Source organism: Macrosteles quadrilineatus, unplaced genomic scaffold, assembly GCF_028750875.1.
Source record: "Macrosteles quadrilineatus isolate MER2022 unplaced genomic scaffold, UCM_ALF_1.0 Scaffold_3__2_contigs__length_128488019, whole genome shotgun sequence".
Taxonomy (NCBI): domain Eukaryota; kingdom Metazoa; phylum Arthropoda; class Insecta; order Hemiptera; family Cicadellidae; genus Macrosteles; species Macrosteles quadrilineatus.
The window spans coordinates 2,064,430-2,136,518 of NW_026542596.1; the positions used below are offsets into that span (position 1 = coordinate 2,064,430).

At 34.1% G+C, this 72,089-nt stretch overlaps 1 protein-coding gene across 1 annotated transcript; it reads left to right on the forward strand.

Annotated features, from left to right (window-relative positions):
- Window positions 1–20,596: 20,596 nt before the first annotated feature.
- LOC128988432 (calpain-1 catalytic subunit-like) lies at window positions 20,597–46,534 on the forward strand. The gene is made up of 13 exons (XM_054409704.1): window positions 20,597–20,631; window positions 23,025–23,165; window positions 25,540–25,717; window positions 27,797–28,041; window positions 29,232–29,404; window positions 30,007–30,209; window positions 32,742–32,899; window positions 34,554–34,623; window positions 34,860–34,956; window positions 36,293–36,420; window positions 39,290–39,485; window positions 42,470–42,525; window positions 45,973–46,534. The coding sequence occupies exons 1-13, from the start codon at window positions 20,597–20,599 to the stop codon at window positions 45,997–45,999; spliced, it is 1,707 nt and encodes a 568-aa protein (XP_054265679.1). The 3' UTR covers window positions 46,000–46,534.
- Window positions 46,535–72,089: the final 25,555 nt, after the last annotated feature.

Sequence of the window (72,089 nt, forward strand, 5' to 3'; positions counted from 1 at the left end):
TGTTCCACGATTCTTTACTATGTCAATTTCATTGTCAGAATCCAAAAGTCGAATATTAGTTTTCCTTCCGCAAACATTAGTATTTAAGTAACATTCAATTAGATTTAAATGTTTTAGAAAAGATTCCCATGCCGTTTCAGAAAATATAACCATTTTTGTACCATGCTGCAAGATTACTGTAGGTGTATATTCCGAAGATTTCATTAGTCCAGCTGTTACACTTTTACCCAAACATAGTGAGATAGGATAGTAAATGCGTAGGAAAACTTCTTTCAAAATATTAATTGGGATTGTATCTTCATCTTTCCGCTTCCTTTTAGTGCCATTTTTTTTAGTTTTTTCTTCTTTTTCTTCCTTGTCCTCCTTGTCTTCTTGTTTTCGAAACTTTAAAAACTCTTCTATTTCATTGACGATTTCTTGATGGTTTTCTTGATCCAATAATGCTGCTTCCTCTGCATCCTTTTGTACGACTGATGGAGAACTCATTTTACTCATGATGTAGTGTAGGATGTTACCCATTCAACGAACGAGCAAAGACTGATTGGTGGTGTGCGAAGCTCCTCCTTTTATAGCCGACTGGTGGTTGTGGTGAAACTCATTTACAACACTGTTTTGACTAATCCCGTCAATGGTGTGTACGTTACAATTTTATCATGCAAAATTAAACAATATGCAGATGTTGCATCAGGAACGTTCTCTTCAAACTCCATTTCTATTTTTATATCCACACTTGATGACTTTACAGATTCGTTTTGTTTTGAACAATCTATTACAATTATTGGAGCTTTTGATTCGTACTGCTCGGGAGACAGTATCGGGGTGTTTGTTTTCCCGTAGTATGAACTTTGGAATCTAGCGTACATATCATACAAAACAGTGTACCTCTTCTTAGTGAAAGAAATATTAAAGTTGTCGTAAGGGAAAAATTGTGAATTAAGAAACACTTTACAATTTGTTAGTTTGCAATGATCGAAATGACCGGCATTAGCTAGTATATTATTCCTTTTTTTTGTTTGTAGTGCAAATATTACATATCTTGCTTTTTCCAAATGAGTAGATGTTTTTACAGTCCATGTATGTCTTTGTGTTTTAGGTAAAACTGGATATTCATGAAATTCCCAACTTCTGAATGGTATTACAATATCTCTATCTGATTTCAGTTGTCTCAACAGTGTTATTCTATGTTCGTCATTTAATCGCACATGTGGTACTCTCCAAACGATTTTGTCCAAAGTTAAATTCCAGTCTAAATTTGCATCAGTGGTTCCAGTTGCTGCGCAAATAGTATCCTTATCATTTGATGATCTTAATAACACTAATTCCTGTTTCACATTTATTATTACTCTTCTGTAATCTTCAGCAAAGCCTAGAAATAATTTCAATGGTATGTAGAAATCAAAGTTCCCTGCAGAATCAGGGGTGATTGTGTCGTTATCGGGTGCAACCCATCCTCCAATTCTTAACAAATTCTTCTCGTTTTGTGTCAAAGATGCTAATCCTTTTAATGTGCTTGTTAAACCTACTTTCTTTGTAGAATCCACAGTTACTCCAGATATTTCATATCTAATTTCATCAAATAAAAATGCCATTGGATTATTGATAAAAGGAACGGTGGTTCCAGCTGTTCCATCTTTTTTTGTTACTCTTCCTTCAATATATAGATAACTTTCGCACGGAAGAGTGTAAATATCCTGTTGTTGTATAGGAATTCTAATTTCATCATTATTATTCAATTTTGACGAAGCGTAGGGGTTGTGCGTGTGATACTCCTTTTCCCATAAAGTCTCGTCGAATGTCGGTCCTTGTGCTATATCCAGTATTTCCATTTTCAATGAGTTTTAATCCAATATCCTGTAAAAACCGAATGTTTTCAGTAGTTAATCCTTTTGCAGATGATGAGCTAGTTAGGTGTTTACCCGACAACTCTCTCTTCTTGAATGACAATCCCATGGTTTAGGTTGATGCTTTTATGTGAATCCTGATCGTAATACGTTCTTCTCTGAAGTCTATGAGGTTTCCGTCTTGATCTAGTATGTTCAACACGATGTCTGAAACCACACTGGTGTTTAAGGGAAGGTACACCAAGTTTTGTGGCTTTTCCACAATCTTAAAACCTGGGGCGACTGTCGGATAGAATGTGTGCAATATATGACTATTCTCTCCATCTCTGTATGATCCTTGTATAATGTTACATGTAATGTCTATCGTATTAACTTTCAGTATTGTTACAGTTTTATCACCAGAATAGGTCTTTTTAGGTTCTAGTATTGGAGTTGTTTCAGAAAATCCCAATAATCCTCCAATTGAATGTTTTTGAGTAAAATCAATATAATAGGAAGAAGTTATTTCAGCTTTCATGGTATTGTTATTTCCTCTTATTGTTATATATTCTTTTTCTGATTCCTTTTGAACAAGTTCGTTAAGTTCTTCGTTTTTCATTTGTTTTTGTATAAATTCGTTAATATGGTCTATTTCGTAAGATCCTGTCGGTAAACTAATTTCTTTCATTGGTGTTAATTCTCCCAAATTATTTTTGCTTTTGTAATAGTGTAATTTGTTATTGACTCCTTCAGAAATATTTGGAATAGAATTGTATGTTGTTAAATCCAATAATGCAGCTTCCCATAATCTTCCTTTTTGCAATCGTAGAGCTGGAAATAGAATACTGCGCAGAGTTGATGAAGTGCCGGTCAATGAGACCGTATAGGAAGACATCTTAAAGTTGACTAACGCTTCTAGCTAAAAAATCTAAACATAAGTGTCCGCAAATTGTTGTATTGTCAGGTTGTTCTCTGTTATAGTTGTAAAATACTTGTTTTGCTGTGCGAAAGTAACGTTGAAGCTCTTTAGGTGGTGGCATATTACCGTAACTATCGAAATAATAAATAATTCGATCAAGTTTTTTATAACATATCCAATGAGTGCCAGGACCTTCACTGTTTTCTAAATTAACTATTCCAGTCTCATTTTTCCATATTTTACCGGGCAATGCATCTTTCATAAACACTCCTCTAAAAAATGGTATTTTCATACAAGAAGCGTATATAATTAATTCTTTATTTGTCAACTCTTTGTTTGGAATTAGTATTTGTTTTTTCTTGTTTAATACACACGGTATGGTCTTAAGTATAATCCTCCTCCTTTTTTTATCATTGACCATATTGTTGGTTTCTTGTTTTTTTTATTTTGATTATTCCTTCTTTTCCTTTTAATACTACCTCCTTGCTTTTTAACCGTTCGTTTTCGGCCTTTCCTCCTCTTTCCTCCTCCAAACGTAGTTTTTGTCTTCATTGCTGCTGTTACTGCCAAAGCTGCTGCTTTTTCACCAAAACTTGCGTCACTAGATTTTACTCTTTGCCAAGCCTTTTCAGCAAGCGCTCTATCCGCTATGGATCTATTTTTTGTATCTGCAAACTTTGAATATGCTATATCGTGCTGTTTGCAAGCTTGATCTAGTTTATTTATTCCAGAATCTCCTCTTTCCAGACGTTTTTTCAATTTTGTTCCAGGTCCACAGTATTGATATCCTCCAGGCAAATGCAGTTCTACTGGTAGTAAATCTATTGTTTTGTTAACAATTGCTCCAATTGGTTTAGATAATAGAGAAACTGCTGATGATGTCAATCCTCTTCCTCTCTTCAAGCTCTCTATATCACGACTGATGTGCTTAACCTTTAACATCTCTATTTATAGGGGAATGTACCCACATCGGCTTCACTCCTCAAGTGTTTGACAATGAATGTTTCATTTACGAATTGATTTCTTATTATGTACCTTTATCAATCCATATTATACTTTTTTGTATTTTCATCTTCTTTGTTATATTTTGAATATGTTGTATCATTACGTCATGTGTGTACTTCTTCATTTTGTTCATCTTTTATTAACACTTGCTTTTTTATATTATCTTTCATCTAATCCAAAGTCACCGCTTCGTGAGGTAAAACTGCATTGTAAACATTTTTCTAATGGTGAAATCTTTCTACAGGTTTAGTTCTAAGCATCTTTGTTCTGCTAGACATAAAATATTGCTTCATAATAACCCTATCAATCCATTGATCTCTTTGATCTGGATGCACTTTGTTATGTCCTGGATATGCTGGTATCATATTGTGAAAATCAAACATTACAGTACCCAAAAGTCTAGCAAGATAGTTTACATTGACAGCATTATCCATTTGTTGTGGATCTTCAAGATTTGTAATTCTTTTATTATTACATGTGTATATTTCTTCATTTTGTTCATCTTTTATTATACACTGGCTTTTTATATGATCTTTCATCTGATCCAAAGTTACCGCTTCGTGAGGTAAAACTGCATTATGAACATTTGCTAATGGTAAGTTTTTACGATCAAAAGTGGTGGTCTTTATATTATTATGTTTATATTCATCGGTTATTACAGGAACTTGTTTAAAAACTACCACATCTTCAGGATTTACTCCACCTTTTACATTAGTTATCTTTTTGTTCTCAGCATGCCAATTTCCATTCTTTTGTAACATGATTTGACTTACAGTGGCAGCATCTGTTGGTTTTAATCCTTCTTTAACCTTATGTAATATTTTACCTTTGCAATCAATTTGTTCACTATCGTGAATAATACAATTATCTTTAACATATTTGAGGTTAACTGCGTCCGAATCTTCTTTAGGGTATCCTATATCATTTATAACAAAGTTATAAAAAGAGAATCTATCTTCTTTTCTTTCAGGGATTATAGAATGTAAATATCCTTTATTGACTGAATCTTGACTATCGACAGGATCAGCTAAGTTTGTAACTCTTCTGTTTTTAACATCGTAAACTTCATTATTAACTTGTAAAGTATTTGACAGTTTTGAAAGTAAATAATCTTTGGTGACGGAATCGGAGTTTTCTATTGGTTCACCAACATTTGTTATTCTATGAGACTTGGCATTATAAGAGTCGTTTTGAAGTTGTAAGCTCAACAATTTTTCACTTTTTAAAGTTTTCAAATTTATTGCATCATTATCATCTTCTGGATCTTTTACAAACTTCAATCGTTTGCTGCTTATGTTATAATCTCCTTCAGCTGTTAATGGTAAACTATATCTTTTACCATTGGGTTTTGGTTTTTCTCCAAAATTGGAATACCTTCCAAACTTGTCCACGCTCATGATTCAACTGAGTTCCCTCGATTCTTGTCCTCCTTTTATATGCGATGATTAAGCAATAATCCTTCGATTTCGTAGTTCATCGATTAAAGCTACCCATTCATTGTCCAATCCGGTATGACCGGCTTCCATGGCTTCATATAATAATCTCATTCGATCAACCAGCTTATTGACATCATTATAATATATTATGTTGGTATTGTATAGACTTTTTAATAATCCTTTCCCTGAAGATGTAGGTTCGTTGGTTCTTGGTCTTTTGTGTAACACATTTAATTCAGCTGTAGATATAGCTCTTCTTTTAAGTTGAGATTTTTTCACTTGTGTTGGAAAAAGATCAGCTATGACACTTGTGTATTTTATTGATCGATTTCGATAAATGGGCAAATCTTTGGAATACTGCTTTTTATGTGCATTTGTATCATTTAGTATATTTTTAAACACTGATAGGTCTTTTTTGGTATATTTACCAGGTTTGTTTTTAAAAATAAGTTCAAACAGTCCTGTTGTACCTTTATATTTTTGGTTACCAATAAGGATGTTATCGTTTTCATCAATATCCAAATTACTGTCTCCAATCATAATACCATTGTCTTCTAGTCTAGCTCCATAAATATGATATCTTCGATTAGCCTGTGTTGAATGTAACATCTTTAATAAATATTTTCTGCCCAAATTCCCTTTGAATGCTATGTTTGTGCTTAATGTACTTAGATTTGTAGGATTAGTAGATCCTTCTTCTTGACCTGCGGAAAATCCTTCTTTTTCTCTTGAATCTTCAGTTTCTTCAGTTTCTTCTGTTTCTTCACTTTCTTCACTTTCACCACTTTCTTCAGTTGATTGAAATTGTTTGTATTGTTCATAATCTCTTGATTCTTTTTCATACTTAGAAATCGGTAGAATAGCATCTCCTTCGAAAGGTTTTTCAATATTTTTAACTAATCTGTTTAAAGGATCAGTAACGGGTTTAAACGTTGATTCTATAAACTTTTCTCTTTCACTTATACCTAACTTCAGAGCTCTGTTTTTATGTCTAATAGAATCACTAAGTGATTTTATTTCTTTTAAGAGCTTTTCTTGACTTGCCATGTTTACAGTACGAAGTGTTGATTTGAAATAGTGATATTTAGTGAAGCAGAACGTATTTATCAAACCCTATTCTATATCGTCCGTCTTTTATGGCTTGTTCTTTCATAATGACCAAAAATCCATACTTTTCTGCCCATGCTTTTCCACAAATTTGTTTAAACTTATCAAATGACATATCAGCATTTACATGATCGTTATATACGTGTTTCAGGTTGGTTTCATCTTGTTTGAACAAAATTATAACATTTGCATTATCTCTGATAAGCTGCTTTGGAATTTTACTGTATGTTTGTCCTATATATATGCTGTCGATATTATTATGTCTTCCCATGGCGAAATAGTTCCTAATAGTATCATGATTTTCACACGAAACGTCATCAAATAGAAATACTGAATATGGTTTAGCTTGGTTTGGTTGCAAAACTTTATCACTGGCGTTAAATTTATAAAGGTTAACACCTGACACCTTCGATATGATTTTCTCCAACAATTGATACTTTGGCTGATGTAGTGACTTTGAAAAAATATATAAGTTATTAAACCTCAATCCTTTAGGATTTGTAATCAAATTAAATACGACATTAGTTTTTCCACAGTTTGAAGGACCACTTATAATACATCTGACTGTGTTTGGAAGTAAACTTCCATGTTTGCCAGTGTTGATTGTGTCGTTATCAACAGTGTAATCATCAATATTACTAATGTTGAATTGATCTTTATGACAAACAATCTCCATCTTATTCGAAATCCAATAGTACAATGAGCTGTTCCCGTTAAATTAGGTCTTTTATAGGTATCCAAGAATCTTCTGTTTTGTTAAAACCTAACCATCGTACTTTAACTTGGTCTTTTTTCCTTTGTAACACTTTTTCAACAAGATATACATCACCTACTGTAGATTTTAATAGTTCATGTCCGTAGAACGCACCTTGTAACAAATTGCCTTTATTATCCTTTAATATGTATGTTTCTGGTATAGTTGGTTGCACTTTGTATATGGTAAATACTTCATTTGTCCAATTAGGTAGATATTTTTTAGTAAATATCGTTTTATACTTACTTATTCGAACTTTATCATTTACATTGAATTTTCTAGGCTTCTTTATTTCAACCTTAGGTTTTGTATTGTGCTTTATTCTTTTTAATACAAGTTTAGCATTTTTACTGTTTACTTCATTTGGTGTCATCCCAATAGTTCTGTGAAACCTGTTGTTGTAATCACTTATTAACTTTGGTAAAATATCAATCCATAAGTAGGTTCCTCTGTTTGAAAACATTTTATACATCGCTCCTTTTAACGTTCTATTAAATCTTTCAATTATAGCCGCTTTTTTTTCAGATTTGGTTGAGTAGTGGTTTATGTTGTATTTTTCCATTAACTTTGAAAAACTTTTATTAAAGTATTCTTTGCCATCATCAGTTTGTAAATGTTTCATTTTGTTTTTATCTCTCTTTATAGCGATTTCCATGGCTTGTGTTACGCTTTTACCAGTTTTATCCTTTAATGGTAATGCATCTGCAACTTTGGTAAAACAGTTAATCACTGTAAGTATATAATGATGTCCTTTATTTATTTTACTATATGGTCGCATTTCAATCAAATCTGCTTGATACAAATCATTTATTCCTTTAACAGTTGTATTTCTTCTTGGAAAGTTTACTCTTGCAGGTTTGTGTAGCTCATTTACAATGTTTTCTTTAAAAGCCATTATGTTGTTTTCACTGTCAATGTTGGCAAAGTAATGATTTTCATTTTTTCTTGCATCTCCTTATATAGGTCAAGGTCATTCTAACCTTGTGTAAAAAAGGGGGAACACAGCGGACAATGCTGTGTTCCCCCAATTTTACGGAAAGGAGAAAGGATAAGTGGTGTAGGACGATGAAAAGGTAATTAGTCGATAGGGTTAAGGGAATAGTGACCAAATGGAAGTGTGTGGATCCGGTCTGGTAGGATGTGTCGTTTGTCATCGTTGCAGGAGAGCGCCTTCTTAACTTCTGTCACGCTGTACAGTTGATGATTATAACTCCTGATTGTGTTGAAGTGTGCAGTTATAACTTTATCTTCATACAACACTTGCTTGTAGTCTTCAAAAAGTACATTTTTCTTCAAATACAAATTCTTTACGCCTTTTGCCTTTTTTATAATGTTGTCATCATGTAGTTTCACAGCATACAATTTTGATATAAGTGCTACGATTTCTTCAAGTAACACTCCGTTAGCCTCGTCTTTAAATTTCCCTAATACTTTCTTGTTTCTGTCCTGATCGTAGTTCGGATGATCTTTAGGATAGTCAGAAAAATCAAATTCATCTTTATATACAAATGTGCGAAGATCTCTATACATATCTTGAGTAATTATCTTGTAAATAAAAGCATCTGTATCCATGTAAGTTATAACTATGTTCTCTCTTCCATAATGTGCAACCATCTTGTTGTAGTGAAAATCATACATGTGCGTTTTTGATATATCTAATATTGACATTCCTATATACAAAGGTCGATCCATTTTTATACTAGTTTTCTTCATAGATACGGCAACAAGGTTTTCATTAATGATTACTGATGATCCAAAGTTGGGCTTCTGTACAAGTTTCTCCAATTTCCTAGCATCTGTTATAAGTTTTACATTTTTGTGTTTCCTTTTATTTTCCAGAGTTTTACCAAATATCGCATTGTTCATTAATTTAAAAAAGTCCTTTTGGAAGGCTGACGTTGCTGCTGCTCTTCTTGTAGTGTTGGAATCTATGTAGGGTTTCAGCCAGCAAGATTGAGAAAATTCCAAAACTCTGTGTACTTTGGTTAGACGAAGTCCTAATTCAAGTGCTTGTTGTACAGTCCAAAAGTGCGCTACATATCTTTGCTTGTTATTTAAATTCATCATTAATTTAGGATGTTTTCCAGTTGGTGAAATTTCTGTTTTTGGTAAAAGAGGAAGATCGTAGTGAAGGTCGTGTAGATGTTCTGGGTATTCGAAATCGCAGTCTAATATATATCCTGTGTCACCATGTTTTGGAATTTGAACAATATCTCCAATTGACTCTGGGTCGATCCATTTAAAGTTATCATATGGAAGGGGGTTGGACATTGCCCATCCATACAAATTGTTTGCATCAAAATACCCAAGATAAACTGATGGCTCTTGCTGGTTGTAGTTTGGCAGATCTTTATTGTTGGCTTTTACATGTCTTACAACGCTTTGAGTCAATCCTCCTCTGACACCGGACTCAACCATCAGCACCATATCAATATCTGTTAAAAGTTGAAGTTTGCAATTGGTTTCTTTTAACATCGCCTGCCAAGCTAATCCTGGAGAGGTGTAAGAATGAAGAGGGTCTAATCCGTATGCTCCCAAACAGGTGTTTCTGAATTCCTCCATTACATCACAAAGCAGAGTTACATCGAGTTTAACATAAAAATCTGAATAATCCCCTAATGTTTCCATATCAAGTTCGTTCCAAACTCTGCATGCATGTTGGTAATCTTCTGGTGATATTTCTGAATTGTTCAGCTTGTTGGTAAAGGCTTCTGGTGGAGGAAGTGATGTCTCGTCAAATCTGTGCAATCCATCGATGTAATCATAGGGGAAGACTCCTTTTCGAAGAACTAAATCCAATTTGTTGTTGTCTACTATTTTACTTGTTTCTATTAAATTTTCTCTTGTCAAATTTTCTGATAGTTTCATAAGGCTAGAAGGCATAAATCTGTAGGAGTCAAGAAATCTGAGTTTCATTTTATCAACCTTTTTTGAAAAACTAATAAACCTTTCCATCGTTACGGCTAATACATCAATTTTACCATTGTCCCTCCCTAATTCAGGTATTATAAAATGTCCATCATAGCCGCTTAAGTTGTGCATTACAATTGGAATATAGTTAGGAATTTTATAGTTTAAGTTGCAAGCGTTACACGCAGCACCTCTGTAGCTTCCAGTCAGATGGTCGTGGTCATGCACTTTATGATTATATTCTGTAAATGTTTTCTTGCACAAATAACATGATGTTGATAAATCGTATTCTTGAACTTCATCGGGTGACATAGGTGTCATAGGTTTTACCTGTGTATAAATTGCCTCTACTTTTTCAGCTATATTATACAGCTCGTCAACAAAGTGTTTAGCTGCATCTTCACCACGATACACTTTTGGTTCAGCTGTCAGTCCATAATCTTGTAAATATTCTTCGGAAAGCGTTGACTTGATGAGTAGACAAAAACTGTTGGGTGAATGTAGTTGGTACTTGTTTCTTCTTGATGTGTCCTCCTCTTGATGTTCTAACGGTAGTAGAGTAGATTCAAAATCAGCATACACGACAATAGGAATTCTATATTGATGAACTACATTATTAAACTGTACAAATGCTCTATCAGCTGGTGGTAGGTTAATCTTAACTTCTTCATTTCCATTGCATAACCTTTTATGTTCTAACAACCATTCAGAACCTCCTTTTCTCAAAGGTTTATTCACATGACAGAAACATCTTTTACAAATTGTCTTACATTTTCTTTTCTTTGAAATTTGTGAATTAACAAGTTTGTTAAAGTTCTTAATATATACAGTGCGATATTTCACCTTTGGTGATTAATAACAAGTCTGTGTGATTAATTAGTTCTTGTGCACTTATACGTAGTGGATATACATTGTTTGATGAATCTAAACCGAATATATTTACAGAAGCATTTGGGTTCTTTTTTTCAAACTTGGTGATATCTTTGATTTTTACAGGGTAGCTCATTCCTTGAAAATTATAATTGTGCTGTACTTCTTCATATTCTCTTCCTACCCTTTGCGGATCATTATTTTTGACATATTTTACCAACATTGAATATTTAAAACATTCAGTATCATTATTTTGTACATTTACACAAGATTTAGTATTAGCAATTTTCTTGGGTAGAGGAATATAGCTACTACCTCTCATTCCATATCCGTGTTTATGCACTCTTACATCCAAGCCCGATATGTTCAATACAGTCCATCCTGATCCTCTGCCTTCATGTTCTTGCAATTTCGTCAAAAGTTCTTCAAAACATTCATCTACTATTGATTCAATATCTGAGGCAAACATAATGGTTCTGTTTTTTGTTAAAAATCCTCTAGGTGATGTTTCATTTTGTATGTTGGTAAACATAACATCCAGCAATAGTCCAAACTTTATAAAATTTAATCTTTGTAATTCACTTTGCAACGTTTTAATAACTAGTCTTTTTGCACTAAACATAAATTCTTCCAGTTTTAATGCGGCATTGTCAATTTTGAAATGTGTTACCACTTTACCTGGTAGAGCATGAGCGTGTAGTTCCACATTTGTTGAAGATGTAGCAGTTGAAGGTGAAGTTGAAAGTTTAGGTGCGTAATGGATAACACTTGGTCTTGAAGTGGATGATTTCGGGTCTTTTTCTTCTTGGCCTCTTGAAGTCGATGGTCTTGGTTCTTTTTCTTCTGTATTTCTTGAGGTAGATGGTTTGGGTTCTTCTTCTTCTTCTTGTCCTATTTTATACAATTCTTCAATTAAGTCTTGATATCCTTCCAATTCCTCATAATTTGTAGGATGATCGACTATTTCATGAAGTAGAAGATCTATTTCATCCTCAAACGTGGCTTGACAAATGGCACAGCGTAGCATGGAAGTATATGGTTTTGGTTCTTCTTCTCCTCGATCTCTTGAAGTAGATGGTGTCGGTTCTTCTTCTTCTCCTTGTCCTATTTTATTCAATTCTTCAATCAAGTCTTGATATCCTTCCAATTCCTCTTCATTTGTAGGATGATCGACTATTTCATGAAGTAGAAGATCTATTTCATCCTCGAATGTGGCTTGACAAATGGCGCAGCGTAGCATGTTGTAGATGTTCTCTATTCAAGAAGCAGCAGCATACTGATGAAAGATGTGAACATCCACCCCTATTTATACCATTCCCTCCCCTCTCTCCCCTCTACTACTACTATTAAATTAATGACATCACCCCATTTCCCAATTTCTTTATAATCTAACGTAAATACAGGCTATTCTTCAACTTTCAAACATATTTATAGAAAAACAAGGTATTTTATTTTTTACTAACTATTCCGGTTTAGTAGGTCAAGGTCATTGCAGGATAATAAAAAAATGTGTGAACAATTCGTTTAGTTCTGAAACACGTTTTTACACATGTTATACCAGAACTAAATAAATTGGTCAGACATTTTTTTATTCAAAATTTGGAAAAAGTTATTTACTGTTCAAAACTTGGAAAAGCCCCAATTTACTGTGTTATAGTCTTGGAAATTGAAGATTTCCAAGACAAACCCAACCTACCCACGTCCCATTTTTTTTTATTTGTTAGTACTCTTCATCAATTTCACTATCCAATAAATCCATCATTTCCGACAGAATTCGCTCTTCCATTTCACCATTCATTAATTGTATCATGTCCGACAGCATTTTTTCATCAGCATCTTCTTTTAATTTTTCAACGTGGTTATCAATTATAGCACTAGCTTCTTTCATTTCTCCCACAGTCCTCATTCTTGCTTCTTCAACTTCCTTTTCTAAAAACCTTATTCTTTCAATTGATAAATTTATAATTTGAAGTTTAGATGTTCCTTTTTTAGCTTTGAGTATGGTTCTCAATACCTCAAATGTTTCATTTAGCTTCATCACCCTCCTTCTTTCTCTTTCATTATGTCTAATCTTTTGTTTATCCATCTTGACTAAGCTTGCGTTTGCGAGTTCCAAAAATAAGAATGTTTAATGCAGGATGTCAAACCTCTTTTATACCTCCATATAGTGGTGGGGGGTAGACCACTCCCCACTTTACTTTATAGTAGTGGGGGAAATGGGTAACATTTTCTTTTATTGTTGAACCATGGAATTTTTAAATTCTTTAAGTAGGTCAAGGTCATTGTCAAATAATAAAAAAATGTGTGAACAATTTATTTAACCCAGCAACATGTTTTCTTAAACATGATATACCAGAATTAAACAAATTGCTCAGACATTTTTTTCAAAATTTTGAAAAAGCCGATTTACTGTGTCTTATATGATTTTATGATTATCAGGATTTAAAAGAAATTAAATATTTCAAAGATTAAAAATTTAGAAATAGAAAATTTACTGTATTTGTTTTGGAAATTGATGATTTGCAAAACAAACTCCCAACCCACCCTCTCATTTTAATTTTTGTACACTATCAGAGTCAGAGTCAGAGTCGGAGTCAGAGTCAAACAATCGTCTTCTACTTCTAAACATTGCACTAAACATTATATGACTTGTTGTAGGTGTTTCCCTTAGCTCAACAAGTTTCTCCGAGCATACCATCTCTTCAGTAGATGATGAATCTTCAACAAGTAGAAAACTTCTATCTTCTTCATCTAACTCTTCATCAGTCAATACTTCCAAATTTTCGTCACCATCCGATTCCAACTCTTCTTCGGATAAAGATTCTTCCTCCAAGTCTATGTCTTCTTCCTCTGAACCAGCTTCAAAAACAATGTTTTCCAATAAGGTTTTTAAAAAAGAAGTTGTCGGGAAAATATTGTCCACAGGAGACATAATGTACAAGAGTGGTAAATCTGAAGTAACTGATTGTACCTCAGCAAACATGTTATATAGACAAACCCCCACCATTTACCTTTACCCCCACCCTTAACCTTTACTCCATTTTGTTTTTAGTTATTGCGGTCTGGTTTTATGTAGAATGTGGCAGTCACAATATACCCTTTTTCTAACATTTCCACTAGCCTTCGAATTATTTTATTAAATCGTACATCAGTTAATTCTAGTTTCAACCCGTTTGCTTCTGAGTTCCAGATGTTTCTCTCTTCCTTCCACAAAGTAAAATGACATGTCACACTATGATTTAAATATTTTTCTAAACTTCCCCTGAATGCAAATGCTTCTTGAAGGTTTTTTAAGTTTCTTTTAATTATTATTGTAGCTGGGGAATTCATAGTTAAACTTGCCTCTGCTAGCTCCAATCTAAGAATGAATCGTGTGCAATATCAAGCGTCATTTATACCTTTATGTACTGGTGGGGGTAAAGGGGGGTGGGGTTAAACAAACCACCTTAATTTTAGTAGTGGTAGAAATTGATATTATCATTATTTTAAAATTTTGCAGAAATTTCTAAGTTTAAGAAGTGGGTCAAGGTCATTGCAAGATAATAAAAAAAATGTGTGAACAATTCATTTAATTCTGCAGCATGTTTTTACACATGATGTATCAGAATTAAACAAATTGCTCACACATTTTTTTTAAGAATTTGGAAAAATTGAATTTACTGTGTTATCTTTGGTAATGTAAAATGTTAAAAGGAAAAAAATTACCGTGTCTTTTTGATCTTGGAAATTGAAGATTTCCAAGACAATCTTCCTTTAGCATCCCGGATAAGGTAGTCAGTTCTTTTCGGATGTTCAGGGTTTACAACATCTCTTGGTAATCTAATTGAAAAATGCTCTCCTGTATCGTTACGTTTTATAATGATGTTATTAAACCATACACATCTGACAAAGAAATATTTCGTACACCTTTTCATCCTTCTTACCCGGATTGCTTTGGGAAGTTCTTTAATTTTATTGGAAGACTCTGTGGTTTTATTGTGTTTTGAATGAATGGAGCACATATCACTATTCAAAACACAAACCTTTTCACAGTGTTCCCCCTTACTAGCACCCTTTTTAAAAACATATCGACACTTAGAGAGGGTGTGTGCAAATTTTCTTCTCCTGTCAGCAATTAATTGTTTACACTTATCTGAAGGAGAAGTGTGAAGGTGGTCAAAGGATTTGGAAGTGGCTGGTAGGGAGTCTTTTAGAGGAGATATGATGGGTGGTGGAATAGTGAATTGTAAAGGTGGAGTTGTCGAGGGAGAAATACATGGTGTAGAAGTTGGAGGTGGAGATGCAGTTCTAGTAGCAGTAGGTGTTGATAGAATATCAGCAACAGTGCAGTCAGAGGACGAGGAAGAGCTTGTAGATGAATCAGATGAGGTTAACTCCGAAGAAGATGAACAAGACGAACTTGATTGTGAAGATGAAGATGAAGACAATATTTCAATCAGTGGAGGAGATTGATCACCAATGGCTCGGAAGGTGTATTGTTCTTCTGCTCCAGGACTTGCACCTTCTGACTGCAGTATTTCTCGAAGAACCGATTTTGGATCTGACGCATGTGATGAAATTAAAATAGATCGAGGAAGAGACTTTGAAGATGAAGAAACTACTTTCGAGGGTCTAGTGGGAATTCTAAGGTAAGCCATGATAGCAAATGAAACAGTGAATAGTAACTGGAGCTGACTCAGCTAGCTAGGACTACTTCAGACCATTGAATGATGATTGCCTGCGAAGCAAACCTCCTTTTATAGCAAAACTCAAGTGGAGGGGAAAGCTTGTGGGTGGAGGGGAGAAGCTTGTGGTTGGAGGGGAAATGTTGTGTCCGTTGGTGTTAACTTAAAAGAACTGTTCTCGGTTCCCAATAATGTACTATAAGGAAGCTTTCTAAGTCCTGTAAGTAGGTCAAGGTCATTTAAAAATATTGCCAAAAGGAGAGATGGAGCAAAAATTGGCTCCATCTCTCCTTTTGTTGTAATAGGGGAACTTAGTGTTTGTTATGTATTTTAAGGGAAGCTTTCTAAGTCCTGTAAGTAGGTCAAGGTCATTTCAAAATAATGCCAAAAGGAGAGATGGAGCAAAAATAAGCTCCATCTCTCCTTTTGTTGTAGTGGGGGAACTTAGTGTTTGTTTTATTTTCGTGTTTGTGTGTAAGTCTGAATTGGCTAAAGACCAATGTATCAGTCTTTTTGATCAGAGGCAGCGCAGCCAAAGGACTGTCCTCATGTTATTGATCAAAGACTCATTAGCAATAGCCGGAGCAGCGCAGTCAACGAACTGTCCCCATAAAAATGTGTGAATGTCATCTATCTCATTTTGTTGTAGTGGGGGAACTTAGTGTTTGTTTTATTTTCATGTTTGTGTGTAAGTCTGAATTGGCTAAAGACCAATGTATCAGTCTTTTTGATCAGAGGCAGCGCAGCCAAAGGACTGTCCTCATGGTATTGATCAAAGACTCATTAGCAATAGCCGGAGCAGCGCAGTCAACGAACTGTCCCCATAAAAATGTGTGTATGTCAAAGAGAACTCTATGTCATGAATTTACTATTGGTTTCATGTTTTTGTTTTGTGTGAACGTTTTCAACTTACTAATGTCACTTAGAACTTTGTAACATACAATGATCAACTCAAATTGAAAATAAAATTACTAATAGGGACTTTATTATTTTGATACCTGAAATAGAACATCACATAATTAAGAAATACAACACCCTTACCAAAGATACAAATACGCAAAACACCCTCTAACTACAAGCCAACAAATACTACAATCAACATGCTTCTAATATAACTACTAAGTGACAAGAACCTTAGGTTAGAGTGGTACCAACTCTAAACTAAGGGTCTCATCTTTAGCCAGTTTGCCCATCCGGTCAGCTTCACCGGTTGTGCAAGACTGACAATCATCCGTCTGCTCGCAGCCCTTTTATACGCTCGGGTTGAGTGGTGGGGGTAGAACAACGCTGCACCTGCTTATGTAAATTAACTAGCGATAGTAGGTCCCTAGCTAGAATATATGCCCGGTCGGATTCAAACATATACAAGATCCATTACTACCGTTTTTATATTTTTTCCAAAATATTTTCAAAGTCCTGTAAGTAGGTCAAGGTCATTTAAAATAATACCAAAAGAAGAGATGGAGCAAACATGCTCTATCTCTCCTTCTGTTGTAGTGAGGAAAGAGTCTGTGTTTAGGTATAACAACAAAAGCTTAAAAGTGTTCATTGTTAGCTGACATAAGTAAACTACCAATGACAACGAAAAGTTTAAAATTTAATTTAACCAAATGCAGAATAGTATGCAGGCCGTTGGACCTCTCAACTAATTACAAAGTGGTCAACTTAAATTTTAAATATAGAATATTTACTGTCACAAGAAAGTTTTCATTGTTAGCTGACATAAGTAAACTACCAATGACAACGAAAAGTTTAAAATTTAATTTAACCAAATGCAGAATAGTATGCAGGCCGTTGGACCTCTCAACTAATTACAAAATGGTCAACTTAAATTTTAAAATATAGAATATTTACAGTCACAAGAAAGTGTTCATTGTTAGCTGACATAAGTAAACTACCAATGACAACAAAGGTTTAAAATTTAATTTAACCAAATGCAGAATAGTATGCAGGCCGTTGGACCTCTCAACTAATTACAAAATGGTCAACTTAAATTTTAAAATATAGAATATTTACAGTCACAAGAAAGTGTTCATTGTTAGCTGACATAAGTAAACTACCAATGACAACGAAAAGTTTAAAATTTAATTTAACCAAATGCAGAATAGTATGCAGGCCGTTGGACCTCTCAACTAATTACAAAATGGTCAACTTAAATTTTAAAATATAGAATATTTACAGTCACAAGAAAGTGTTCATTGTTAGCTGACATAAGTAAACTACCAATGACAACGAAAAGTTTAAAATTTAATTTAACCAAATGCAGAATAGTATGCAGGCCGTTGGACCTCTCAACTAATTACAAAATGGTCAACTTAAATTTTAAAATATAGAATATTTACAGTCACAAGAAAGTGTTCATTGTTAGCTGACATAAGTAAACTACCAATGACAACAAAGGTTTAAAATTTAATTTAACCAAATGCAGAATAGTATGCAGGCCGTTGGACCTCTCAACTAATTACAAAATGGTCAACTTAAATTTTAAAATATAGAATATTTACAGTCACAAGAAAGTGTTCATTGTTAGCTGACATAAGTAAACTACCAATGACAACGAAAAGTTTAAAATTTAATTTAACCAAATGCAGAATAGTATGCAGGCCGTTGGACCTCTCAACTAATTACAAAATGGTCAACTTAAATTTTAAAATATAGAATATTTACAGTCACAAGAAAGTGTTCATTGTTAGCTGACATAAGTAAACTACCAATGACAACGAAAAGTTTAAAATTTAATTTAACCAAATGCAGAATAGTATGCAGGCCGTTGGACCTCTCAACTAATTACAAAATGGTCAACTTAAATTTTAAAATATAGAATATTTACAGTCACAAGAAAGTGTTCATTGTTAGCTGACATAAGTAAACTACCAATGACAACGAAAAGTTTAAAATTTAATTTAACCAAATGCAGAATAGTATGCAGGCCGTTGGACCTCTCAACTAATTACAAAATGGTCAACTTAAATTTTAAAATATAGAATATTTACAGTCACAAGAAAGTGTTCATTGTTAGCTGACATAAGTAAACTACCAATGACAACAAAGGTTTAAAATTTAATTTAACCAAATGCAGAATAGTATGCAGGCCGTTGGACCTCTCAACTAATTACAAAATGGTCAACTTAAATTTTAAAATATAGAATATTTACAGTCACAAGAAAGTGTTCATTGTTAGCTGACATAAGTAAACTACCAATGACAACGAAAAGTTTAAAATTTAATTTAACCAAATGCAGAATAGTATGCAGGCCGTTGGACCTCTCAACTAATTACAAAATGGTCAACTTAAATTTTAAAATATAGAATATTTACAGTCACAAGAAAGTGTTCATTGTTAGCTGACATAAGTAAACTACCAATGACAACGAAAAGTTTAAAATTTAATTTAACCAAATGCAGAATAGTATGCAGGCCGTTGGACCTCTCAACTAATTACAAAATGGTCAACTTAAATTTTAAAATATAGAATATTTACAGTCACAAGAAAGTGTTCATTGTTAGCTGACATAAGTAAACAACCAATGACAACGAAAAGTTTAAAATTTAATTTAACCAAATGCAGAATAGTATGCAGGCCGTTGGACCTCTCAACTAATTACAATATGGTCAACTTAAATTTTAAAATATAGAATATTTACAGTCACAAGAAAGTGTTCATTGTTAGCTGACATAAGTAAACTACCAATGACAACAAAAGTTTAAAATTTAATTTAACCAAATGCAGAATAGTATGCAGGCCGTTGGACCTCTCAACTAATTACAAAATGGTCAACTTAAATTTTAAATATAGAATATTTACAGTCACAAAAGATTGTTCATTTTAATGGGGGACTTCTTTATCCTTTGTTAGCTGAAATATCACATGATTAGAAAAATACAACACTCTGCGCAATTCAAGTACTAAAGACACGATGCACTCCATAAAGTAAAACCATCTAAGATACAAGCTAAAAAAACAACATGCAGCACATGCTATTGACTAAAACATTAAGTTAGATTGGCCAAATCTAACGAAAGGTTTTAATCAAAAGTCAGTCAGTCTACACTCAACCAGTCAGCTGTGCCAGTTGGGTGAGACTGACTACAGTCCGTTCGCTGGCGCTACTTTTATCCGCGAGCCAGTTGGGAGGGGGTCGGTTGGGAGGTTTACCCTGCTTCGCGGGTAAATTTCCCTACTGTCGGGTAATTCTACCTACCAAGTAAGGAAGTCTCCAAACCTCCAACATCACATCATTCAGTGTCGAACCTTCAACGAAGACTGTTCACATATGCTAGCTCTGTTCTGATGTTAACTATGGATAAGCCAAGTACAATCACACAAGATAAACTAAAGAGAATAAAAGAAGATTTAAAGAAATCTACTACTACTAAAACTAGCAATTTTCGCAAGTCAATGTCACTACGTCTAAAGTTTCAGAAGCAAATTAAATTACCACTACATTGGAATGCATCAGGATCAAATTATTCTAATCAATTATCACCCGAAGCCATATGTCAAGAAATGAAGCTTCCTCAACTAGTAAGTCCAATAGAAACAGAAAAAGTAACATTTAAATATGTGTTACAAAACAAACATTATCAATTAGTAGAACAAAGACAAAACGAAAATGGTAAAACGTTTATTTTCTTTTATGACAACAAGTTTTTAGAGGTTTGCTTTCCGACACGATTAAATGTGCCAAAGCCTCCTGACGTTGAAGATGGCAAACTAATTTATTTGATTCGCACAAGTCAGGACACATGGAATTGGGTATAATTCACTTAAAAAAAAACAGTCTTTCTAAAGACTCCATTATATAAACATATTTTGACCACAAAGTCTGATCTGTCAAACTGTTTAACAAAATATAAACGATATTTAATTTTACTTAATTTTTTACGTCACGGTCTCCAGTACCCGTAATACACCACTACTTAAGGTTTTTTTTAAGACCAACAAATATTTACTAACATGGGGAAAATATATCTACTTTTTGGAACGTATTTCTGTATAAACATCTTTTAACCACAAACAGCTAACCTGCGACTATCTAACATAAGATATAAATTAAAATTGGTTTTTACAATACCTTGTGTTGTTGAGTCAATCGAGGTGTAGTATTACGATGGCATCAACGATGCAAACGATAGACCCAGGACCGTACAACACTCCGCCGCTATGTCCGAAAGCAAACTGTAGAACTGTGGATACAAATCCACATGGAGGTTGAGTAGGGGCATTTGACCTTGTTCCACTGCCCACTCACTTTCCCTTCGCGGCCTCAGCCTAATTCACGGCGGCCGGTGACACAACGACACAACCTTGCACCACGCCGCCGCGGGCACTAGTACAATACTGTAGGCTACTGTTAAATGTTACCGTCGACAATATGATTTTAACTCAATTTATTGTCTACATGTAAGCTGTGTTTTGGTTTAAAACCTTGGTGTAGCTGTTGGTTGATATTCCCAATACATTTAAGACAATTGCAAACGAACAAGTATTAGCTATTTAAACACACTACTGTACAGACAGCTGTTTCATCCCCTATCCATTACCACCAGCTCCTACCACCTGTATCCTGTTACCATTACACATCACCTATGACGTCACAAAGTGACGTAGCACCGGAAGCAACCATTTCCGCCTGATGGGCTTTAAACTCAATTAATTCACCCCACCTGCCCTGACAGGTGGTGCGATAGGAGTGACCTTAGGCTACTACTCAAAGTGGTTTTAGTTGTCCATTTGGCTTTAAACCTTATATTTTTACAATTATACTCTTTATGAGAACGTTACGTAGGCCTAGGCGTAATTTAGTTCCCTCCCCCTTAGTAAAAGGTTTATAAACCTCTATTGAATGTTTTACGGGGTTCCACATTACTGGAATGCATATTTATGGGATTAAGTTAGTTAGGGCACAAGCACATAAAAGCTGCACTTTAAAATCATAGTCTATAGGCTATGATCAAAAGTCCATCAAATTTTTTTAAGAATATTATTAAAAATCGTTACATACAATCGAAATTCATTCCGATGTTGATAACAATTTATAGTAGTGTAATTTAAGTAGGTAATGTTTTGAAAAATACAGCAAATATAATGTGTGTAACAGTTATTGTATAAATTTGTATACCAGAAAATATGTTAACATTTGCAAAAAACATGCACATTTTTTAAGTCGTCCCAAATTAATGTAGGAAATTAGTGTAAAGCTTAAAATGAAAAAAGTTCCAGATAATGTACGTAGAACTTTTTCTCTAGGTATAATGGTTATTGACTCAATTGCTATTTTGTGTGCAACTCTTTTTTTAAATTTAAAAGATTTAAAAGATTATGGTTTATAACTACTGTATCAGAGAGTATTAAGGTTTAATGTGACAATTAGTGCATGGGATTACGACATATTTACGACTTCTGTTTACCATCACTTTGCCATGAATGGGCTCCCAACATATTGAAAGTACAGTCAACGCAACTAACTCTTGATTGGCAGCTCAATGTTACATTCATACATATTTCGTATCTGAATACTTATCTGATACAGTACCTACTTCTGCACTGCTTGCTGCCACTTACCTACTTACTTATTTGATTTGAGCTTTGAATAACTTCAATAATAATTGCGTAAACTGTTATGGTAATTGCAATTCTATTTTATATTAACTCTCATAAATAATTATACTTTTATTTTACTTACTTTGTGAATGTTTAATCGTAAACTCCTTTATGTTCGTGAAATATTCAATTGCTAATTAAAAATATATTATCCGCAGTTTGGAGAAAATATAGCGATCTAATAAGTCACTGTCACGTAGGCCCTACAGTTGTGTTGTCTATATAAATAAGATTATAGTTTTGTCTGTACATTGCTCAGAATTATATTTATTATTTTACGTTTTATACGTTAAAGAAGCCAAAGCAAGTCTTATATAAATTTCTGTCTGTCTGATTGTCTGTCTGTATGTCTGTCACGGCCCAGAAGGCATTTTACGCGGCCTACGGCCTACTCCAAGAAAATTGAGTACCAATCATGGTTCTAATGGTTTAATTATATTCACAGGATTGGCGAGAGTGTCTTTAGCCATTAAAATTTGTATTATATTTTGTATTATATTTATATTATATGTTATTTGTATTATATTTCTATTTTGGAAATAAAATAACGTAGATCAAAAACCCAATTTGCGATTTTTGTCAAGTTTTCTCCCTATATTTACTACATATGTCATTTGTGAAATACTAATCATCTAAAGGGAAAATCCATAATAGCGTATGCCTTAGGTTTAGTACATAGTTTAGTTTATGCATATATTAGTTATGGTTTAGTTTTCAAAAAGGTGTCTGTACATATTTTACAGGTATACTATTCAACATGCGTTCATGAAAATGTTTGCCTATACATATTATCTGATTTGAAACCAACTACATACCTCGAAGTAAAACTTTTAAAAGGTTTACCGGAAACTAATTTATGTTTGCTACAATGTACACAATGTAATGTTTATTACAAATATTATTATTTAGGATCTTATGATAACAATTTGTTTTAGGTTTCGTTTTTGGCATTTTGGAGAGTGGAAGGAGGTATTGGTGGATGACCGGTTACCAACCTACAGGGGACGACTAATTTATCTTCATTCGACAAACCCGACAGAATTCTGGGCAGCACTTTTAGAGAAGGCATACGCTAAGTAAGTTACTTATAACATGAGTTATAAGTTTTATTTATCTGGTTCAAAGGGAGTATGGAATTCCTTAATGGACTCTAGATATAGGCCTATGCATATAACTTCACATAAGGGTGTACACTATAATTATTATTCACTTCGTACACAGCATCGATACATTGTGTTTATTTTTAGTGGGAAGAGTAGTCCCAGCAATACCGGGTATCCCTAAAGTAAGTAGGTACACAAAATAGGAATATATTTATAATGGGTAAAATAAAACGAATATTTTTTTACATTCAAGTATACTGATACATGTTTATTAATTAATTTTACAGTTCATGGGTATACTTTTTACTATTTTTGTGCTTTGATGTTTGGTCGCAACGCCAGAGAACAGGGTTTCTTTTTATAATAACGTTTTATGTGGCTGAAATATTTTAAAAGTAAGTTTAATTTTTCTAATTATTGAGGCGTTCCATCCCAAAACTTGACAATTAGTATTTTTTAATCGGCATTTTTTTATTTTGAAATATTGGCATCACTGGATTCTTTGGAAAAATCTGTATCGTCTTTATCATTAAAATTTTAAAAACTCACTTTTCCTATTAATAATGTAATGTAGAAAGTAAGGTGTCTTTCCAAAACTAACTTATTATGCCCTAGTTGTTCCATAATTCACTCATTACAATCAGCCAATCAAAACGCTTTATTGTCATGATGTTCACCTGAATTTATACTTATATATACTTTTTCCTACAGTTACCTAACAATGTACCGGTACATGTTCTCTCACTGATTTGGGAAAGCAAAGTGGCCAATTCGCTCATCAGTGAGACAATGTTAACATTGTCTCACTCTAATTACTTTGTCTCACTCCAGATTTGCAACGAGAAGGCACGAAATAGTGAGCGCGTAACATGCAGGCAACGTCGTATGGGCGCGAAATACGTTGGCAGCACTGGCTGTAAATCAGCTGGTCAGCTGTTGTACTGTTGTATTTGTCACTTCACATTAAATGTTATATTAAAAGTTCACTTCTGTGTAAAAATAGGTTATGTTTCTTCACCAATTTATTTGTTTTATGGTAACTGTAGGAAAAGTATAATGTGCAACTCGAGTTCAAAGTACAATTGCCTCACTCTAGAAACCATTCCTCACTCGCCTACGGCTCATGAGTAAGGATTTCTCTCGAGTGAGTCAATTGCTCACTTTTCTCACTAGTTGCACAAATAACTATATACTTACTTTTTATGAAATGGCGACCATACATAGTAGGTATTTTAAGCCAAGTATGAATGGAGATGAGTGTAGGATGAGTGGCTGTAGTACAAATTCTACATTTGAATTGAATGAGGGGGAGAAAGTAAAAACAATGTATATAATGAATTGGAAGTAAAATACTATTTCATTTAATTTATAAGTAAGTATGATTGGTGGCTAATGTAAACCTTAAAAAAATGTTTCTAACCAAAAATAATTTGTATTTCATACATAGTAAATAATAAATTCTCCAAACTCATTAAAACAAGGCTGGATAAATATTTTTAAATATTATAATCAATGCTATAATTACTATTTTCCCCAGTATTTCGACATACTTTGTAAGAGAAAAGAAAACTTCCAACTGCAGAAGATATTTTGTTTTTGTTATTTTGTTTCACATTTTGTCGTCTGCTTCGGACCCGGTGATGATGATTAATCTAATCGTATTACTGTATTTTAATTTTGTAGGTAGTTTCTTGTGTTAACATTCACTAGAATATTATATTTATCTATTAACTTTATAATTTCAAGTGAACGGATTATTTTTCTTTCTAAACCTTTTAGTCTACAACAACTAATCTTACTTCGTTCAACAATATTGACGTGAAGTTGTGAAGAATTGCTACCATGGTTTGTATAAAACTAGACTATTAAAAGATTTTAGTTTTTATAATAGGCCTTGAACAATGTTAAATACAGAAGAATATCCTATGAAGTATTTTAGTTAGAACTACGTACGCATTACCATAACAATGTTTAATTGGGATAAATTGCAGTTCTTGTAAGTTTACATTGCTGTAACTTAGTTTGTAGGTTAGGAAAATATAGCCTACAATATTACATTGTTTTCTTTCTCCTTATGGCACTAGCGAACGTAACTACGCTGTTTACAAGATTGTTTTCTTTCTCCTTATGGCACTAGCGAACGTAACTACGCTGTTTACAAGCCAACATCGTTCCAATGTATATAATAGGCTAGATGTGCTGTACATAGACTTGGGTAAGTAGGGCCAAAAAGTAGGCTAAAAATAACTCTCCCTACGTCAAATTTACGTGCGATACCCATCTAGGGTTAAGGTAACTTTAATCTCATACTTACCGTACAATATCTTTGGATTTACTTTCCCTTCAGGTTGTATGGATGTTACGAGAATCTAAGTCATGGTGGTTCAACGACAAGAGCTTTACAAGATTTAACTGGTGGTATTGTACAAAGCTTTGGCCTCAGCAACCAGGATCGCTACCTCACATTTCAAGTCCTCAACAGTGCAGTGCCCCGTTCCAGTTTATTGATAGCTAGCATTAATCCAGTAAGTTGTTTATGTAAACCTCTACTTATAACTTCTAAAATAGGCTACTATTATATTACAGGGAAGCACTTAAACACCACTTGATCTTGTTATAACACTACCACAGTAAAACCTGACTAACTCGACAATTTGTGGACCCAGAGGTTGTCGATTTTGTGGGTTGTGGAATTATCCAGAACTTTGACATTTTTAATGGGTTTTATATAATAAATAAACATAACAGACTAACTTTTACATATACTTTATTAGCCTACTTCACATAACCTATTAGTGTTTTATATATTGAGTAAACAATCCTCAACAAATTTTAAGCAATCTCTTCAGCCGTCCTTAAAAAGTGAGCACTACAGTAATAAGACAAGCCAGCTAGATGTGCACCCTGTAAACTATTGACTGTCAAGTTAAGTACCGGCTGTCAAGTTAGTGAGATTTTAATATTACTAAGTTTAATAGACTGTTTAGCTCTGGAGTAGGCCTAAGCTTAGCCTACTGTAGGCCTAACTTTATTTACAGCAGTCTTGATTATTTAACCTAATCAGCCGTGGCACAGTTGAACAGAAATGCAAACTAAATCCATTGTAATTTTACTAACTTACCTAACAATTTCCAAACTAGGCCTAATCATCATGTCAAACATATTTTATGCCTTAAAATTGACATTATTAAATTCATTCACTTTAGCCTACTCAATTTTGTCTCTCATTATTAGGCCTACTTTTAACAGCTTTCATAAAAAACTGACAGAGTTAAAACACACTGTAAATTTAAGAAAAAGAGACAACGTTCCTATCAGCATATGTGTTGATTAGCTCCATAACTAAGAGGTAAGGGGTAGCAATTAACCCTTTGAGTGCCAACGTCCGGGGAACCGGACGTTTTTAAAACGAGCCAAAAGTGCCGACGTCCGGCCGACCGGACGTTTTAGAACGAGCCAAAAGTGCCAACGTCCGGCTGACCGGACGTTTCGTAATGATCGAACAGTTGTCATAACAACCGAATGGATACTCGGATTCTTTTAACCCATATATTAACATTGAGTCGAAAGTTACTAGATGCGATACATCGATTTTCGTTGGTCGAAATATCGAAAATTCGATTTTTACGAAATTTTAACCTAAAAATCGCCAGATCGCGCTCGGCATTTTTAGCGCAACCTTCGGGAAAAATCATCGGCATTTTTTGAGCGTCACTTTTATTTCTCGCCTGGCACTCTAAGGGATATAGGCCTATGCAGGTTATGGATTGTTTGGTATGTATTGCCACAGACGAGGTAAACAAAAGTGGGCTTTTATTTCCTTAGTCAATGGTATTGCACTTAAATAACAGGCAAGTAGAGGTTCAAAAGCCTGACGCCTATTTTCCAAATACAGTCAAGGGTGGAAAAAGAGTTTGCCTGGATGCACCCTTTATGGTGTAGGCCTACACTCATACCACATGGGAATAGCCTGGAAATTTCACTTAACTTAATCATTCACAGGGAGAGCTAGGTTACAGGAAAGTAACAAAAAGTCAGGTAATTAAGAATCTCGACCAATTTTTGTCTATGTAGGCCTATATATATCATAATGGTGCCTTTACTTTATTGACAATCTTTGACAGTCTATTCAATTATACTAGAGGTCACCCCGTGGTCGAAAACTCTACCAAAACTATGCATTGTGCAAATTTTTCTATTTTCACCCAACGCTGTAAGTAAAATATGTGATATAAATTTCTTCCATTTGTTTTGATTTTCTGGTTATATTTTTTGATATTTCGTCACCAGCATAGCAACTCACAAGGCCTATATTATTTATACTTATACATTTTTTTTATATTTTATATAATATATTTTGTGCTTATTTTTTAGCCTTTTTATTTTTTATGGGATTCAACAGATGCACATCTACGCTACAGGCAAATATCTTTCTAACAGTACCTATACTTGTAGATTTTCCCTGTGATGCACACAAGCTGAGAAAAAAAGGAATCCAATAAACATGCTTGCCTATTAATAGGATTTTTTGTGGGATTAAAGTAGGCAGGTAATTACTAGGCCTGAATTCATCGTAATTAATTCGTTCTCTTTAAACCTTGTAGGAGAAGGAGAGCAAGAGACAATTGAGGTTAAGGAATGGACTGATGACCCAGACTGCGTACAGTGTGACCGGCCTGGCCAGGGTACGAGGGCCACTCGGAGAGACTCCACTAGTGCGCCTTCGCAACCCGTGGGGCCGGGGCGAATGGACAGGCCCGTGGAGCGAGCGTAGCTGGGAATGGGATGGACTGAGCGAACGAGATAAGGAGCTGCTAAGTGTCAGAGTGCGCAACGACGGAGAGTTCTGGTGAGTCTGGTGAGCATCTGTGGAAGTAGTTTATGCCCTAACAGTGTCCAGCTGTTACCTATTATGAATGGTGTCTGTTAGGTTAGTTGAAATCTGGATACCACGTCCAGGGGTATTTGCGATAAACTTAGCACAAGCTTATGATTTGCCTAATCCCAAAACCCTTTCTACAACCTATTTACGAAAAAAAAAAACAGAATTATACAGGTAAAGACAATAGTTTTGATCTAGATGTATGAATCAATAGGCCTAATTATAGGCCAAGTGTAAGTCAGTTGAATGTAGCTTACAGCTTTATAAGTCCTAAGAATATTTTGAAAGGACTAAAGAAGAGGCGTAGGCCTCCTCTTCATGAAGTCTTCGTCTTTTTTACATGCCCCATTTCATATTTTGGCAACTAGGTATCAGACTACTTCAAACCTTAAAACCAGCATCTTTGTCTTCTTTATTTTGCGTTATGCTTGGTAAGGGTTCAGCGGCCATGTAGTATAAAAGCCCTACACTATTTTCATCTGAAACAACAAGGTCTTAAGATTATAAACTACTGGTACATTAGGTTTAGTTACAAGTTAAACCTAGACCAGATTTCATTGCACTAGACTTAAATATTGAATTACAATTTATTTATTTATTGTATTTTATTTATTTATTTTTAATCACTACTGTACGGTAGGTCTACTAAGCTACAAAAATAGTTGGCTTGAATAAAAGAAGTCTCATTGGCATTAATTTTCCTATCTTTTGTATTATTGTAGGGCCTATAATTTTTATAAACACCCCCCCTGCAGCAAACCTGTAGACTAAGCGAATTTCCATTTGCCTGATTGGATTTACACTATAATAATTTATAAATAAAAATACTTTTTAAAAATGCCACGTTTCTAAACGCACTAAAAAGTAGAAAATTATTTATAAATATGTTGAGAGAATAAATACTTGTAAGATATAAAACAAAAAAACGTTGGGTGCATGCTAATTCACAATTAACTTCCACCTATTGAACTATTATGATCTATTGCATGGGCCCCACGTTTTTAGTTTTTCTCTCAACATATTTATAAATTATTTTCTCCTTTTTAGTGTGTTTAAAAACGTAACATTTTAAAAAAGCATTTTTATTTCCCTATACCATATGGGAAATTTGCTAAAACATATAATTTTACTCTCTTAATGCAGGTCTTTTTTTACAGGATGTCATTTGAAGACTTTGCCCGTCACTTCACTCATCTAGACCTGGTGCACATTGGTCCTGATGACTGGATGACAGAGCCGGCGCTACACTCGAAGCAGCCCTGGCGTGCAGTATTGGCCCGACGGCGCTGGCGTAGTGGCTACAATGCTGGTGGTGGACCTAATTACTCTGGCAAGTTGAGGAAAATTCAGTTTTGTTTAGTTAAGACTTTACCTTTACCTTTGGTTTTCAGACCAAAATTGGGTTTCTTTGGAAAACATAAATTAAAAAAATTAATATCAATTGTTTTACACTTGGTTTATGGAATATTGTACATCATGCCCCATGAAAGCAGTGGAATCGTGATCATCTTCCGTGGCCTTGAAAAAATCATAGGTTTCTGATCACACAATCTTTGCTGACACTTGCTGCAATCACAACAATAATACAAGAATAAAAAGCTCGGCTTGGCTAAAAAATCAAGTTGCTTGAACATCTCAAATAGCAGTTAAGGATTAACTTTATTTAAGGCACAAACTGATCTCTTAGGAAGAGACAAAACTCAGACCGCTAATTAACTGATAGCCCAATGACAAACAGCTTCTTGGTCCAGAATCGAACCAGTAACCTTCAGAGAAAGCAATCACTTTAACTCAACTAAACTCGCACAGTTTAATAAAAGTGCATTTTCAAATCCTATACTTAAAAAACCTAATGAAACCTATTACAATATGAATACCTATAATATTTATTAGACTAAACTATAAATAACCTTGTATTATACTTTTACACAGACACCACAGCAATGAACCCACAATTTCATATCCAAATCCCCCGTACTTCAAGCAACAAGTGCCATGTTGTAGTCTCTGTTACGCAGTACTACGAGACACAACCAGAGAGTAAGAAGAAGAAGCCACTGTATGCCATTGGCTTTGCTGTCTATGAAATTCCTTACTCCATGCCTAGGCTGACACCTCAGTTTGTAGCCGACCAGGTAATGTGAAAATCTCCAAATTAATCTTTAATCTTTATCAATGTATTATTAAAATTATAAAATGTTTGTTGGTTCATTATGTCATTATTTTAGTTGTTAATTTTACATACTTCAATGTAACAGGTGTTTGGCTCCCCATCAATGTCCTCCTTATGTCTTGCACACTCTTCTCTCTTGATGTTCCTCTTCTACATCCATCATTATAATGTCTATCTGGTAACTTTAACACAGTCTTGGTCATCCCAAGGTCATCTTTCTGCAGTGCTTCCTGCCATATTATTCATCACAATACTGATCACTTTCTCATAGGTATTTGATTCAGTTACACACTGTAAAAATAAATAGAAGTCAGTTCATGCAAAATATTTAAATGATTAAAATTGTTATAAATTAGGTTTCGACTTAAATCAGCTATATACGACACACGTATCACACAGGATCAATGAAATAGTAATCAAATTGAATTCTAAATTAATATATTTCTGATCACACATCTTTCCAAGCTCAGTTCAGTTATGAATGGCTGCAATAACAACTTGTAGTAGCAAGCAGTTTTTTTTTTGTTTGCACCCATAAGTTTTCAAAGTGTGAACATTTATAGTACATAATATGTTACGCTAAAGAAAGTTGTTAAATATTTTATTGGAATAAATCTACCTCTTAGAGCAAAATTGCAAAAAAACATTGACTTTAATTACTAAAAATTCACTGCTCACACTGTTGTAAATCCTGAAGCTAGTTTTTATGTGTTTCATATTATGTTAAGTTTGATAAATGCAGATTGTGACTACATCGTAACATAATGCCATTCTCTGCTAATATTAACTCATCCAGAAATTGGTGCTTTAATCAACTATCCTTTCTTTCCTTTAAAATCAATCTGTTTAATATGGCTGTGGCATACTGTAACAAGGCCCCACTAGAAAAACAGGCCATGCTGCAGATCCATGACGTCACACTTGTGGATAGATTCACTGCCATATCCCATTATTTTATTCAAGTATGCCTCCTAATGTGATTTAACTTAGTTTATACGTAATTACTAGCGCATGTATTGTTTAGTAAGCCTGTCTGTATTATTTATAATTTATCTTATAGTTACTTATTTATCGTGCATGTAAACCTTTAATTGATGTAGCTTGATTGCATGTATCTCTCTGATTACCTTACTTACTATTTATTGACATGATCTATTGCATTTTATGAATGTTTAATGATCAAATAAATCCATCCATCTATCTATCTATCCATCTATCTATCTATCCATATATCTATCCATCTATCATATGTTTTAGTTAAATAAGCTGGATTTTACGTCTGGCAACTTTACTACAACTATCCACTACTGTGACGTAATGTTGCTTTTAGTGGGGCCTTGTACCGTTCTAGGCCTACAAGCTGCACAATATGCTTATGTATCATTCTGGGTTGTGTTGGCTCTTGTTTTTGTATCATATTAGATAAAAATAGTTTTTTTTATTTAGATCAAAGTTCTTAGTATTCCTTAATCTTGCTAAGGAGTTGCTAAGGGAATAGTGGGGACAGAACCAATTGCTGTTATACAGTTCATAGATGGTGGTACAGCAGAACTCAAATTATCCAAATCAATTAGTGACCGAAACACATTCGGATTGTGAAAAATCTGCATAGTTAAATTTGTACAAAGATTTGGGGTATTTTACAGAAAATAGCCCGAATCGAGCCGAGCATTTACTATTGCGGTCGCAGAAGATTGTCTGTGAAGATTTGGTGGCCGAAAAATTCATGCTTTTACTACGATTGCGGAGGATTATGATTTTCCATGACCATGGGAGGCAAAGATGATGTCTACATGACTAGGCCTAATGAGATTTTGCCACAGTCCTGTAAAAATATTTTAAGATTTATTTACTGCAGTGTGGGTCAGTACTGACCCGGCCGCGTGAGGCTGCGATTGCCGTGGGTCAGTAATGAATCACCTTCAGCGATTGTGTTAACTTCATTCGTGCCATTAATTATTGTTTGTCAATACCTGCGTCATCACACATTACATCTGCAAAAGCAGCAGCACAAAATACATTTAGCAAAATATGGACTTATGAGAAATAAATTGTTCTGTGTAGGTATGTGTCGAATACGAATATAGAATCCACTGAATCCTAAGAAAAGATCTATTCGAGATTCAATTTACGAGATTCGGGAATAAAAAAAAACCTCATCATTGCCTAACCATAGAGGTTATAGGTTATCAACGTCGTAGTATACAGTACTGTGACATTGACTAACCATAGAGGTTATTGTCGTGGTGGTGGTTATAAGTCTTAAATGGTTCCTATTCCGTTATTGCCTTTTTAGTCACGATAAGCCCATTTCTATTTATTTTTGGGACTCGAGATTCAATTTTTTTAGGATTCGGATTCAAAATTCCTGGATTCGACCATCTCTAGTTCTGTGTTTAAGTTAAATTCAGGGAGGGCAATGTAAAATGCTTTATCTCTTTCTTAGTAATCATTATTCATTTTATAAACTAAATTATTGGTTGTAAATTTTCAGAAGCCGCTTGATGTCACCAACCACTCTGTAGCTAGAGAGGTAGTGACTTTCTTTACTCTACCACCTGGAGATTATATTGTTGTTCCTCAAACCAATGTGCCAAACTGTGATGGGAAGTTTCTTCTTAGAATACTTACAGACGAACAAAGTAATATTTGGTAAGTTTATGTTCTACTCCAATAATAAGATTTGCGTAGGTTACTTGGAGAAAATATGTTCTTTACTTTTAGCATGGTAATGAAAATAATAATAAACATAAAGTAAAGACAATTATTCAAATGAATATTTCTGAACTGCTCTTCATTGATGATAGTTTTGGTTTGAGTGCAGGACTTGTCCTGGAGGATGCTTGGTTCTAATCTCCCCAATTCACTGGTGGAGTAATCTATTTTGAATTCAAGACTAGCACTGGGTTCTTTACCTCCCCTACATACAATTATAACCCGTTCTTACCACTTTGTGACATTTGGTATTGTAGTTGTTGTAAATAATGGCAGGGAAAATCAATCCTTCCACCAAGCCAGAATTGTATTATGTGATCAAACCTTGTTTAAGTGATCAACCCCAATTGAAATACATTGTCAGTTGCAGAATATTAATGGAGAAAAGTGTATGGATGTACAAACACATGTTATCGAGGCCGGCCACAAGCGCATATTAGTTTTGAAGTATCAGTGCCAAATGTTAAAGAAGTTAGATGCTAACTAACTGACAATTTGAGAGATTGCTAATCAGATAAGGGGAGGTGTCTAAAAGAGAGAGAGAGTGCTGTAGAGGAAGGAAATTGTAGTGTCCATAATTAAACTCACTGATCAGAAAGCTAAATTACAGTGATGTGTCCAACTGTCTCAAAATCTTATTAACAAGTTCGTTGCTACGGACGTTCCGGAACGTCAGCCGGGCCACGGCGCCAGGAACTACGGCTAGAAACGTTCCGGAAAGCTTCCGGAACCCAAAATCACCACCAGGGTCGTTTGGAACAGGGGTTTGTTCCATCTCTTTTCTGCTAGATAGGGACACTACTTTATCGACTGTAACCTGGGTATTGCTGCTATCAATCAGAATCACTTAGTACTACGTCCAAAGCCAATTTTATTGCAGAACATTGCCATCCAGTTTAACTACTGTTGTTTTTACTGTAATTCAGTGTATCGGCGGCAATGTCGCGCAGCGGCGAGCTTTTACATCAGCTCCTGGCGCCGTCCCGGCATCTAGCGGTCAGCAGCGAACGTGTTAACGCCTGCAGCTAGCCTTGTTGTGAAAGCTCCCTAAACCACTTTAGCTAATTTTTCACATCCATTCATTTTATTCCCTTGACATCTGTCAGCTGGGAATGGATTTAAATATGCCAATGAAGGGGTTGACTCATCAACTCTAAAAATCATACATTTAATCATATGCCGCAATTCATTATTGTCGGGAACATAAATGTTCTCTTCCATTGTTATGGATGCTTCGATGACACTGAATGGGGCTAGAGTTAGAGACCAGCCAGAATAGCAGGAGAGGAAGTAAAGAACGTATAATTAGCGTTGAATTTGAAGTTGATTCAGTCCGTCATGACATTGGATACCATACTTTAATCCACATACAAACCTTGTTTATATTTTACCAAAACTAGCTAAATTTTGATTACACAATGTCATGAATTTTCTTAGAAAAAATTATTTTCTATAAATTCCCAGACAATATTTCATACAAGTCTTAGGGTTATTTGTAAGCATAGCAAGTTATTTGCAAATCGTGCACTATTTAATAGTTAAACACAAAATTTAAATAAATTTTCCTCTCATATGTACTGTTTGGTTTCAGGGAAGTCAATGAAGATAACATGGTATTTAGAAATATATCTGCAGAATTTTTAGAAGATGCTGTAGTGTTGGTGAGTTATTAATTCTAATTTACATATTGATCATTATTTGAAACCTAATATCTATGACAGCTGGTTCCATTTTTGAGTTATTTAAGGACCTCTGATTTTCATAGTAGGACACAAATAGCCCTTTTGCATTTAATGCTACCAAACACTCTTTACAAAATTAATGTTACTCCTACTCAACAAATTATGTAGGTATTTAAGATGATCATTTTATTTCACAAGAAAATTTCTGTTTACAGCCTGATGGGAAAAATCTAGTAGCAAAACTCCTCATAAAATATCCACCCGAAGTTGATGTTGCTCAGTTACAAAAGATTCTCAAAGCACACTGGAAAGGTTAGTAACTAGTTAACAACTATAACTCGGCCGCTTAGAAAGCGACCTCCTACAGCATTGGTTTAGCATTAGCGCGCAGGTCGTTTTCTGAGCGGCTGAACTATAGTTGTTTTAACTCCTCAAGGAGCTGTTTAGTTGTTTATAATTTGTCTAAGCTTAATATTTCATCTAGTTTGAGTACTCGTGCAGTGATCAACTTGATACAGATATTACTTCAGCAGGTAATACAACATTGTCACATTTACATGGCACCTTAGATACTCGCTGATCCTCAATGGCACTTTGGTAGCGGAATACTAAGTGCTGCAATAGTTCTGTCTTTGTTTGGCTGGCAAATGTTTTTAATACCTGTAGGTGAATTCCTCTGAAATAAGAAGTCAAAAGGGTTGTTAGTTGTTACTTTGTACCTGGACATCTTGTTCTATTGTGATTTAATTACGCACACTACACGTCAGTAGATTGTCAGTAAACTCTGTAAAACATCCTGAGAAGGATTGTTCATTAAAATAATAATCCTTCAACTAATGTCGGACCTGCTCACCTCTAGTTTTTATCAATAAAGTCAGAAATCAGACTCAGGTAACCCAGGATCCGATATTCAGAACTCCATTAATCAGTTAAACAGTTGGAGGAAAACAATTTATATATTTAAATCTCAAACACAGCTATATGTGTTCTGAACTATTAAGCTGGGTGCCTAACAGATCGGGAACTGTACATGAATATTGTATAAAACAGGAAAAATTGGAATAGTCCTGATTGAAAACAGTGTATTTCCAAGCATCTATTTAGTTTCTATTAATTCATTGTTTCTTTTAAGCTCGTTGTGTAGTTAGAAGAATGTAATCATGTTAGATACCTAATTACAGAAACTTTTTGGTTGTGGAAGACAATCACAAGTCACTGTTATTGTGGAATATGTTCAGTGTTGCAATCAATTTATTGCCATTTTTAGTCATGAAATGCATCGTGTTTTAATACAATCTTAGGCCTACTGAATTTCAGGCTAATCCGTACAATTTGGTTACCCAAACATGGTTTGGTCCCAATTAGATGCTATGCAGTTAGACAATAAAGGCTATGAATTAGTTTGTGCACAAAAAATATAATCAACTACATTTAGTCATGGAATTTAGAACTCAGAGGAAATCAAATTCCTAATGTTTATCAAATGGCAAGGCAGTGTGAATATCTTCAACTAATATGGACAAATTAAACTAATAACAAATACAATGGAATGACAACACAACTTCTTTAGGTAAAGTTTAAGCAAAAATTTAGTTAGGTTTGATACATTATGTAGGTAGCTTCTTTACCTTACCTCTATTGCTTGCAGCTTACCTCCTAGAGAAACCTAGTCTAGAGCTTTGCAAGTCACTGATCATGCTGAGAGATTACAACATCAGTGGGAGAATCAACGTGTTGGACATCCCAGTATTGATGCATATGCTGCAGTTTTGGAGGGTAAGTCTACTCGTCTGCTTGATCTATTTTTATCTCAGAGCCCGTCAAACTCAAAATGCCTCACCTAATTGGCAATCTTGGTGGGGGTATAAAAGTATGGGTATGATTATTTATCGTTATTATTTCTGTGTTTACCCTGATAAATGGCTGGATGAAATGCTTTACCTTGGTTGCTGAATTAGATATTACAATTGACTATTGGATACAGAAGTCTAAGACTATATTAATAGTCTAAGATATTACTTATAACTTAAAATTTAAGGATGACACTCTGTACTTTTGGAACAACTGTAAGGAATCGACACCTGCCTCAGGAAGAACTTATAGGCAATACAGTTGATCAAATTTTAAGTTGCATCAAGTCCGTGACCGCACGTGTTATGCCTGGCCACACATTTGTTTATGTTTGTGACATTCTTATCCACACAGTTACACAACAGATCACTGGGTCGTCGCGGTGCTCGGGGGAACTTCACCTGCCATTGTAGCCAGGGTTCGGACCACCCACATATCGTAGCAGCTACAGGCTGAGGCTCCAACTTCACCTGGTCTTCACTGCAGGCTGGGTGTCCATCGTGTCCCCAATCGAGATTACAGCCGGGAGTCATCGACCCCAATGGTCTCTGCCGTCATCCTGGGTGTCTGGTTTATCACACAGACCCATGTCAACGCCTCTTCCACCGCAGTGATCACATGATGGCCGTCCGTTGACTCTAGTTTCTATCCCCGACGTGAGCTACTTGCGTCCTTGCAAGTAGTCCCCACGAATCTGGTTCATCACACAGCCACGTGTCATCGTGGTACTTCGAGCTTACATTTACTCAACACGCCCCTGTAGCATAGAGCTCGTGCTTGCCCATCGACCTCGGCTACAGGCTGAGGTGCATTCCGCCCCAAGGTTCTCTGTTGCAATGGTTGGTTCGATGCTGCTGGATAAACAATCAAATTACACAGAAGATGGCCAACAGCGCGACGTGAGTTCCTGTGGATGGTTTATCACAGCAAGCACAACCCCAGCCTTTCAAGAATCATGGTAGGCTAGCTGACTGCTCTCCGTCGATCTTCTGTCACGGTAGGTTGGTTTGACTCAACCATCGCCGCTGAAAAGTCGCTAAATCCAGTGTCGTGTGTCAGTCCTTACTCCAGGTAGGTTTGACAGGCTAGCACAGCTGCCGAAGACATGCTGGTTCCACACTGACTCGTCAGTCTCTTGTGTTCATCACACGTCACATGGTTCAACACCATAGGCCAAATCTACTCGCTATCCAATTCGCACCAAAACAATCGCATCACCTCTCGTTAACTCATCACACACAAAGTATAAAATTAAATAAAATTCAAGGGGTTGGTTACGAATCATCTCACAGGGCTAACCAAAAATCGGTAATTAAACAGAAACAGAGATTAAATTACTGCAATCAAGCCGGCCGCTGTCGTCTGCAGCCGCCAAATCATCAGACGCTCGAGCTTGTTGTTGTGTTGACTGGAGGTTATGTTGTTTGTTTCTATCAACAATGAGTTTTAAGTTCAAGTTGTCGGTTTATAGTACTCATACCACATACCGCATTTCCTCTCGTCTTTGAGACAGATTTTTGGCCTAAGGCCACGATCTGCGGGTTTACCAAGTGTAGAAAGTGTCGTGGAAGAACTAAGCCAGGTTAAGTGCTAACTCCCTCTAAGGTTTACATCAAGCTAATACAGAATTAATAACTCTCATTACACTTGTTTATAACCAAACACAACAGTGTATCATGCCTATCATAACTATTGAAGTGATGACTAAGGTTAGCTTTAACCTATAACATAAGAAATCTATGTGGTTTTTAGGCTATGCCAATGGTTAAGCTGGACTAATAAAAAGGCTAGTCTTACCCTTCCTCATAATAGCCATGTTACATGTTAATAAAATGAGTCGGTGCTCGTGTTTTAAAATAACGTGATGCCGATGACAATGTTTTTGAATGATTATGAAGCAAGAGGCTTGAAAGGGGAACTGTTGTTTCAAAACTAGTTGCCGAAGACTAAATTAGAATTGTTGACGTAGGTATGTTTAGGATGAGCAGCATGTTTAGGATTTTAACTTGTTTACCGAAGACAATGATGAAGTTTTTTCATGACCATGGGATTTGCCTAGGATTTTCCGCGATCTTGAAAGATGATGGTGATGTTTCCGTTACCGAAGGAGATATTCAGGAGATTGCTGCAATCGCAGTTAATAACGTTTAAGTTTCCTTTTGATTCTGGAGGTGTTAAATATTTACCTGTGATCGCCAAAAGCAATGATGATTTTTTTTCCACGATCACGGGATTTGTCTAAAATCAAAATCTTTGCGCGATCGCAAAAGACGATGATGATGTTTCTGTGACCACAGGCGATAAAGAGTATTTTTCCTGCGGTTGCAGAAACGGTGATGATGTCCACACTACCCCTGGAAATAGTAACAAAATTCCTGTGTTAACATTTTATCCGAAATTCACAGGCGATGGCGTGGTATGATTAAGCAAGGAGTCGGGGAGGTTGGACTATTAGGGTTTTAGAGTATATTGTTGTTTGTTATGCTAACAGGTGATGAGGTAGTGTTAGAGCATGTTTAAGTACAGTAACTAATCCACTGAATTGTCCAACAACAACTTTAGATCAATATTACGGCTGGCAGCACTTTGAGCAATAAGGTACTTGACCATCTATTGTTCAGTTGTCTGTTTTGCATTACAGATAGCGTTTGAGAAGTTTGAGCGCAATGGACACTCCAGCAAAACTTCCAGCTACAATCTGAGATCACTATTATGGGAGGCTGGCAGCACTGTAAGCAACAAAGTACTTGACTGTCTATTCGTCTATTGTTCAGTTGTCTGTTTTGCATTACAGATAGCGTTTGAGAAGTTTGAGCGCAACGGTCACTCCAGCAAAACTTCCAGCTACAATCTGAGATCACTATTATGGGAGGCTGGCAGCACTGTAAGCAATAAAGTGCTTGAGTGTCTAGTGTTGAGGTTTGCCAAGAACTGTACAGTCACGGCCGAGTGTTTTGTTATGGCGATGGTTCGACTACACCTTGCACATGGTAAGTGAGATTTGCTTTTCTTTCCATAATTACTATTTATGTCACCATGTATATTCTTGGTTGGTTAACAATGGAATAGTATTACCAATTTCTTTAAGAAATTTGGAAACTAGGCCTGATTGCTACGGTATTTGGTTTAATTGTTATTTGAATTTTTGCTTGAGGTAGAAAAGGTCTAATGTTGTTAAATTGTGTGAAGACAAAGTAACATCCAATCTGTAGATTTTAAATTTTGGGAAGATTGGCCTAGTGATGTTAAAAACCAGGAATTTTGAATCTTGAAAAATAATACAAAACTTATTAAATATAATCACTAAACCCAACATTTAAGTTGAGAAACTGTGTATGCTTGGTTCTAACAGAATTTATAAAAAATTCGGAATTCAGTAAATTTAGCTCAGGGTGCTGTAATTAACCCTCCGAGTGTCCATAGTTTAGGCCTTAATGTCCGCCTATTTTTGGCGCATTTGCAAGGTTATATTAAAACGGATCTGAAAAGCTTAAAACAATGTTAATTCTACTGTTCTATATACCATTTTGTTTGGAAAATCATGGGCTTCAATATCATACATAAAACCTAAGGAATATTTGTTTCAATAAACATTTTTTGAAAAATTGAAAAAAAAAATAAGTTCGCGCTCAATTAAATTTTATAAATTATAGTTCTATAAATATTTGAAAATAGCCACTTTGTTCTAAATTTTATGAGGATTACAAATATATAATAATATAAGGAAGTAGATTTGCAAATAAATAAGTTATGGGCAAAAAACAGATTTCAGTACATAGCGTTTAGCTAAGAATGCATAGCCTAACCATAGCTAGGAATCTGGCTGATAATTTACATCAATATCACTACCTACTTCTTCAGGATCATCAACCAGCCCTTCAAAATCACTTAAATCTTCTTATAATGCACCACGTATATCACTACTTTTGATTTTTAACACTAAAACAATGATAAACATAATAAAACACATCAGTCATCGGTCCGAGGTTAACTAACCTGTTTACAAATACGCACGTCAGCTGTCTGCTACAATTACAATCGGCTCGGAGAACATAAAGCGCTTAGAGACAGACCTCTGGAGAAAGCTTAGAATCTAACGAAAAGAACGATACCTAACTCGATCCAGTTCAATCCGATTTTGTCAGTCATAGAGCCTTCGCCGTAAACAGTGTTCGTGAGTCGCTGCAGCGACGCATGACACTCGGAGGGTTAAAGTGGCAAGTTTATCTGTATTTTTTGCGGTTAAAACTTAAAATACCAAGCAATTTTGATTTGTTTCCTTGTACAATTATGATTGAAATGATTTGGGAAATGGGAAATATATATACTTACTTAACTCCAAACTAAACTCCTGTGACCATTAAAAACCAAGGCGGTCTATCGCCTCACCAACCATGTGCCTCCAGGATTATCTATCCTCTGCCAGCTCCAGGTCTGCTCCCATACTCCTTAGGTCCTTTATAACTTTGTCAATCCATCTCACTCTTGGTCCATTTCCCAATGGCCTCCTGCCCTCTGGAGTACCTCTTATCCTTTTTTTTACCATATCTTTCTCACCACTGTGTTGAATGTGGCCCAGCCACCTCAACCTTCTACTCCTTACCACTCCCACAATATCTGGTTCCTTATATAATTCCCTAAACTCCCAATTTTTTCTTATTCTCCATGAGTCTCCATCTTTTATTGGTCCAAAAATCCTTCTCAATACTATATTTTCAAAAGTAATAAGTCTTTTTTGGGATTTTTTTGTGAAAAACCAAGTCTCCGAACCGTATAGCACTACAGGATGCACTGTGGTTTTATTTTATACATCTTATTTTGGTGGCTTTTGATGGAAGTTTATTTTTAAATAATTTTTCTAAGCTCCAATTCGATTTTTTTTTTTTTTTTGTATTTGTTGATCTCCCTTTCATATAACCTGTTTAGTGGTCTCCTACTGTTTCTTCTGCATGACATTTAAGTCTGTTTAAAACAAGTTTGGATACTATTTTATACGCTGTGTTTATAAGAAAAAAATATTTATATCCAAGATCTCACTAAGAAAGAATATAGACCATGAATGAAAGACCAGAAAACTTGTTATCTTAACATTTTGAAAAGCTACACAGGATGTATTTCTGTGAAAACAAAGACGACAATGCGAGAAAATATGTTGGCCCTTTTGAGATTAGATTTTTGGAACTCACTCATAACATTTCTGAATCAAAACATTCCCAAGTTTACTAGAAGTCAATTTTTTAAAGAGCTTACCATACAACTTTTTCTCTATTTTTGTGTCGATATTTATTCTTATTGACAAATCAAAGTGTACCGTTTTACTTTAAAAAGTCTTTTCAAACCAGTACAAATTTTTGGTGTTCTTGGATAGTTATGTATTCATTCACACAGAAATTTAATTATGCAGGTTTTGGTTCTTGGAAATAATGAATAGTCTTTTAGATTGCATTCCCATTTATTGATTTGTTTCTCACTGGTAGTTGAAGCATAAAAACAAAAGATATTTTTAATTGCCTGAAGGGTCAAAGTATATTCTTCCATAAAGCTGAAAATTATTAAATAAAAAGACCTCTGTCTGCCTGCACCCTCCGTACTCACAACAATAAATAGAATAAAATTGTAAAAATTAAAGCTAAGACTTACCCACAAAGGGGAATATGTGCACTAAGCAATTTCACATTATACAAGACTACTACACTGACCAAATGAGACCGGGCCACGTGGTCCGACCCCTTTTTTAAGCTTGGTTGTGACGTAGGCACTCTGATTATCTTTACATAGGATCGAACTATGAACAGCCAATCAGAGAGCTCACAGTGGTTGCAGGCTCACATCAAGTTTTGACAAAACTAATACTGCTTTGCTTTTAAATCAATGACAAAATTTTAAAATATAAAATACATCAAATTGTTACAAAAGAACTCTTTTAGTGATTTCCAATAAATGAAATTAATGTCATTGTTTTTCTTATCTACAGAGAGGTACCACAATCTGGACACGAAAATGAAAGGAAATCCACTGTCATTAGAAGAGGTAAGGACATAGACCTGTACAGTTGACGTTCTACAATTCAGTTTAACACTTATGAAGCCAATGGTTTAGAATGTGTCACATTAGCGAAAATAAAAATTAGGGTATCACTGAAACCTACTTACAAGCTAAGAAAAGTCAGCTTATGAAGCCTTTTAGCGAATTTCCCTATAGGGAAGTAGCTATTACCGTAGGTCTCATGGTAAGACTTAAGGCCGGGACCGATTTACTTTTTCATTTTGATGTCCCCAGAGGCCAAAAACACCATTCGTTTAAATTTTTATATATCTATATATAGATATATATATATATATATATATATATATATATGTGTCCATCCGCACGATAACTTGAGTAATTTTTGTCCGATTTTGATAAAATTTGGTTTGAAGGTGTAAGGCGGGATAAACTTGAATGAGTTCGCGAACCAGCATGATCGGACTATGGGAATGGGGGTTTATGGGGGGTTTTATGGGGTAAAAATAGGTTTTTCCCATTTTTGACCCTAAAAACACAAAATTTCACAATTTCTTTTTAAACCATTTTGTAGAGCTTAAAAAAACAAATAATTTAGTATATTGAAGTGTTATTATGCGCCTAATTGTTACGGAGAAAATTCAAAAAAATTGCAATTTTAAAATTCCCATGTTATTCTTATGGAGAATAAGTCAACTGTTGTAGTTTGCTTGTTTATGAACATATCTTGATCAAATTTTGAAAATACATTAATTTCTTACTAAACCACAGTACCTTTTAACATTTTACATAAAAAAAAAAACTTTTTACCCTCCCTGTTGCAGCAAACCTAAGTACTCATTAAACTAATTCTGTTTAAATAGTCAATAAATGTGATATTTTTAAGGAGACATTTTAGTTTAAATCCAATCAGGCAAATGGAAATTCGCTAAGTCTGCAGGTTTGCTGCGGCGGGGGTATTTAATTCTACAATTTGTCTACCAAGTGTTAAAATAAACAGTTTAAAGGTCATATTTTATTTAGTTCATCAACCCTCAAGTGCAGCTGTATAACATTAGCCTGAATAGCTCTTGAATGTAAATGGTGTGACATACATTATAATTCAACTCCATCAACTTTTACTACATAAGTACAATCAAACTGAAAATTGTGAATTAAGTTTTTCTTGGTCTGTAAAGCTACGTTCCCATTCCTACAAATTTGTGACAAAAAAAATTTTTTTATTTAGTTCATCAACCCTCAAGTGCAGCTGTATAACATTAGCCTGAATAGCTCTTGAATGTAAATGGTGTGACATACATTATAATTCAACTCCATCAACTTTTACTACATAAGTACAATCAAACTGAAAATTGTGAATTAAGTTTTTCTTGGTCTGTAAAGCTACGTTCCCATTCCTACAAATTTGTGACAAAAAAATCTCCGAATTCGTAGGAATGGAAACAGCCTTGGCACAAGTGCCCGGCACAAATTTGTGCCCCGCTGACTGCGCGACAAAACATGTGCCGCGAGTCGCTGGCACATGTGCCCAGTTGGAATGGAAACGGCCGGACACTTGTGCCTGCAAAACAAAAATTTACCAATAGTGCTGCACCCTCTTGGTAAATTTTTAATGCTATTAAATATCATAGAACCAACTTGTTTTGTTGAAACAGCTGGCAAAATTCTTTTCCTTTTAAATATGAAGACTCAAAATAACATGGAAACTTTGAACCCCCGTCGGGCATAGATCTATAGGATTTTCATAACTTTAATATGCCTATGTATTTCTCAAGTTTATCAAGCACCTCTCTGCAAAATGTCACCTCAATCGGTCTTCAAACATCCATCCGATTTTGATGAAATTTGGTTCAAATATGTAAACCTATGTTTATTCGAACGAGTTCCCGAACCAGCATAATGAGACTATGGAAACGGAGGTTTATTTATTTATTTTTATTTATTAAAATACATCACCTAACGCCTTAGGAGTGCTTCTGCACGCAGGCAGGTAAATTGTCAAAATATACATTGTGTACTAGTATATAGAATAAAAGCAACAAGTATAAAATAAATTAGGTTATTAGCAAAATTTACAAATAAGTTATATCAATGCCAATAAGTTATGTGTACTACAATCAGACTGATAAAAAATATCCTCAATTCTGTAAAAACAATTGTATAACAGGTAAGACAGTAAGTGTAACCGGAACTTTTTAAATGATTCAACCTCTTTCAGTGATAAAGGAAGCTTATTATACAGTTTGAGACCCATATAAAAAGTACTATTTTCATAGGCCGCAGATTTATGTATGGGGTACTGCAACACAGAGCTCATGGGCCTAAAGCTGTATAGCTGAGTTAGTTAGTTTTTCTTCATAAATATAAAAATGTTTTTTTGACAAAGTTAAAGTGTTGAATATATACAAAGAGGGCACAGGTAAAATCTTCGTTCTTTTAAACAAATTTCTACAAGATGTTCTTGGACAAACTTGTGCAATAAGTCTTATAATTCTCTTTTGTATTTTAAATATTGTTTTACTATCTGTGGCATTTCCCCAGAACTCAATACCATAGCCAATGTTAGAGTACATGTATTCAAAGTATATCATTATCTGAGTTTTTTTTCATCTATTATTTTAGAAAGCACTTAAGTAACGTGAAATTCTGCATTAAGCTTTGATTCTAATTGATTTATATGATCAGACCATGTTAGAGTTGAGTCTGATTTTATTCGTAAAAGATTGCAAGATTGAATTTGATTAAATATGCCTTCTAACGGGTTATAGTCAATCTGTCTACTTTTTATGCTGTTAGAATGGAAGTTCACATAATATGTTTTATTTCTGTTAAGTTTAAGATTATTAGCCAGAAACCATTCAGTCATAAGTTTATGGGGGTTTATTGGGTAAGAATAGATTTTTCCCATTTTTTACTCCAAAAACACAAAATTTCTTAATTTCTCTCCAAACCATTTTGTAGAGCTTAAAAAAAGAAATAATTTTATATATTGAAGCGTTGTTGTGTGCACCCAACGGTTACGGAGATAATTTAAAAAATTGTAAATTTAAAATCCCCATGTTATTATTATGGAAAATAAATAAACTGTTATAGTTTGCTTGTTTATGGCTATATTTTAATCAAATTTTGCAATTTTGTTTATTTCATACGAAGCTATCAACATTTAAATAAAAAAACACACCTCAATATCTTCTCTGTAGCAGCAAACCTAAGTACTCACTAAAATTAATGTTATTTAAATAGGAAATTAATCTGACAATTTTTAGGGAATATTTTAGTATAAATCAAGCCGGGTTAGTGAAAATTCGCTTAGCCTGCAGGTTTGCTGCGATGGGGGTATTTATTTTTCTTTCTATTGGACATTATTTGACAAATTATATTGAAAAAGTTACAGGTATGATTTCTACATTCGAGTGAGTAACATTGAAATGATTAATTAATTTATTCATATTGATATTTGTGGTTTTTTTTCAGATGATCCTAATGACCATTTACTCGTGACCTTGTCTGTTAAAAGATTGTTCAGAACCAAAGAAGAAAATGTTCATCATAGTCAATAATGTGCATTATTAAAAGTTAAATTAATTATATTTTTAGAAAGTTTGTAAAAATAGGTTTGTTTGATGTCTTTTATTGAGAAAGTTATTTTCTAGCCAAATTATTTATTATTTAGGCTAGTAATTTATAAGACTGATATGTCATTTACTTAGTTATAAGCTGTTGTTAAAATGTACCACTTATTTATTTATGCAACTAAATATCGTTATTACAAGAATTACCTTATTACAAGGCAAACTGTTTTCTAGATTTAAAAATATATTATAGTCATCCATTAAAAGGGAATAGAGTTTATATCTCTTGTTATTGGTCTATCTACTGTTAATTTTATAATAATATTTGTTTTAAAGAAATTAAAGCTATTTAACATACGGTGTAATAATAATTAGAACAAAATAATATTTACTCTCTTCAATAAGTGTTATACCTCAAATTTGTATGCAAAGTGTAAATAAAATTTTGATGTATAGAAACCATAACCAAAGGATTTAATATATATAATATATATATACATTATTTATTAAATCATACAGCTTTATCCAAGAGCAAATGTATATAATGTTAATAGAAATTGTTGTTCTAACTGTGTAAATAAAATTAAATGTTGTTTTTAAGATTTGTTTATTTTCCTAAGGCCCAGCCTACTATTATCTTATATATTTTAAAAATGTGATTTTTTATTCAAACACTGAATCAACCATTAAATTGATAGAAATGATTCTTCTGTTGTAAGAAAAACAATTTTGAGAGGAAGGGGACAACGAAGCTGTAATTTGAATTTTGGGGTTTAGCTTTTTTTAGGAATTAATTCAACTTCTATAGAAAAAAAATTAATAGAATTGTCTCAATTCTCTGTATATTGTAAAATAATTTAAAAACTCTTGTCTTTTACAAAATTTTGATGGATTACATTACAATAATGTACAAAAATCCCCATATTCCAAAGATTCTAGGAAATAAACCACAACTCAAACAACATATTAGGTATACCTGTACAGTATAGTACCGTATTGGGCTTTTAATAAAAACTGCTTGCAAGAAATTTCATCAACATCAGTCTTTAACACTTAAAACCAAAACCATACCAAACCACTTGAATCCGTGACTAAACAACTATCGCAAGCAAAGTTATAAAAGGTTGTCTAAAAATTAGATTGCAGACTCTCTAGTAGAGTATATTGTGTTTGTCAACATATAGTATATTTTCCATATACACTTGGTCAATTATTCAAAGTACAGTAATAGTAGTTTACGCAACGATTGCGTTAAGTTAGTCTTTACGACACGAGTAGAAAATTAAGGCACGAGCCTTGGCGAGTGCCTTAAAAACTTCTACATGTGTCGTAAAGACTATTAACGCGAGTTGCGTACACTACTTTACCTACGACAGTTTTTTAATTACTAACAATCTGGTTAACCTCTCTCAGAAGTTATGAGTAGCGATTGTTATTAATTATTAATAACAATCGCTACTCATAACTTCTGAGAGAGGTTATGTTTTCGTTTATTGTCATTGCCACTGAAAGTTATGCAACGAATTATTGTATAATCAGCTTATTTCATGTAATTACGTGTTTGTAAAACTTCGTTTGCAGGTAATAGTTTCTGCTAGTAGCATTCTTACCATAAATGCTGTATCAGGTACAATTACGGAAATATTGTATATTTGTTTGGACAACTGAATAATATAGTGAAACAATTAGTTGCTGGTATGTAGTTTCATACCTTTGTTTCGATTTTGGTGGCAAAAGATTAGCACTAAAAGTTTGTGCTCTCATTTCCATCTCGTCAACTTCACTTTCACTAACTGACATTTTTAAATCAGATTAATCTAACTTCCTTTAACTTCCACCAACTTAGGTTAAGAATACACGAGTATCAACAGGAACAAGTCGGATCAACAATTAAAATTGTCAACTGATCAGCTGGTCAGCTGATTTATTGGTCCGTTACCCGTGTTGTTATGAGAAAAACTATGCTGTTATGAAATGAAACTATGCTGTTATGAAAGTAAACAGATGTTAAGTGAAACTTTTCAATTCTAAGAACTGAACTGAAATGGCTACTTTAAAAAACGGTCGTAGGTAAATTGTATTAATGGAAGGGTATTGTATATTGCATCATAAATTGTACTCCGAGCAGATGAAGACAATTACGTGCACTCAGGTCTAGACCACCTACATTCCACTTGCATTGCAAGGGTTGTTACTAATTGTACCTCCTCAGCTGCAACCATCCAAGTCAGTTTATTGCGGTTATAAAAACAATTAATACTGACCATATACAGGGTGTCCCGGAACTCTCTACCAATATTTTAGGGCATTGTTCCTGGGTAAGAAACATATCTAAATATCCAACACACATATTTAAATTAACATATTTAAATTGTCCGGAAGTCCTTATTTACTCAGATAGCCGCCATTTTGTTTTTTTTCACTTATTAATTTTTTTCTGAAGATTGGTTAAACATACGAAGTTGAAACTTTGCACAAACATTTATGACAACTAGACAAAGCTACAAAAAAATTATGACGATTTTTCAAATTCATAAAACAAAATGGCGGCTGTTTAAAATTTTGTTTCTTAAATTACTCGAAAACCGTTGATTTTACAAAACTTTTACAAGAATTACTTTTTTAAGGTAATTTTATTACTAATCGATCGACACCTTAATCTTTAAGATCGGACGAGTATTAACTGAGATATGGCCGTTTTAGTGATACGTGACCGCTTTCAGCATGCGCTGCAACTAATATCCGGCGGTCACGTATCACTAAAACTGCCATATCTCAGTTAATACTCGTCCGATCTTAAAGATTAAGGTGTCGATCGATTAGTAATAAAATTACCTTAAAAAAGTTATTCTTGTAAAAGTTTTGTAAAATCAACGGTTTTCGAGTAATTTAAGAAACAAAATTTTAAACAGCCGCCATTTTGTTTTATGAATTTGAAAAATCGTCATAATTTTTTTGTAGCTTTGTCTAGTTGTTATAAATGTTTGTGCAAAGTTTCAACTTCGTATGTTTAACCAATTTTCAGAAAAAAAATAATAAGTGAAAAAAAAACAAAATGGCGGCTATCTGAGTAACTAAGGACTTCTGGACAATTTAAATATGATATTTAGATATGTTTCTTACCCAGGAACAATGCCCTAAAATATTGGTAGAGAGTTCCGGGACACCCTGTATATTGATTATGATGATTAGAAAAATTACAGTATTTTTACTATCACACTATAGTGTGCAATCTAATATAATCTAATATTATAGTGATACAGTCAAATTTGTGGTAATACGATTATTTAAGGCCTTTTAACAAATAAAAATATAGGCACTTGTGATATAATAATTATGTGTTGGTATGAACAAATTTATGAAACTATTCTGTGCCGTCGGGAGCCCTTGGCATCGCACCCCGGCACGCATAGTGGGCTCGGCGCTCGGCTCGTCGGACTGTCACAGCACGAGAGGAGCAAGAGTACTGTGCGGCAAGCAAGTTCGCGAGCATGCTTGACCGTCTGTTGGAAACGCCGAGCATGTTCGCCAGTGTATGGGGGGGCTACTTTTCAATGAAATGGCAACCATCAGTGACGTAGCCAGGGGGGGGGTCCTGGGGGTCCGAACCCCTCCTTCCGGTCTTAAATATAATTTTTTTTGTTAAATTAAATGTAAAATTATATTATCATACTGTATTGACGTTGGGTTGATTATTTTCAATGCCAAGAGAGCTAAAAAATACCGTTTTAGGGCCAATAATTTTTAAATTTTCCCGGACCCCCTTTTTCCCGGGGGGGACCCCCCCGGTCGGTTGACCCCCCCCCCTATTTTGAAATCCTGGCTACGTCATTGCGACCATACAAAGTAGGTATTTTAAGCCAAGTATGAATGGAGATTAGTGTAGGATGAGTGGCGGGATCTTGTAGTCTTGTTGGTGACTAAGGCCAACATATTTATGATATCAGTTTATATTAGTTTAAAACTGTTATTAATATAAGTAAGATTAACAACCGTTAATTTTAATATAGGTAGGACATTAGGTAGGTTTTCTTTACCCCTGTGACAACGTGATTTGTATATTCTTCATGATTTTTTACTTGCAAAATAAGTTGCATAGCTGAACTGGTAAAAATTATTCATCTCTCCAAGTGATTGTGTATCTAGATTCCTTACTGTTAGACCAAGCCTCTCTTTTCATACATATAAGATTTCCTCTTAACATCCTCCTGTTTTCAATATTTCTTCTTTAAACTCAAGAAATTTTCTGTTCTTCCAACAAAACTGATTAACTGTTTGGAATGGTCTAATAACTCCTAAATAATACCTACATACATTAATATTTACTTCCAAGAAGCTGGTGAGTATTTTTTTAAATATACACAGCTGTTTCTTTATTTGTTCAATGTAATTCTTACAGTAAAACCCCGACATTTGAAAGGGTCTCACGGCCATAAGGGTACGAACTTTAAATTATAAAACCTTAATGCAAAATTACGAATTGGGCAGAATCTTTTGACACCTTAAACGTTGAAATTGGTCCACAAATAAGGGAGGAGTAGTGTTCACAAAAATCTTCCCTCACGTATTCTTAAGAAATAAAAATACCGACAGAAAAATTAAAATGCTCATTAGTAAATACATAGATAAAACATACACCCTTATAGGGAGTATGTTTTATATACAGTATGGTAAATACTATTAATACATAAGCAACAAGTACACGACATAGCAAATGAATTACTAATAAGTTGTCAGCATGATCCAGTCTAATTTATAATCATAGACTGATGTTTAAAATGCAATTTCACAAAAAAAACTTCTAAAGCAAGCAAATACAATCACAATCAAGGGACAGGATATGAGAATGCAGGCAAATGAAAATTAATACAAAAGAGAGAAAACAAGCAAGTGGTTAAGAACACAGACTCTCGAGTTGCAGCAAAACGCTAATAGGGCATAACCGATAACCATTCTTTCTATTACTTCACCGTAGACAAAGGACAATATTGGTTTAAATCCATGATGAAGTAGTTTGTTTTAATTAAATATATAGAAAAATAATGTACAGACAACACTAACAGTGTTTCGCTATTCTCTTAAAAACTCTAGTACGGCCTATTTTCTTATGGTTTTTTATAATGTACAGTACATTCAATAGTAAGAAACAAATAAAAACTCACTACCTAAACATAATACAGTAGTACGAATTTAAATACAACAGCAGTTCCATCAATGTTAGTTTATGCTATGACAATGTCAACTCATTTAAGTTAAAGAGTATTGAGCAAAGCGTCATGCATTTTTAAAGCTTTACGTTGTTAACTATCATTTTTTGTGGACTGTGTATTGAAAATTATTACCAATTTAAATCGTCTTTTGTACTTCGTTTCATAAAGTATACCGTCATGTCAACACCATTTCGAGTCGCCTTCGGATTAAGAAAAGCAAATATAAATTGTCATTACAGACGGTATAATCACATGCACAATAAGTTGGTCACGATTATGATAAAATTTGATGACAATATCAAAAATGTTAAACACTCATTTTATGAATACTTTGCTGTGGTTAAAGCGTAGCAAATGCCCTAGTTTAATTCTGTACTTTTGTTTGTATATCTGTTGGTAACACATTAATTAATTTATTCAGCATTGCCTCCAGGATTGATTTAAGACAATATAAAGGTACGTAACCTATTTTATATTACATTAATTAATGTCCTTATTTCTCAGTGTTTCGTGGAAAGAGAAGAACACCTTTGTTAATGAAAATTTCAACCGGAATAAAGAGTGCAGTGGTGAGGTTGAGGTAGTATTTTAACCAGTGTGGAAAGTAACTTTCAATTATAGGCCTACCTTAAGGGCTATGCCTTATAGATCTGTAAAGCATTTTTTTTATCTTTGGATATAAAATATGGACTAACACGATCCGGGTGACATTTAATTGCGAATTATTTGTTTTGGCTTGAAACTGTCAGATATTGTATTTGCAAATGTTTATATGTAGTCCTATACTATACAGTAATAGTTTTACCAGCATATCAGAAAAAATGCACACTAAATATGCAAACCAACTCCTGATCTGAATATAATAAGGTTTTGACTTACTACAAGATCCCCGGACGTAGAATAGGTACACAGCTAGTTTATATATAAAAAAATCACCACCGAATACTTTTTTGTAAAAAATATAAAATGGCGGCTATTGAAGCTAAACTAAATCTTTTTTGACTATAATTCGCCTATATGAACTTTTTTCTTTAGATTGATTAGTACTAACAGTCCCTGAAGTTTGTGACACCCATTTATAAACACCTTGTATAATCCTAACTGCACGAACATGAAAATATATAAGATAGTATAAGTTTGGACCCGGAAAGAACCGCTGCTCCTTGAGGGTGATTCCCAAAACAAACGACTAGAGACTAACTTGACATTCTCAGTATAGTAAAATAAACCTTGGACAGAGTGCAGCACCTTCATGATAACTACAGAGTGATAGTTTTTATACTATCACTAACTTACTATCAACTAGTGGTCTAGTTGTAGTGCATATCTACCTAGTCAGCTGGTGGCGTATCAATCGTCAAACGCCAGTTAGTCGTCTGCTAGTGCTATAGTGATGTAGTGGTAGTATGCATGGTGGAATCCACCATGGTAGTATGTTTCTTGTCAGCTTGTGGAACGGCATCTGTTGTAACGCAGTTGCTAGATCCATGTAGTTGTCCTCTTTAGTCTGTTAGTGGTCTAGTTGTAGTGCATACCTACCTAGTAAGCTATAGTGGCGTATCAACAGGCAAATGTCAGTTAGTCGTCTTCTAGTGTAGTTACGTAATATAAGTAGGCATGTCACTTGTCAGCTGGTGGCTACCAGCAGTCGTAACGTCAGTTGATGGTCTCATGTAGTGGTCCTTAGTGGTCTCGTATTTTAGTGGTCTATTTATATTGAACATCAGAATAGTCAGCTGTTTGCGTAACAGCAGTCGTAACGTCAGATGATGGTACCATAGTGGTCCTAGTAATCATTTAGTGGTCTAGTCATATTAAATAACAGAATAGTCAGCTGGTGGCGTAGCAGCAGTCGTAACGCCACCTGGTGGTGTACTGTAGTAAGTTTACAGCTGGCGTAGCAGCAGTCGTAACGTCAGTTGATGGTCCCATGTAGTGGTCCTAGTAATCATTTAGTGGTCTAGTCATATTAAATATCAGAATAGTCAGCTGGTGGCGTAGCAGCAGTTGTAACGTCAGTTGATGGTCCCATGTAGTGGTCCTAGTAATCATTTAGTGGTCTAGTTATATTGAATATCAGAATAGTCAGCTGGTGGCGTAGCAGCAGTCGTAACGTCAGTTGATGGTCCCATGTAGTGGTCCTAGTAATCATTTAGTGGTCTAGTTATATTGAATATCAGAATAGTCAGCTGGTGGCGTAGCAGCAGTCGTAACGTCAGATGATGGTCCCATAGTGGTCCTAGTAATCATTTAGTGGTCTAGTTATATTGAATATCAGAATAGTCAGCTGGTGGCGTAGCAGCAGTCGTAACGTCAGATGATGGTCCCATAGTGGTCCTAGTAATCATTTAGTGGTCTAGTTATATTGAATATCAATAGTCAGCTGGTGGCTAGCAGCAGTCGTAACGTCAGCTGGTGGTTTATTGTAGTAAGTTTACAGCTGGCGGCGCGACAGGTCGTCGCACGCATGCGTCGCTGTCATTAGCGTCGGACGCCGGCAGTATCGTGGCGTCGGCCGAGCCGTGTTGAGACGCCAACGAGCGTCGGTTTTATTTTTAGTTTTATTTCTTGTGATATCATTTACGCGTTCATTAAGCCTATTTGAGAAAATATTTAATATTAGTGTATCCCCGTGTAACATTTTCGTCTATCTGAAAATCTGTTAAAGTTTTTTTGGTATTGCTGTTGGTTATGTGCGTGTTGAGCGCGTGTTTTCTCGTGTTCGTGTGTTTGTGATCGTCACCGGGATGCCTGTTCGCCGAGGTCATGTCGCTCCTAGGACCACCATCATCGAGACCATCATCCGCAAGTTTGACACCCACAGTGAGTGAACACATATAGCAAAATTACCCATAATAAAGCTAAAGCCAGCTAGCCAGCATCTCTTGTATAGAATGCCTTAATATTTTGAAACGAAACTAAATATTCATCTGTGTACCATCTGTCCACTGTCCCTTTCATCAGTTTAGAAGATAATTAAGCGCTCAATGATCTGCTCTCTTGGCCCGCCGCTATGTTTATTTACAATCGGTCCCACTCGGTCATTCTAGTGTCGCCGGCTCAGTCTGCAAACTACAGTATATCTCGATGTGATTATTCTGTTGGGAAATACCACACTCTAGTTTTGTTTATTGCGTAATAACACCGATGATTTACATCTGGGCCAAATTTACACTCCTAATGTTTGGATTTGTAAATAAAAATAAATTATTTTACTGTTTTGGTTGATTGTACGGTAATAGATTTACGTGTTTACAAAGTTTGACAAACAAAGCCTTTGTATTCATATAACAAAAACCTTATAGTTGAAATCATTGCCCAAAGCTAGCTTCTTAACATTAAAATACGATGACATGATTTATTAAAATACAGTAACTCTAATGATTAAAATATTTACCCAAACCAATGAATACAACCCACTATATAGCGTCACTATATAGCGACAAAGCTAGCTTTATAAACATTCTAAAATACTATGAAATTGTTGGTTCATTGTACAACAAAACTCTATTTACATCTTTACCAAGTGAAGCTCTGAAGCCGGAGTTTGGCTTCGTAAACATCTCCTTTGTCCGGTTGCTGCTGTTTGAGTTCACAATAAGCAGAGAACGTGTGTATCTTGTTATCGTAAATGTACGTTCCTGTGAGGTCCAGCTCCAGGTAACGATGTCGAAGCCTTCCTCTCAACAAAGATCAATCACACACACAGATTTAGTTTCTCTCGCCGATTTCAATTTTCCTATTCTCGGCTTCTCTTTGTTGGGAAAGAATAAACACAACCTTTTTCAATATTATTTTGTAACAAAATTTTGAAAACAATCGTAACTCTTGTTACAATTTCAAAAGTATTTTCTGTAGAGATGACCCAATAATTGTTTTTATTTAGATTCTGAAATAGTAAAAACATAACACCTTAAAATTAAAATAAACATTGATTTCAACTCATTCGCCTTGGTTTCATTTCATTCAGATACTTGATTTGACAATTCCTATTATTATGTTAAAATTCAAAATTAATCATCGTCACCGTGTTTGGAAAAGAAATTATTTACATTTTAGCTCTCTTTATACACAACAAAAATGCATACCGATTATACTTATGGATACTAAACGAACAAAATAAGTACAATTTGGAAAATATTACACTATTATAAATGTACAATCCAAAATATGGTTGGATGAAATAATTTTCACATTAAATAACTTCTTGTCAGTAAGTTGCCAGAGCATATAGTTTTTCTTATAACATTTAATCACATTCTTTTCAACTCACTTAATATGTCGAGTAGTTTCAATTTTGTAAACAAAAATAATTTAAACCTTGGAAGATAGTAAAATATCTGACAGTTATTTATTTATTTGACAACTTACAACTATATAATTTTAAAAGTCATACTCAAGTATGAAATAAACGGCAAACAAGAGATGAGTTCATTATGTTCAATTTAATATGGGAAATCGGTTTTACACAAATCATGTATGTAAAGCCGTCAATCTGTATTCGGTTAAAAGGAAACATTATATTATAAAAAAAGAAATCCATTGAAGTACCTACTTTGTAATTAATAAGGTGAAAAGATAATTAAAACAACAATTCCCGTTTATAGCTTTGTAAAGTTCGTATTACAATTATTACGTAAATCGAAATTTAATCTTCTGTTCATAGACATTTTCAATAAATAAAAAGAAAATAAATACAGGTGATATAGTACTGTATTTAATATATTGATACTAGCTGTTGCCCGACATACTGAGTTTTATTACTACTCACAGTACTATGAGCCGGATGAAGTTGTGACTTCGCTACGGAATAAAATTACCTTTTGCATAATATTTTCCATATAGTAACAGTTAATACGGATTAATTCCATTCACATAAGCTATTCATATGGGACTACTGAAGTCAAATTATGAGAGAACTTCTCCATTTGAAATATTATCTGTTCTTCTACCAAGAACTTCGAACTACTATCTCTGGAGCATCAAAACTACCATCCCTGGAGTAACCCACATGAGGGGTTTTACCAAAATAATATTCCTGTTAAATATTTTCACTTATTTAAATACCCTTAAACACAATTTGCCAATGGTAGGCCTTATGTTAGCTTCCTCATAACTTCATTAGCAGGATCACTACCAGCCGTCCCACTTCTCTGTCTGTAGTCTCAAGACATCGGTAGTGATGTGTCGGTAGTGACATGGTAGTGAATGTGTTTACAAGTATTAGATAGTCAATCTTAAAGCAGCATAAGTAAAATTCAAACCTTTATTTTATGACATAATGTTCTCTGTCACTGTCTCTACATTTCCTCATTTGATATTAGTGTTGATTGTTTCTGTATAATTTACTTTTTTTGGTCTAACAATACTACCATTGAATTTTTGCTACACAAAGAGTAATACATGTCAATTACGTGATTGATACGATAATTAACGATAATTATGGTGATAATTACGGTAATTAGTTCTAACAACCTATAGTTTTTCTCATCTAGTATTCTAATTATTTATATAAAAATGGGTTATTTTAATTTTAAAGTGATAGCCCTAATTGTAACGAAAGCATTGCAGTGAACTTGCCATGTTTTTGTTGACAAAAATATAGTTAAATCAGCGCGAAGCTCGGTCGCTTTGTTTTATTTCGTGCAACCAGTTATGCCAACAAGGCAATCGTTGAGTAGGGTACGGGTTTGTCGTCAAATACTCTTTATTTAATATAAAATTATATTCAATTCTACGTTCAAATCCAATGAGAGTTTATTTAAAATCAAATCGGTTTTGTGAATGTGTGTTTGTAAAATGAAAAAAATGTATACTGTTCTATGGTGTTATAGATAATAAAATAGTGTATATTTTCAATGTTTTTAGGTGCAAAATTTGGATAGCTTATCCTCGTATGCTCATTGCTACGTAATATAGTTCTAAAATAAACAAACAAAAATGACTAAGATTAAACCCTTTGAAAAGTTCAATCATCGACACAAAATACATTAATGGAATTAAACTTGCAATAATACCTATCGAGCTATGATACAAAAATTAATAATTGTTAGTAGCCATGATATGAGTACTTAAAAAACAATTAATTATAATGTCATATTGTTCGCACGATTATAAATTAATTTGTTAGGGTGTTCAAGATGGTATAAAAAAATATAATGTGTGAAAATCATAAATTTGTAACACATAAAGTGATTTAAAAAATTAAAATGTTACTTGTTTTGATGACTAATTAAATTGTGTTCATAAAATGAGGCATTGTATGTAAACCTTTTTATAAGCTATAAAATGAATAAATTAACATAATATTATATTGGGCTTAGCGATAATGTGAACACACAGGGGGTTTACAGTAAAAAATCTTAAGACTTATGATAAAACTTCTAAAAAAATTACACATCCACCTCTAATAAAGACTACGTATACAAATAACAACACAATTTACTTTTTGTGTGTAAGGGTTTCGTATGAAATTACCTGCTAAACACAAACACATGAAGTTTTAAACTATGTCACAACATTGTTTGATGTAAGATAAAACCTTTGGACGAGGGGATTAACGGGTCGCGACTAAGCCTGTGGTGTTTTGAGATGTGAAAATGTAAAGCAGGGATTTCGACATTCAACCAAAATTCTAAGTCCTACGTAGGAATAAAACATCAGTCTTAAAACTTGCATAGAGTTGTTGCAACGTTTCAGAATTTTAGACAAGGTTGTTTAAGTATGTAACTGACACATTTTTACAATGAATGTGACGTGTGTTTTCTTCATGCAAGCTATTTCATGAAGGTTTTTTTTTGTTTCATGAAAACAGCTTTTGATTAGTTTGGAAGAAGAACATTGTCAAACATTTTTTATATACACATGATTGAAAATCGTTATAGTTATACTTTAATCTCACAAAGACTATTGAATATTTAGTAGCTATATAAAGATATAGTTGGATTCGATTTTTCTAGCCAATTTATCGCTAGAAGATTGGTGCACTTTAAGTAGTATACAACAACAATTGACTACCGAGGATCTCAATGATGAAATTACAACTATATTTTCAATGGACTACTCTGAATCTCTTAACTGTTTGTGATGTTTTTAGAAAAGTAAAGAAGGATGGGAGTAGGAAATCCAAGGAATTTATCTAAAGAGTTTACTTCAATCTCAGCATCTAAGCCAACTTTGTCGCCAATGCCTATTTCCATCTCATCTCCGCAAAGCCTTTTTAGAAAGGAAATTTGTTGCAAATTTATTTTTGTTATTATAAAATCCCAAGATATTTTGTCCGAAAGCCCACATGCTGATTGTCTTGTACAATAAGGCTAGTGCTAAAATTGCGAAACGAATAAACACAATATACAGTTCACCAACTCAGTTAGTATAAAAATAATAATTGTGTTTCTTCGATTTGTAGCTGTGAAATACCGATGCCAAATAAGCATTGGTTAAATCAATGAAGAATGATTGTTTGGTTGGTTTGGATTTGGGTGGAAAAAGAGTTTTACTGTACTTACTGTAAGTACGGGGTTACATTGTAATTACTGTACTTACACAATTTAATATAACAAAATAGTTTATACGAGAATTTCAAATTACAGTGTTACATTATTTCACAGGTAAAAATACAATACTGTAAGCATTATCAGTTAGGCTGAAAAACAACAATCCTTCGCCTTCTTGAAAATTTTCTTTGTGTTTCTAAAAAAAAAACTGTTCAAAATGCAAATGCTGAAGATAGTACAATTGCTCATATGGAATGCATATTTACCACATTACATGCATCTAAATTGAAACCTAACAAATAATAGACGAAGATGTCCTTGTAAAAGGCAATTAAGATATAACAAAAAATAATAAATTAAAAAAAAAATATCAAATCAAGCTGTAAGAGATTTTAATCTATATGTTCTAATTTTGCAACTGATTTTGTAGACCCGGATAAAGACAGTTTACTTTTCGAGAATGTTATTGTTACAGTGTGGAATAACACTTCCATTCAACTAATGAAAAACTAACAACATTTTAACCGTCAATACTGTATCTAACATTTTACTAATCATAAATAAAAAATACCCCCGCGCAGAAAATCTGCAGACAAAGCGAATTTCCATTTACCTGATTGGATTTTGATTTAAATCTATTTAAATAACATCAGTTTAAACAAGTACCTAGGTTTACTGCTACAGGGAGGGCAATAAAGTATGTTTTTTAGTAAAATATGAATAGCTTAGTATAAAATCAATAAATTTGCCAATGTTGGTCAAAACATATCCATAAACAAGCAAACTACAGCAGTTAACTTATTCTCCATAAGAATGACATGGGAATTAAAAATTTTAAATTTATTGGATTTTATCCGTAACCAAAACCGTCAAAAAACACTTCAATATACTAAATAGTAGTTTTTAGCGCTTTGAAAAGGTTTAAAAAGAAACAAAAAAATTATGTTTTGAGGTCAACAATGTGAAAACCCAATTTTCACCCCATAAACCCCCCATAACACCCTGTTCCCATAGTCCGATCATGCTGGTATGCGAACTCATTCAAGTTTATCGTGGCCTACACCTTCAAGCCAAATGTCATAACAATTGGCCAAATTTTACTCTAGTTATCGTGTTCACAGGCGTAAATACCTATAAATATATATAAAAATTAAAAACATAATTAACAAAGTACCCTTTTTTATACAATTATTTTACAAAGACAAAGTCAAAATAAAATAATTACGGTATATAAGAAAGGGTACTTAAATTACAATTTCTCTCTAGACCTTTTTTAAAGAGCTTAAAAAAACAAATAATTAAGTATATCAAAGTGTTTTTGTACGTTTATTGGTAACGGGGAAAATAAAAAAAAATTTAATTTAAAATTCCCATGTTATTCTTATATATATATCTTGACCAAACTTAGCAAAACTTTTTTTATACTAAGCTATTAATACTTTACTAAACAACACACTTGATTAGTTTCCTTGTAGCAGCAGACCTAGGCACTTGTTATACCTAATGTTATTTAAATAAATTGAATTTAAAATCAATTCAGAAAAATGGAAATTCGCTTAGTCGGCAGGTTTGCTGCGGTGGGGGTATTAATTATGTTAGTAGCCCTAAACATGTAAGAAAATATTAATAAATATATATATATATATACATATATAAAAATGTTAACGAATAATGTGGCCTTTGGGGACATCAAAATGGAAAAGTATATCGGTCCCGGGTCTAGGTCTTACCATGCCACCTACGGTAATAGCTACTTCCCTAAAGGGGAGTTTACTAATAGGTTATATTTTTTATCAAACGTTTTTCCATATTAAATATAACAGGTTCCACCAGTCAGGAGTTTTATTAAAATATCATACCGTCATATTATTGGATGCCAACCGCTAACCAGCTTTCATAAGCAAACCTAGCGTTGGAGTTAAATAAACATCGATTCGTTGACATTTTGGCCAAGTTAATACCCGTCAACCGTTGTCATTTTTAGTCATCATATTTAAGTCCCGTTTCTCATACAATCTTAGAAAAGGGACGATTCTCTATTACTCGCCTGAGAAAGTCATATTTAGGTAAGTAAATATTTAGAAAAAAAATTAATGTGGATTCCAAAACACCGACAAAGATACTTACCTATTTTTTTGCTGTTGTAAGACAACAATTTTTATTGTTATATTTATTTATAATAGCTCTTTGAACTATCCTCTAAAAATCCAACATTTATGTGTGACAAATTATTAAACATTAATTTTGATTTTATAAAGCCACATAAAGTATCAAAAGGTTCACTTTCGATGTGTTATAGTGTGATTTTTATGCATGAAGTATGTTTTCATACTTCTTACCTGCTTAGATACGTGGACATACAATAGTTCACATGATAAAACATAAACATAACGTGGTGACCAAATATATGGGAATACAAATTGGAGGCCCGGCTGCTTCTGAACTGACCAATGGGGTTTCCTCTGTACCGAACAGAACGATAATCTTCCTTGACATGTTATCTTAACTTTGCAGACCATATTCCTGTTGATCATATGTGGGCACCTGTTTGAGATGCAGGGTCGACTCAAATGTGACACAGAAAAGTTATTTTACTCTAAGAAGGGGTTAGGCCTAATAATAGTTATTAAAGGTTTTTTTGAATGTCTAGAACAGTACAAATACACATTTAAACTGTTGGACCTTTTTGGAACTTACTTTTGTATCTGTAACTAAGGTCAGTAGAGAGAATAGAATAATACAGATTTTGTACCCATTTGGTAGTAATACAAATATTTCAAATTGTGTATTTTTTTTTATATTGCATAGGTTTTGTCTTAAACTGCATACACCCTACTATCATCCCTCAAAGCGTAAATTAGACTTTCACTTAAATATCTTTAATAATATCAGATTGATCCCTATTTAAACAACATTAGGTTTAATAATTACTTAGGTTTGCTGCTACAGGCAAATTAATAAATAATTTTTTTAGCTCTACAACATAGTTTGTAAATCAATTTTTTAAGTGTTTTTAGTCAAACATAAAAGACACATTTTCACCACCTCCCCAAGAAAACACTATACACCTAATCCAATCAATAAGATAGAAGAACCATTTACTACTTTGATATAACGTGTTATTTGTCCGTCGGGCGAACCTAATAAACTATTAGATAAATTTTATTAGAGAATAGGCTTATGGTTTCGTTAAAGTAAATGAAAATACGAAATTTACCGATAAAACTAAATGGTAATGAAAAAGGAAATCATTCTGATTTCTGATTGAAAATTTACAGTTGAGATGAGACTAGTGGTACAGGACGTAGTATTGACATGCCCGTGTAGTCCAACCAAAAGAGATTTAAGATCACACCATAAAGACCCACATCTTAAAATAAGTCTTAGTTGAAACTAGTGTATTTAACTACATATAAACTACATAGCACGTTTAAATCATGTTACCTATAAAGACTGATACACTACAAAACTAATGTTGGGTACTTGAAAACGATATCAGAACAACTCTGTTATCAGCTTGGTAGCGGAGTGGATATAGCGTTCACCGATGGATCAATGGGTCACCGGTTCAATCTAAAAGCTAAACAAATTGAAAAAAATTGAGAGATGGTGTAAGGGGACTCGTCTGTTCTTGATTATTAGATTTTAATGAGCCTCCGTAAAGTAACTGATGGTCTTAAAACTAGTAAAAAGCTACAAAAGCCATCTCACCCCATTCCACTGTCATATCGATATTAAAAAAATAGTATATTTCGTACCTAGGGCCGAAAACGAGGTTTTGCTGGCTCGAGATAGTTTTTAAATCGATCGAGAGCTGCAAAACCATTTTCGGTCCGTGGTACGAACACTATTTTTCACCACACTACTACTATTCACAATAATAATAATGAAAACTGATAGTCAACGCAACTTTAAGGTTATGTGAAGTAGTTTCAGGAATCAGCAAAAATAATTATAAACAGTTGCTAGGTAACGGTGAAAATAAAACAAATCTATTTCAATGCTATGGATACTGTTTGTGTAATTAATATGCAAGCGGGCAGCTGATTTTGCGGCCCCGGGATTTAAAAACCTGCTCGGTCCCCAAATTATGATGACAGCTGGCATGGCCAGCAAAACGTAACTTTCAGCCACCAATTAACGTATGTAATACAGCCAAAAAAATCATAGTGTGGTGAAAAAAAACATTATGTACCCGCCTACAAAAAAATATTTGAACTAAGAATTAAAACTATTGCGAGACCGAGATATATGCAGGTTTTATAAGCATTCCCAAAAAGAAATTATTGACTACTGACCAGATTGACCAATATATTCCCTTTACAGTATTTCAATTAGTAGCAATTAATTAAATTATTATACAAAAACGCAAATTTGAGTATTAAGATGAGCGATCGTTAGGCAAGAAGTAGCAGACTGACGTCGTTAAGAAGATTGAAGAGCTTGAGGCTTGAGCTGTTTTATTTATTAAAGTTCTCGTATTCTTCCATTTCATCACCTCCTTATTGACTTTTATGACCGGAAAAATCATAATCTGCAGAATAATGAGATATAATTAATACAACTTACTTCTACCACTACTTGTGTAGCAGGACTTAATATATAAAACTACCCCCAAGGCAGCAAACCTACAGACTAAGCGGATTCCCTTTTACCTAGTATGATTTTCATTAAAATGTTCCTTTAGAATTGTCAGACATATATATATTTTAAACAACTTTATTTTTAATATGGTAAAGTTTGCTGGTGCTGGGAAGGCAACCGTTCATTTTTATTCAAATAGCTTTGTATGAAATAAACAAAACTGATCTTATATTCCTAAACAAGCTAACTACAACAGTTTATTTATTTACCATAAGAATAACAAAAGAATTTAAAATTTACAGATTTTTTCTCTACGTAATTTTTAGGTGGTACAACAATGCTTCAATAAACAAACCTTTATTTTTTAAGCTCTACAAAATAGTTTTAAAATAAATTGTTAAATTTTACGGTTTGGGGCTTTTAAGTAGGAAAATCAAATTTTTCCCCCATTTATGAACAAAATCCCCCATAGTCGATCGTACTGGTTCGCGAACTCGTTCAAATAAGTGTAGGTATAAATGTTTGTACCAATTTTAATCGGACCATTTTTACTCCAGTTATCGTGATATCTGAGTCATGTATAATTAAATATTCATAAATCTAGTTGGGGTTTAGTAAGTTTTCTATATAAGGAACAAGCTACACACACTAGATGGGATCTAACTCACTAGAATATTTATTTTCATTCTCGTTACTATCTAATGTCGACTTTTTTAGATGGCATCATTAATGGATAGCTCAATGACAAATTTTGTATCAAATCCAATTCCTTCCTGTATCGAGTCAGTAAACATAAAATTATATGCGAGCAAATAATAAAGTGGAACTGCATAAACTATTAAAGCATAAGTGTAATTTAATTTACCCTTACGGAATTTGTACAAATACTTAATTTATAGTTTACCAAGATACATTAGTTGAATTTAGAAAAAAAATACAAAGTTGAAAGTTAAATATTCGCCTAATTTCAATAAATACATATGATGATACATGATGGACCTATAAATCGTCAACATTAAATTTATCTTGAAATTATTTTATAATACAATTACATAAAATAAAGTTGAATAGAATTTTCTGGTAACTGGAACCATCTCTCCGCAATAATTATTCTATTTTTGGGGCAAAACAAAATTTATAGAGCCGTAAAATCCGTTAGCCACATGGTCCGTAATAAACGATGCTTAAAATACACGGTTTACATTCAAATACCGCTCAATGGCTTTCTAGAAGCCTTGTCAAATATGCCTGACACACATACGGCCTTCTTGGTATCTACGGTAGCATCAATGTAGCTGAGCACTATTTGTCTCGCACTTGAACTGGAAACACTTAAAATTGTTTAATACATCTAACAATTTTTTTTTTAATATACTAAAAAAAATAAATTGGGTCTATAAAAAACATAGAGTCACTAAGTTATTATAGTATTTACACTGTCGCTCTTTGATAACTCAAGCAATAATTCTCTCACATACTTAAATTATCAAACAATAAAAATATCAATACTTTTTTTAATTGTTAGTATACAGAAGCCAGGTTCACACAATTGGTGAGGTCATATCGGTCAGCTGTGCAAAAATTGACCAACTAAAAAATGAAGAATGTCGTAAAAACGTCTGCAGTGTAGTATTATGTGAAGCATTACCAATACATTGTAGATTATAAAAATCGTGTGTTTTAAGGCTTTTCCTACAACTCTAGGTTATTTAAATGCATACAAAATAATGCTTACTAGAACTTCGGGGGTTTTCAAGCCTTTAGTAATAATTGCCATTTTAACATTTTTTGTATAACTTATATGTACTGTGTATTCTAATATGCACATTTAACATATCCTAATATACTGTATATTGAAACACAATCTAACGATGTAGAGTGGTAAACCTGTCCACAAACACAAACAAGAACACACAAGGTTTGTGTTGTGGTAGTTTGTCTGTGTGTAACACGTCTCAGGACTAGCTTGGTATTGATTTGTTCAGTACACAGAGACGAACTTGAGACAACCCCAGTATACCAATGTGACAATTGTACAACTAGAGACAACCCCAGTATACCAATGTGACAATGGCACAACTTGAGACAACCCTAGTATACCAATGTGGCAATGGTACAACTTGAGACAACCCCAGTATACCAATGTGGCAATTGTACAACTTGAGACAACCCCAGTATACCAATGTGGCAATGGTACAACTTGAGACAACCCCAGTAAACCAATGTGACAATGGTACAACTTGAGACAACTTCAGTATACCAATGTAACAATGGTACAACTTGAGACAACCCCAGTAAACCAATGTGGCAATGGTACAACTTGAGACAACCCCAGTAAACCAATGTGGCAATGGTACAACTTGAGACAACCCCAGTAAACCAATGTGGCAATGGTACAACTTGAGACAACCCCAGTAAACCAATGTGGCAATGGTACAACTTGAGACAACCCCAGTATACCAATGTGGCAATGGTACAACTTGAGACAAACCCAGTAAACCAATGTGGCAATAGTACAAATTGAGACAACCCCAGTAAACCAATGTGGCAATAGTGCAACTTGAGACAACCCCAGTATACCAATGTGGCAATGGTACAACTTGAGACAACCCCAGTATACCAATGTGGCAATTGTACAACTTGAGACAAACCCAGTATACCAATGTAGCAATGGTACAACTTGAGACAAACCCAGTATACCAATGTAGCAATGGTACAACTTGAGACAAACCCAGTATACCAATGTGACAATTGTACAACTTGAGACAACCCCAGTAAACCAATGTGGCAATAGTATAACTTGAGACAACCCCAGTATACCAATGTGACAATGTTACAACTTGAGACAACCCTAGTATACCAACGTGGCAAAAACCTTACGTTACAACACGTCTTCGGATGGTACCGTAATGGTTTTTTTTTTGTGGATGGCTGTATGATTATGGCAAATGTTTTAAATCGCGCAGTACACAAAGACAAACTAAAATCTGACAGTAGTTTGTACATGTAGTGTGATAAAAGTAATAGCCGAGTAGACTTCCCATCCAATGTACAAATTTAAAGCCAAACAACATGCTGCAATCTGTTAAGATGGTCTACCACTAATTACTCCCGTGTTAAGTGATAAATCAATCGGCTGTTGACATGAATTTTAATTCATTTCCACCCCATTACACTAGTACCCTCTAGTGAGGTGATCCTGAACATCTAATATTTTTTTGCTTAAAATATTTACATTGGATGGGAAGTCAAATAGTTGAATTTCCATTTGGCTAGTGTCAAGTATAAGTATAGATATTGATATTCATATTACGCACAGAAACAAACAAAAATATCAAAGAAACCCACAATCTGACAATAGTTATAGACGATAGTTATAGACATATCTTTTAAAATTTTTTATTATAGATTTTAGATTAAAGATTATATTTTATTCGGTCTAAAAGTCTTGTGATTTGCTTGTTGATATTGCAACAGTTATGTTTAAGGTTGAGTGTCTGTTTTTACCTAGGATATTTATTTGTTTATTAAATAAATAAATACATAAATAAATACATAAAACCACACAAGTCGGTGTCCTATTGCAGTTAAAGTTATTGTTTGTTAATACACACAGAACCACAATGACAAACAAAATACCACAACAATCTTAAGATATTGAACAATACAGTATAATGTTCCGATGATATTGTGATAGTTTTGTTTGTAGCAAGTCTACATACACTAGGTAGTCATCTGCTCATTACTTACATAAGTACACAAAGTCAACACTCACACTTAACGTTTGTTTTAGAACATACATGGTGTAACGATAATGTATTTGTTGTGTTTGCGTGTTAGTGTCCTCCATCAGAATGTATCGTAAACAAGAAACATCAACCCCATAAAACCACTAATCATAATGCCTTATGCATAGTACAAATTATTACTTGGTATTTTGGTGTTGTTACAAAACTGTTTTATGTGACATCCCAGTAGGGGATGTTGAAGGTAAATCCAGCCCTCATAAATTAGCATTAAAGACTCCGGTTGTTTAGCCTCGAGTGAAGTTAGTAAAATCTGTTTCCTAGAACTGGTGTAAATATAAACATGGTCTTATTCTCAAATACTAAAAAGATTTTACAATATGGAGTTATTTTCTAAATTTACACTTCAAACGCAAAAGTAAATATTGCTTATAAGTTTTTGAAATTTTCCTGTTGCTTAATTGAACTGATTTATAAATGTTTTGAAAGCATGAGGGTTTACCTATACAATAGACATTTAGTGTATCCCTTACAAATTTAAATGTCTTTGAATCTTACTTTGCCTGTATCTTCTGTTATAAGAGTTGCGGAACTGAAATATTTTACTCAGTTTCTTATTTACGCAATAATATTATCAATAAAACAATACTTAACGCGATTATTTATTTACGTAAAACAAAATTTTAGATTCTCTGAGATAAATTGTAATCTGTTCTCTGAGATAAATTGGTCCAACATGTTACAAGTTTTAATGGCGTGCTTTTGTTTTGGCTATTTTTACACTGCTAGCCACCCATACTTACCATTATTTTTCGGAAATATTATGTCCAGCAGAGCTTTTAATACATGTTAGTTTTATTCCTTACATCAAAAAATGCTATGAATAAGTGCCTTTGCTTTTTATTGCCACTATAAAAGCTTCAATTTTCATATTTTGTCATATTTTACATTACATCCGGATTAGAAAAAATTTAGGTGAGATTTAAGCCATTCTTAACTAACTAGTTGCTCTAAAAGAGAAAAGAAAATAATATCGAAACAACTAAATGTTTTATTTTATAACATATTTATTTTGATAGAAGAAACGTAAATATGCCTAATCTGTACAGACGTTGTAATTTATTGTCATATTAGGAAAAATATAAATGCACCCCATCGAATTAACATAATGATTCTTTGTCCTCGATAAAAATTATAACTTAATAGTCGGAATTTCTGTCTTAAGCACTACAAACTACTATCTTAAATAGCGATGTCATGGGTTCGTGGGTCGGCGTCACCAATCAACTTTCCTAGTTCAATCTATTCACGTAGTATTCCACCTCACTACCTTTTCCCACGAATACTAGAAAAATACCGGTATGGATCATAAACATAAACAAATGACGTTGTTGGCCCGAATCCTATTCTAATAGCATTGAACATATGTTTTGGCAGTTAAATAATGTTTATTTTCGGGCCAAAAACGTCATTTGTTTATGTTTATGATCCGTACCGGTATTTTTCTAGTATACGTGCCTTTTCCCTTGAGGCTTTTCACGCACATGCTTTTTTTGTTTTTAAGAGGTTGGCGGCCTCTTTTAACCTTGCATTTGCCCGTCCACATAGACTACAGATCTGTGCGTGGAACGTATCCAGCAAAGCAAGGAGTGAGCCGGTACAGTACAAAGGTGAACTACTGTACTGATAAAAGTTTGTGGCAGTGACCAGGATCCATGACTCACCTAAAGAAAAAGAGTTTAAGAGTTTTGCTCTTAAGACCGATGTAGCATATCAAACAAATTCAAAGTAATTGGTTTCTTTTGACATTCACTCGAAATATCCTTGAAATAGACTGCAGTTTAGTTACATAATTTATCATCACATAATGCTAAACTGAGGAATATTGATCGTAGCAGGTACTGCTGTGCGTGCAGGAAAATCCTCATAAATAAATATGGGGCTAAATAGCGATGATAAGGGAGTTTCACGCCGAAAACTGGTGTCCATAACTCTAAATTTTATATAAACTTCTAAACATAAAGGCGACACAACAAACAGTATTTTGTGTAAAGCAGTGTGGTCTGGTCTTTGAAATTTGCAGAACTTATAGAATATATATATGAATCCTATTTATCTGATTGACATGCGATTTTTACTGAATTACTTGTGAAATACTCTAAACAATACATTTTATTTAAATCATCACAATTATTTATCATCATTATTATTATACATCATCACAAGACCACAAGATCGCGCCACTCATCCTACACTCATCTCCATTCATACTTGGCTTAAAATACCTACCTTTGTATGGTCGCCATTTCAAAGAAAAGTAAAAAAAAAGTGTTTACAAACATATTTAGTTAAAAATAGCAAGATAAAACACAAATAATTTCTAATTGCATTTAAAGTGTATAACGGAATGCCAATAAATGAAATAGACACGATTCCCATTAAAATTCAAATGGCCAAACTATATTCATATTATGTAAGTTGTCTCAGAAAAAAATATCTTCGTATATATTCTAATTGTAAAAAAATAAGAAAGCATGCTAACAAAAATGGGTATTTCTTAAGTCGTTGATTATTTATTATTATTTTTATTATTACATACTGGTACACAATTACGTGATTCTGGCCTAAAAACTACTGCAGAATATGCGAATGAAAATATTTTTCTTGCAGCTTTGGAACTACTTTGAAGCTTTGTGAGTCGTGTAATCTTAAAATCACTTATTAGGATCGATCTTCCCCAACACCATGTATGGAATTCCCAACGATCCAGCTCCAGGTGAGCTTTTTATAGTTTTAAACTAGGATTGGACCGCACCCTACTGACTGATGGACTATGTACTCAGCCATCGAAGCAACACTTGTGCAATTCCAAACCGGTGTTTCCCAATGATCTTAAATTTTCAGATGCTTGGCTGCTATTTAGAAGCAAAGTTCGTATGCATATTAAGTCGGAACAATTTTGGCTGCCAGCAATGTCTCGTCTGTATACAATCATATCAACATTGACAGTAGATAGACTTGACCGGCAATCGGGTGATTGTTCTCTGTGCTCTGATCATATACGATACAGCCTGCAGCATGCTAAGTAGCCTACGATCGAGGATTGAACGTACTCCGTTACAGATCCATCATACGTATGAATCATATAAAGTTAGCCGAAAGTATCTATACTATTATTCGATATGAATAACGAATAATATGAATAAATATGAATAATTTTAATAATGTTATTACGTATATTATTTATTTTACTCCATATCTTAGACTACAGTCGTGATAATGATCGTAATGATATTTAAACGTAATAGTACTTTTTTATGTAATAGTATGAAATACATTTTCGAAAAATCAAACATCTCAAGCAATGCTTGATCCCCAGGCACTATTTAGAAACGGTTCATGTAAAGGAAAAATTTGTTGTAAAATTTGTTATTCCGCTAACCTTAAAACAATTTTGAACTGATTTAACTACAGTAGGCCTACATTTTTGTGAACTTGTACCTTCCTTCTGGTGTTATAACCAAGTAGGTACAAATTGTAACCCCAACCTAAAATAAGAGAAAAACACTTAGTCAACATCCGCTCACACAAACTTGACCAATATTGGGCCTAACCGACATCGGAAAACCTTTAGTTTCTACAATTTGCAATGAAGCTTACTTGTACTAATCAAAGTCAACCGTTTTATTATGGATACATGTATGTCTTCTTGATGTTGGAGTTTGATGGATACGATCCCATATTACGAGTTTTTGTCAGTTAAAGAAAAATAATAAACGAATTTAGCTGGGCCTTTTGGTGGATGGATTATGCATCCAACTATTGTTTTATTTCAACATCGTATATTTCGTAAACACACTGTTGTTTTTGGCCTCCAACTTAGAGAATTTAATCCACAGATTATCTTAATTAGAAAAAATTCAATAGTGTAATAAAAATGCTCCCATTCAATTGAATAAGGACCCGAAGTGCGATCCCTTCTTGATGGCTAAGAATGTTTTCATCCCAGAAACAATCCAGTAGTTTCCAGAGTTTGTTCGTATTGCGTACACGTAATATATTGACGGTACACAGTTGTTGATCAATGAAGGGAATGATTTGGTATGCTATGAACGTGTAAACTCGATGTAACCAGTTTATTAACAAAAGGAAGCCAAGTGAAATATAATCAAAACAGAGTTACATTATTTATAGTAATGTTAGTAAAATTAATTATTTAGTAAAATTAAATTTTCAGATTGATGGGTAATGTTAATGTTAGATTGTTGTTATAAAATGGATATATACAGGGTGACACAAAGGAACCGGACGTTTTTTAAACAAGTAGTACAAAGTAGTTAAAAGGAATAAAATGGTTTTAATGCTGTACATAGTGAGGTAAACATTTGCCATTTGTTACAAAACCGTAATTTTTTGAAAATGATGTCATGCATATGGCGGCCATATTCTTATCTACAAATGTTCATTCTGGTCTGAAAATCATCTGAAACTCGTGTCAGGAGGTCTTGTTCAATGTCATTAATATTTTCTGTAATTGCAAACTTCAAATCCTCTAGAGTGCGTGGCTTGTGAGCATGGGGGTCCTTAAGAAACCCCCAAAGAATATAATCACTAGTGAACAAGCCAGGTGATCTTGGCGGCCACGGTATGTCACCAAAGAGAGAAATCACCTTGTTAGGACACATTCATTCAATACTGCTCTCACTCTGGCGATGTTTTCGGGTTTTCTAACAAGGCCTGGTGTTTTCTTTATTGATATATCCCCAGTTGTTCGGAATCCTGAAACCCATCTTAATAGCGTACAGTATTTCGGCTTGGAACCGTTCTCCATGGCGTTCAATATTAAAATATCGACTCAATTCCCGCTAGATTTGACGACGGATTCACCATTTCGGACCAAAGTATCATATGCGAAAACACGATGGTCTAGGGTCCACTGAGCCGTTTCAACAAAAATGGCAAGCCTCACTGAAGGTATTGACA

Coding starts and splice junctions, on each gene's coding strand:
- LOC128988432 (XM_054409704.1), top strand. CDS start 20,597: ATGGCATCAACGATGCAAACGATAGACCCAGGACC. Junction 30,210..32,741: donor CTCAGTTTGTAGCCGACCAG/GTAATGTGAAAA, acceptor GTAAATTTTCAG/AAGCCGCTTGATGTCACCAA. Junction 32,900..34,553: donor GACGAACAAAGTAATATTTG/GTAAGTTTATGT, acceptor GTTTGGTTTCAG/GGAAGTCAATGAAGATAACA.